General features: G+C 44.4%; 4 protein-coding genes across 4 annotated transcripts; 3 read left to right on the top strand and 1 right to left on the bottom strand.

Annotated features, from left to right (window-relative positions):
- Positions 1–5,882: 5,882 nt before the first annotated feature.
- LOC118792281 (C-1-tetrahydrofolate synthase, cytoplasmic-like) lies at positions 5,883–27,227 on the top strand. Its single transcript, XM_036550097.1, has 28 exons — positions 5,883–6,322; positions 6,442–6,526; positions 7,723–7,782; positions 8,635–8,688; positions 10,128–10,264; positions 11,466–11,566; positions 11,852–11,988; positions 12,991–13,102; positions 13,597–13,724; positions 14,478–14,575; positions 15,175–15,348; positions 15,876–16,012; positions 16,484–16,530; positions 16,937–17,044; positions 17,974–18,048; positions 18,464–18,566; positions 18,902–18,957; positions 19,433–19,567; positions 19,953–20,021; positions 21,396–21,507; positions 21,876–22,015; positions 22,470–22,511; positions 22,942–23,042; positions 23,311–23,488; positions 23,980–24,087; positions 24,668–24,820; positions 26,221–26,338; positions 26,606–27,227. Exons 1-27 carry the CDS (start codon positions 6,216–6,218, stop codon positions 26,314–26,316), a joined length of 2,853 nt encoding a protein of 950 aa, XP_036405990.1. The 5' UTR covers positions 5,883–6,215; the 3' UTR covers positions 26,317–26,338; positions 26,606–27,227.
- A 7,019-nt stretch (positions 27,228–34,246) lies between these two features.
- On the top strand, positions 34,247–38,957 carry si:dkey-1h6.8. Its single transcript, XM_036550087.1, has 2 exons — positions 34,247–34,335; positions 35,413–38,957. The coding sequence occupies exon 2, from the start codon at positions 35,588–35,590 to the stop codon at positions 37,214–37,216; it is 1,629 nt and encodes a 542-aa protein (XP_036405980.1). The 5' UTR covers positions 34,247–34,335; positions 35,413–35,587; the 3' UTR covers positions 37,217–38,957.
- Positions 38,958–44,634: 5,677 nt separating this feature from the next.
- Positions 44,635–48,057, bottom strand: LOC118792620 (zinc finger and BTB domain-containing protein 25-like). Its single transcript, XM_036550506.1, has 3 exons — positions 47,995–48,057; positions 46,945–47,199; positions 44,635–46,050 (listed from the first exon to the last, which is right to left on the bottom strand). The coding sequence occupies exons 2-3, from the start codon at positions 47,115–47,117 to the stop codon at positions 44,904–44,906; spliced, it is 1,320 nt and encodes a 439-aa protein (XP_036406399.1). The 5' UTR covers positions 47,118–47,199; positions 47,995–48,057; the 3' UTR covers positions 44,635–44,903.
- A 769-nt stretch (positions 48,058–48,826) lies between these two features.
- Positions 48,827–52,991, top strand: LOC118792320 (zinc finger and BTB domain-containing protein 1-like). Its single transcript, XM_036550147.1, has 2 exons — positions 48,827–48,995; positions 50,252–52,991. The coding sequence occupies exon 2, from the start codon at positions 50,283–50,285 to the stop codon at positions 52,002–52,004; it is 1,722 nt and encodes a 573-aa protein (XP_036406040.1). The 5' UTR covers positions 48,827–48,995; positions 50,252–50,282; the 3' UTR covers positions 52,005–52,991.
- Positions 52,992–71,458: the final 18,467 nt, after the last annotated feature.

Consider the following 71,458-nt stretch of genomic DNA (forward strand, 5'->3'; position numbering starts at 1 on the left):
CCTTGCTCAGCAGAAGACAAACAGATATGTTAGAAGAGTCACCTTCCATCAGAGCTGAAAAGATCCATCTGAGTCGCACAGCTAACAAACAAGGTTTGTTTTTATGGTCCTGTGTTTGACAACTCTATTTGCATTGCCTGTCACTCTATAGTGACGAGCTTAGTCCCCCATGACAGGAGAGGTGAAGAAGAGAGCGTTGTTTTTCTGTTCCTTTACTTCTATCATTCAGGGTGGTGTTTCTCAGCACTGGTTCCAGGGACTCACTGTGCATGCTGACTGAGACATCAATCAAACACTGAGCTGCATTTCCATCACACCACTGTTAATTCTGTCTTACAGAAACAGGTATATAACAGGAGGTTTGGGGGTGTTTTAGTGAGTTTCATCAATTGATCTGTGTCCCAAACTGGTAACACACACAAGCATTCAGCCAAACTGGAATGTAACAGGTCTTAGTTGTTCACTGAGGCTTAGAACAAGTGATTAAAAAATTGATTATGCTTAATTGAGACAGCTGCACTGAATATGTTAAAAGGGGCAGATACTCACATCTAAATGTTTAGCAAACAGCTTTTTTTCTTGAATCACATATATATAATTTAAATTTTAATTTAATTAGTTCAATTTCAGTTTCTCAGAGATTTCAAAGGACGAATAAATAAACGTAAACATGTCACGTATTAGAGACTCAGTCAGACCAGATACATTAGGCAACAGGGTGGTTCCAAAGTGCCCGGGTGGAGAAATATACTATTATCTTTTAACAAATTGGACATTTACTGAAGAAATTATGAAACAGCACTGCACTGAGGGCTACAAGACGGTCTCACCAAAGGTTGAAATCGATAAATGTCTGGTCCGATTGCCTGTGCTGCCACTTTGCGCCATTGACATCAGTGCAAATGTGGCCTTAGGTGGTACACGTGGCAGAGGAAGTTGCAGGTATGGAACGACAGCGAACATGTTGCCATGGCGCAGGAGTGCCCTACAAGGACAGTGCATTCTGGTTGTCATGAGAGCGAGCTTTGCATTCCTGTGTCATCGAACCTGCCGAACAGGCCGGAGAAGGAATTCTGCCTGCATGCTTTCGACTCTCTCCCAGTGTATCTGAATGAGGCCTTTGCTTTTTTTTTTTTTTTGACAGATCAGGCATTGTGGATGTTGTGCTAATAGCTTCGATGTTGCATAAGGGTTGACATTCTGACAGAGCCTAATAACAAGTGTGTGAGGATAATTCCTACAACATGCTTTGTTGTTTTCAGTGGTGGTAGGCAGCCAAGTGGAGAATAATAAACCCAGGCAAAAAGGTGACTCAGGAGCAGTGCAATATAAATACACAATTCTATTTCCTGGGTGAACAGGCCAACATCTGAATGATGCTCCTGCCACAATATGACACAAATCACCACGCTACAACTGTTACTTAAATGGACTACCCTTAATATCCATTTTGGCCTTGGTGAGTGCAGTCTTAACACCCCAGGATGCCCCTCTACTACACAGATAAATACATAGATCAGAATATACGGTAATGGCCCCTGCATTTAAATTGCTCAATCATTGCTGTCCTTTCCGGCTCATCCACTGATTCAGCTCAATTTGAAGGGCTGTTCCTTCAACAGCCCTTACTTCGACCTTACAATCGGCCAAAGACGTGATCTGCGTTCCAGTAGATACATTCTGCTTTGTGTTATTCCTGTGCGCTTGCCTCCGATGATATCCTGCCACCTATTGGACGATTTTAGATCGCACTGAGCTTAATGATTTTCTGAAATAGAAGAGAAAATACCTTTAACGTACAGCATTACCCAAGTCGTACGTAGCATATGACAACATAGAAAACTCTCAGACAGCCCTAGAACACCTAATACCAAAATACATTATATTAAAAATATAATACAAAAAAGTAAATTCATGTAAAATTCATGAATGCTAATATTCATATATTGCCAAAGCAGTCACTTTAAACACCATGTGTGATTCTATAGCTTTTTGCTCTGTTTTTAATTTTACACAGAAAGCGTTATTATACGGCTAGTACATTATATTTATCAGCATCATAACTGTGTTTTAGGCACATTGTAAATATCCTGAGAACAGGATGCGGTGATATGAACCCAATCGCGAATTGAGCAGAAAATATTTACGTGTTTTGTTGCTTGATTTAAAGCACAAAATGTGGAAGAATGGTAGTCACGTGGTCCCGGGGAAGTCAATACGAGTGATGACTTGTCTGAGTGATGATATTGACCCTCTTGGAATGTATGAAACGGCCGCTGCGTCCTAGGCTACTGCGATTCCCAGGCGTCGTGTAAACACGACCAGGCAATAACTAAGACAGACAACAGGATGTTGTAAAAACAGAATAATGCAAGTTAAAGGTGGCCAGATTAAATCTGTGCAGATGCTGAGCTGTGTCCGCTTTGAAACTAGGAACGACTAGGAACAATGACCATTTATCAGAGGATTGGCTGAAATATAAATAATTACCACTAGATGGCACCATAAAGCCTTCGGGTGTATTTCGATCTCAACCGCTGTGAATGAAACTCTGTTTAAAGTCTTAAATACAATAGTCTCACGTGAGTACCTTTCATTCCTTTCGAAGCACCACAAGTATTTCTATTGTACATTTCATACAAATTGCAAAGCCAGAATTTCAACACATATATCTCCAACTGACGCAATTCAGCTGAATGTATGTTTGTTTTCACATTACAACATGCTGTTTATTATCGAAAGCAATTCATTTCAATCCATTCATTAATTCCAATTCATTAACCCTCATTGCATCAGTGGAAGGTTATAAATATAGGAGCCAGAGACTGACTGAGCTGAGGCTGAAAGATGCTGTCAAACTTGAGCACAAGGAGGGGATATTCAGATGGGAGGGGAGCAAGGGCGTAACTTTGGGCTGAACATTGGGGGGGTTGAGGTCTCCATGAATATGATTATTCGAGGGGGTTGTATTGGCCGGTTTCGATTATTAGGAGGGTTACAACATCCCCCCCACCCCGTAATTTACACCGATGGAGGGGAGTAAGACTATCCACAGGGGAGTAAAGAAAAGATGTACAAACTGTAACACAATTTTTACTGCTGTGAAACATTAATGGCAAAATGTAAGGATGAATGGACAGACATTACAATGAAATGAAGACCATGTCAGTTTTATTTTATCAGTTTCTGTTTTGACACACCTTTTTATGTGGTAATGTGTCATATTTCCCTGTTCTGTACATGCATTGCTTTAGTCTTTGTTGGAAGATTCTTGTTAGCACTACAGTATAGAGCAATGCATTGAGATCTGCTTTTACCCTAAGCACAACATCAGCAGAATACTCATAAAGATTTTTATGGCACCACTCTATGAACATTCCCAATAGTATATGTGTATACAAGTCTGTGCATGTATGTTTGTGCAAGCCGTGTCTATGTGTGGGTGTCCTCTTACTGTACATATATGCATATGTTTGAATGTGTGTGCGTGTATGTGTGCATACATGTGCTTATGTGCAGGTGGTATAGGTGTATGAAAGTGTAGAAGTGTGTGTGTGTGTGTGTGTGTGTGTGTGTGTGTGTGCATGTGTGCGTATATGTTGAGGAGCTCATGTATATTACTGGTCTGGGAGTGTTATGAGCCTGGTCTGACAGTGTTGCTCTTACAAATTACACTTAAGTTCTATTGCGATGGAAGTCACTCTGGATAAGAGTGTCTGCTAAATGCATGTAATGTTATGTGTGCATGTGTGTGTGTGTGTGTGTGCATGCGCGTATGTGTGCACACGCATGCGTGTGTGTGTGTGTGTGTGCTGGAGGCCAGAATATGTGGGCATGCCTTTGCCTGCGTTCCCCTCATTAGTGAGTCTGAGCTCCACAGAGCTCGAGTCTGTGTGTGTGGGAGTTTGGATCCCACACCCGTCCATACACAGAGACTCCTAACATGGTCATCAGCACTGGGGGATGTGTGTCTGAAGAAGTCTAATACTGTTTTGATGAACTTTGCAGAGGCCTTGACCACAACACAAACATGACTGTTTGCCCTGGTTCAACCTGAGCAGCCTACATTGTTTAGAGTGAGGTTGAGGGGGATGTCACTTCAAGTCCTTATCTCTTCATCCCACTCCAAAGACAGAGCACCGAAGATGAGGGTGTGATGCTGTTCTTTAATATCCCTTTGGCCAACGAGCTGCAGCCAAGCAGAGCGCCATTTTCCCACATTATTTCACCTTTGTTTTTTTTCTTCAAACGTGTGGGCGGTAATGATTTGTGTGGGTGTACGCAATCTGTAGTCCTCTTGGACTCAAAACTCAGATCATTTTCCACTGAACCAAGCAAGCGCTGGCATTCTAATTAACTTTTCTATCTGCTCATGCGTTTCATTAAGGTAATTAGACTGACTCGCACTGATGTGCAAAAACAGTGACTCTCCTTATCCAGGTCTCAGCATTACAGGCGCTCTCATTTTGATTTTCTTTCTGTATATCAATGTTTTTTTATTTCTGTCTTGAGCTCTCCTCAGCATCTTTCAATATGGCTGTAAAAATGATTGTAAAAAACATTGAATAAGGTTGTAAAATCCTCAGTCAAGATATGAGCAGTGAATATATTTTGATCGACTGCCTTTTTTATAGTACGGTGAGAGAACTTGACCTGGTTTAAGGCCAATCATGACATAAAGACATACTGCACAATTGTCTTTAAGACATAGGAGATCTAGAAACCTAGTATGAATTAGAAAGAAATGGGGTCAGTTAAAGATAATGTTTCAGCAGCAATCAAACTATTACATAGTTGATTAGCAGATAATGCCACTTAAATCACCAATGCACTGAAAGAGAAGTAGTTCTTCCATCTCTGATCATGCTGTATGATTAACATTAGAAATGGAATTAATTGTGGGAATTTGTTGCAGTTCATGCAGTACATCAAATGTATGTGTGTCTTGTGTGAATGACACCAAGACCTCAGTGGGCATATACACAAATATAAAAAACATTGTCAGGGTGTTAACATTACTCATAAATCCAGCAGAAGATAATGGATCTGCTTCCTCAATTCCCCTCGTAATTAAAGTTCACAGTTTTGTGCCGTGGTCATGCCTGCTTTTCAAAGCCCTTCTTTTGAAATCCTTGAAAATCTTCTGGCACATCTAGCTTTGTTTTGGCTGGGTCCTACTAGAAGGCTGCATTTTTTTCTTTGGAAAACTTTCACAATCCTTCTAGGAAACATTCCCAAAGACTGCTGGTGTGTCTTTTTGCTTTAAACAACATTGCACTGTATATATCATGTTGCTCTTAAAAAAGGGAACCTGGTTTGTGCAACGTGTACATTTAAAGGAAACAGTTATTCCTTCAACTCTAAATCAAGCAAGAGTTCAGTTTCTGCTCTGACAGACTGCCGTTCAAAGGTGAGTCAGTCTGACCTGTGAAATAACACATATGGAAACAGGCCATTGTAGCTTGTTTCAACATATCTGGAATCCAGCCAAGCAAATGTGGGAGGCCGAGTGCAGTGTGTGGGGGGGATGGGGGGGGGGGTTGCATTTTCTTGCAAAGAGCAGTCTAAAACTACTGTATCTGTATAAAGCGAAACTATTCTTCCTTCCCCCAACAAGCACCCTCCCCTCCAACAGTCAGCACTTTTCTGGAGCACGGCCACATGGTGCTCAAGAGGAAAAAACACACTCGGATTACAAAGTTTCCTCCCTCCAACTCCGGCCCCCTGTGAGCTCTGATTGGCTAAGAGTGCCCTTCCCGGGGACAGCCCTCTCCCCCTGGCTGAGCAGAAAGCCCTCCCCCCTGAGTAAATTTGGCCCTCTGCTCTCTGGCCTTGGCGGTGTTTGTTTGCGGGGCTGATTCAGATTCACACCGGAGCGGGCAGGACGCGGTGGAAAAAGCCAGCCCTGGTGATAAGATACCAGCGGAATCCTGCCCAGCCGCGTCAATGGGGCTGTAAATAAGCAATGCTCAGAGGGGCGGCCCCTCTGCCTGGATTCTGCCCCGGTGGGCGGACGCATTGGGGACCTGGACTGTCCTGGCGAGCGTATCCGAATTCCTGAGCACAGGCATCGTCGGCTGCTGACCTGAGTCCCACCATTCCGCTGCCACAACAGCAGCGTGTGAGTCTGAGGCTGACCTCCTCCAGGGGCCCTCCTTTCTCTTTCTCTCTCTCTCTCTCTCTCTCCCTCTCTCTCTCAGGAAGACCAGTGGGAGATGTTCACTGTATCCTCCTTCACTGCCCGGGTGCTCAGGCGAGCGCCGCGATGCTGGGGAGGGAGGCGAGCCGCGACCACCGTCATCTCAGGGAACAAGACCTCTTTGTAAGTGGCCCACACTAGCGCGTCATCACCGGCCACCGTGGCTACAGGGGCAGCAGCCAGCCTGTGGTGTCCCTAGCTCCGGGGGGCGGCCGGTGACGCCGGTGTCCCTCTGTCCCCAGGCAGGTGCGGGAGAGGCTGAAGAGGGAGGTGGAGCAGATGAGTGCCCGCTTCCCAGGATTCCGCCCGGGCCTGGTGGTCCTCCAGGTGCGTCAGCGCTGCACATTTTTGCAAAGGAGAATGTTTGCAGGCCTGGAGTTTTCCTCCTCTGGCAGCTCTAACCCTCCTCTCTCTGTCTCTGCCCTGTTCTGCTTCAAGCTGGAAGGTAATGAGCTACAGCCACATTGAGTACAGGGCTTTTGTCTGACTCTGCATGCAAAAATAGGCACTGCAGATCTGTATTCAGCTCTTAGTCTCAGATCTGGAATGGAGCCACCATCCCTAGTTTTAGAGAGTCGCATGATGAGGCTATGCATGTAAGCATGTGTCAAATGCAAAATGTAAAGAATATACTGGAGGTGCATGTCAAACATCTTTCCATATATTACAGAATATATTGACTATGCCCACCTTCATATATGCAATTGTATGCATATATTTTCAGATATATTTTAAACTCACATATACTGTGATATTTATTCTGCAGACTACACTACTGCACTGCTGAAAGATGGTCATAATCGATATATTCTGTAATATAGTAAATGTAATGTTGCATACATAAAACAAGCATTCTGTATATTATGGATTCCATATATTACCTTCTATTATGGATATATTTCTAATTCATAAGGGTGCACTGAAACATTGAACTATAATATTCACTGACTGACTGTGCCAAATTAATACTTGACATTTGTTGCCAGTCCCAGGCTAAAACAGTGAGGTTTAACAATTACTGAGTTAGAGAAGTAATTTACTGTTTTGAAATTAGCTAAGGAAAATGTCTCAGGTCTATCTAGTACTGTAGTAGTGGTAGCAGTAGTATCATGCTACATCTCTCTGGTTACCAGGTGTTGAACTGCTACATCACACATAATCTCAAATCAATGCTATCAGTTTAGTGTCAGGCAGAACCGTGATGAATCACTTTCCAATCCAGTATTGCTCTTTTGCAAATTTTCAGCATGATATCTACCCTTAATTCATTCATTTACCCATTCACCCATGACTCACCCACTCACCTATTTTGTCACACACTCAGTTGCTCATTTACTCATTCATTAGTCACTGACCATTTCCATAGTGACACAGGCCCTCAGAGAGTGTAACATGTGGGATTCACTACTGTAGAGTGTGCCGCACAGTGCGGAGATCAGCAGGTGAAATGTGTTGGATTTGCTCCCGTGACCAGCAGGTGGTGCTCTGTGAGTGGGCAGTGATGTTTCCCTCCTGATTTCCAGGTCGGGGACAGAGATGACTCCAACCTCTACATCAGCATGAAGCTCAAAGCGGCTGCTGAGGTATGGACAAGCTGGGAGGTCCCACAGCACTGTCACCCCATCTCTCGCAGTTGGAGATCACCTCAGGAGTGTAGACTGCAAACCTAAGGCAAAAGTGGCAAGGAAAAACTCCCTAATTTATAGGAAGAAACCTTGAGCAGAACCCGTCTCAGAGGGGGAGCCCATCTGCTTCTGGCCGGCACTAGGCAGATAGAATTACATTAAAATTGTACAATGTACTTTAAGACATTTGAGTTTTGATAGACAGTAGTAAATAACAGAGTAATTATAAAATGTATCCTAGAGAATGTCCGGTTCTTGGCACGCAGTTGGCTTGATAGAGAAGTACAGTCTATTTAATACTACATGGACTGTAGTACATTTTACACACGGATACCACATAATGTATTAGTTTTGCCACAGTCTGTTTTCCTTTAGCATGAAAAGACATGGGACAGTATCCGGTTAAATAAATAGCATAACAAGGCCTCCAGATAGCATATAATTTCAGCAACCAGCGTGAGATATTCATGAATGGCACACTACTGCTTACACTCACCACATACTCCTCACACAGCCCAGCCCGTTACATGCCATTTCCTCATTTAGTCTGAGTGTACAGATGGAGTAAACGATTTTAACAGCCATTTCCCCTTGTGTAATCGTAAGCCCAAAGGCAATTTTTGACATAAATGATCATTATAATTATACTCTGAGTGGTAATTGATAAGCATGTGTGCGCACTCATCTGGAATGTAGGAAGGACTCTCTTTTGTGCTGCAGTTTTGTTGCCCTGTAATTTTAGTGGATTTAATGCTGTTTATTTTAACTGGATTGGCTCCGCAACTCTTTGCCGCTTTCTCTTTTCATAAGATCGGAATCAACGCCAACCACATCAGGCTGCCAAAGACTGCCACGGAAGAGGAGGTAGGAGCTGCACAGCTACGGCAGATATTCCGTGTACCGCGGCCAGATATTCAGTTCTGTGCACTGAGAGTTCTTTTTCTGCCATTGCTGAACCTGGAGGTGTTCTGATTTGCTGGCTCATCATGAGCATTCTTAAAGGGGCGTAGTCTCAGACAGAACATACACAGATAGCATGGGAGCATAAAGACCAACTAACCAACCAGAACTTCCTAGATGGAGAATGGAAAGAATGCAGGAGCTGATTGTCTGGTCATGATAAATTGAATGTCTGTAGTTTCATAATGCTTGGCTTAAAAAAAGCCAAGAGCCCATTGCCAGAGAGTGCACCGTGTGTGTTGACACAAGCTGTACAAGTCTATGCATGTGCATTATGCTAGATATGGTGATGAACTGTGATGTGAAAATGAGATCCAGGAGCAAAGAATAAATTTAGACATTGCTGTACTTATATGCCTAGTTTTGGTGCAAAGGGAACGTAGGTACCCCAAGAGCAAACTAATGTTTAACAAACAGTTTTTTTTTTTTTTGAGAAAATGGCATTTGAATTGAACCCACAATAAAACAGAATTCACATTTTTGTGAAATTAATTATATATTGATATTACAGGTATAAAGTTCATGAACGTTGTCATTATGATTATGAATGTAATAATTTTTATTGCATTTTATTCTTACTGAAAACTAAATTTTAATACCATTTTGACCATTGATGTTATAAATATGCAACTTCATGTTGCACCAGTTAAAAGGTACTGAAGGATCTGTTTGTAATTATGAAACTTCCCACCTATTTGTCTTGCACCTTGCTTGTGTGCAAGCACACTGGTCTACAGGCCTCAGTCTCACTTTAATAAGGAGGTGCTGCCTCATGAATATGTACATTTCCTGAGTTACACCTAATATGGTTTATGACTCCATGCACTTTCAATATGGGATAGGGTTATCATAACCAATCAGGTTCACCCAGGGTGAGCACAGAATTCTGGGATACCTGCACAATCCTTATCACCTCTGTACCTGGAGATCCACCCAGTCCTGGGAAAGTGAGGCTTCATGGTTATGGTTGTACTGGCTTACTCCTTTGAACCAATCATACTGTTTTGCTACAGACAGCAATGTTTTCAGATTCATATGAGTTCTGGTGTGTAAGAGTCAGTGATTGACCGTACATGGCGCCTCTGCCCATTCTGGGGTTTATGCAGCTTCACTCTCCCATCACTGTTTAGCTAATTTACATCTGGAACCACAGGGGACTCAAATTCGCATCCAGCCAACAGCTCTGATGAACTAATTAAGACCTGAGCTGGAGCGAATACTAGGGGTATGTGGATCCAAAGCAGACTCCAGCATTGTGGAACATTACTGTGGCCCATGGTGCTTTGCTTCTGACAGCATGGGGATAGGTTTCCCACCCTCCTCCCTCTCCCTCACCCTCGCAGGTTCTAGAAAGCATTGCTGACGTCAATGAGAACCCTGCCGTCCACGGCCTCATCGTCCAGCTGCCCCTGGACTCCGTCAACCCCATGGACACGGAGAAGGTCACCAACGCCGTGGCCCCGGGGAAGGATGTGGATGGGTAGGTGCTGACCGTTTTTGGCCAGCTGCCATCTCATTAGGGGGCCAGATGTGGACAAAGAAACCCCCTGTTTTTGCCATAAAAGGAGATTGCCTGTTTGAAGTACAATACACGACAGCCCTTAAACAAAGCCAAGCGTTCCTCGTACTGACGCCATCCAAAGTTTCATCTAAATCCTTCTACTTTGTTAAGCTCGATCACAGAGGGACGGTCATGTGACCTCTGCTCCGCCTACAGGCGGCGTGGGTAATGACGCCCTCATTCTTTTGTTATTGCATGCCGTTCCTCCTCCGAACAAACAGCACAGACAACGAGTGCCAAGCGCAGTCACCAGAACAGTGCCGTGGCCTCTATCACCACCCCCCACCTGCCTGCTTCCTCCAGTTCCAACCGCCCCCTCCCTGCTTGGCTCGGCTCTCTTATCACGAGCGTCTGTGTTTGCGCTCGCCGGCCGGAGGTTCTCCCCGCAGATGGCCGGAGCCCTGTTCTCTGAATGATAAACACTCGAGTTCAGACGCCCACCTCCAAAACTCCTGAGAGGCCCCCTGCATCTGCGCGGCTTTAATGACGGGGAAATCAGCACTCCAAAAATGGCTTCGTCTGAGTTTGTCTGAGGGTAGGATGTAAAAAAAACTGGGGGGGGGCATGTGATATATTACAGATCTGTCACAATAACGCGGGATTCGTGTACAATGAAGCTGATGAAATATTGTCCTTTAATCTATCCGACGAGAGTTTGTTTACTTGCGCAAAATGGCGGCCCATTAGCCACTCAACCGGCTATTGATTTGGATTGCACTTAAGATATTCAGAGATTGCAGTGGCAGCCCTCCCAGCCTGCAATTAAGTTTGGGGAAAGGGAAAGGTTTGAATTAGTCCGAGGTGGGAGAATGATGAGGGCATTGATTTTCGTCAGCTGCTCGGAGAAGTAGTGATTAGTTCCATGGGTTCCAATTAGGCACTGCATCGCCTACTGTGCAGGTCTAAAGTCAGCCACCGGTAGACTGTCAGGGAGTTGGAAAATTGATTTTCTTTCTCCAAAATTCATCACACTTTTATTTTTTTTATTTCAGCAGGCTTGGAATGAATTGCCTCTCAAATGCCTTTAGTCTGTTCTCTCATCTGCAGCTCTGCAGTGGCTGGTTCCCTCTGATTCTGAGTGTGTGTGTGTGTGTGTGTGTGTGTGTATGTATGTTCCCAGTCTGACCAGTATAAATGCAGGGAAGCTCTCTCGAGGCGACCTAGGAGACTGCTTCATCCCCTGTACTCCCAACGGCTGCATGGAGCTCATCAGGCAAACAGGTGATTGGCCCATACAGAACCCCGATCCTTGAATCATTCTCCTCCTCAACAAACACGCTGTGGGCTTGACATCAGCTCACTGTGACGTGAAATCGAAAGACTGGGAAAAGATTTGAAAGTAAAAGCACGCAAAGGCTGCCGGAGTTGTTCGGCAAAGAAGTGCCCTGGAAAGTGCAGAGTCTCACCTCAGGCCAGCTGCAGATCAGTACATGTACAGAAATGAGGGAGGGTGATGGGGGGGAATAAACCTGCAGCGATGAACCTCCTGTGCCGTGCTCCGCGCAGGTGTGTCGGTGGCTGGGAAGAGGGCGGTGGTGATTGGCCGGAGCAAGATCGTGGGCGCGCCCATGCACGACCTCCTGCTGTGGAACCACGCCACGGTGACCACCTGCCACTCGAAGACGGCCGACCTGGCCGCCGAGGTAACAGCCTGCTGCCTCCCCATCAGTGGACTTAAAGACCATTCAGCGTCACTCACTAAGAAAATATGCAACAGCTTATTTTACCCATTAAGTGATAACAGTAAATGTTTACGCAAAGAAGTTAACAAATTTGAAAGTGAACCCCTGAGAATGTGTTCGGTCAGGAAAAGCAAGTCTAAAGGAAATGCATAGCCTTCATGTGCATGATTTAGTGTCTGGTACATTTACATTTACATTTATTTATTTAGCAGACGCTTTTATCCAAAGCGACTTACAAAAGTGCATACAGCATGTATAGCGACAGTATGGGGACAGGATGTGTACAGTTCCACAATGAGACAGTTCTCAGCTGAGAGCAGCGTCTGTTTGAGGACACAGTACTATTAGATTTATACAATTACAGCCTATAGGGCAACTAATACGATACACTTTCGAACGGCGGACTTCGACAACTTTAAACAGCGCAATGAACGTCAGGGTAAAGGCGGCAATTTTAAAAGCACAATTTAAAAAGCACAGGTACGACCAAAGAAATGTTTTCCCTGAGTTTTGCTGTCTCTTAGAGCTACCTGAAATGCTATTTAATTCAACCTGACACATAAACACAGGAAGGCCTGTGCTGGAAGAATGATGTGACTGTCTGTACTATATGGTAACCTCTGCTCAGACTCAGACTATGAGGTTTTTCACTTTTAGTAGTGAGTCTGAGCAAGTAATACATTTTTTGATTCTTGCACATTATTTTTTATTTATTCCATCAATGGCTGATTTTGAGTTGCAAGCATCAAAATAAGTGGCATCCATCACCACAGGAGTTAGATTCGATTGCTTAGATTCAAGGGCTACTGACTACCCAAGATCCTCAGCTCTTAGCGTATGAGAGCAAGATGCTAATTGTGTTTGGGTTCTGATATATCGAAGTCTGTGCATCTCTGTCCATGTTAATTGAGGGGGTGGGAGGCCAGTAAACTTGGAAAGTTTACAATTTTGCATTCTCTCCAGGTGGGCAAGGCAGACATCTTGGTGGTGGGGGCAGGAAAGGCAGAGATGGTCAAGGGGGAGTGGGTGAAGAAGGGGGCGGTGGTCATCGACTGCGGAATCAATCACATTCCAGGTGTGCAGCACCACAGCTCCTCCCACCCCTGTCCCCCCCACCCTTTTTTAGGGGTGGCAAGGTTTTGGGGGACGTTGAAGAATTCACTGGCATTTTCATCCAGCATCTTTTGAGTCCAATCATTATTGTCCCACATAATGATGAAACAATGAGAAGTAGACAGTTGCTCAGGAAAGCTGTGTAGCCATTTGCTTTTAATAGTGTGCTCAATTAACTGGCATAGTCACATTGTGAACTGCAAGTCACATCTAAATTGAAGATTTCATTTTACATTTGTGTCTTATCATTTGCAACAGAAGTACAAAGACCCTGTTTCTTCACTGAAACCCCACTCTCCCCCCATCCAATGTGGCATGAGCTTTGGATCATAAAGCTGCTGTTTGGCCTCCAAAGCACTCCAGCAGAGAGTCTCTTCTTTAGCCGTTTTGTGTGGATGCTCTGTGTATCTGGCACGGCACTCTGACCTTTGACCCCCACATCTGTGACCCCCTTAGATAGCAGCAAGCCCAGCGGGAAGCGGGTGGTGGGGGACGTGCACTACCCCTCTGCCAAGGAGCGGGCAGGTTTCATCACCCCAGTGCCCGGGGGTGTGGGACCCATGACTGTTGCTATGCTCATGGAGGTAAGCCAATTTCAGCCTCAGTCTCTCAAGCAATTTGTTATTCACAACACACTATGCTCAGGATGTCACTGCCTTACAGATATTCCTGGGGGTCCATTTATATGAAGGAATGACTGTAGAAGTTGATGAGCTCTGAATGAGATTGAGTTTACTTGTATGTCATTTTGATAAAAGAAAGCACACAAGTCCTACCTTCAGCTGTAATCATACCTTGAGGAGCTAATTTCACCCAAATTCATTAGTTGGAGCCAAGAGTTGGTTTGGTTATCTTGTCACTGCGGTTGAGATATAGCTCTCACCTCCAGTGCAATGTTTTGCAGAATATGATTTTACCTGTTCATATTAGTTTGCAAAAATAAAGTTAAATTTCTGAACATTCTATCCAATTAATACTTCAAGACTGATACATACTGCCTCACAGCTTGAATAATTAGGAAGGAGACTTGCTGCAGATTCATAAACTAGCCAATACTGTCTCGCCAACAAAAAATGACCATAAACAGAAAACCGAACTGAGAATTAATTTTCTTTCTCTCCAAACTTGTGCTAATTTCCCTCAAGCATGCAGGACAGAACATTCAGAGACTCTTTATAAAAATCTGAGATTTGATTTGTGTACTCCTTTGTGGAGAACTAAATGAGTGTGTCGTGCTTAAAATAGTACTGTTGTTCTCCGTGCAATTTTGAAAATGAATGTCTAATCATGGTCTTGCTTGGGGACGTGTGCTTGTTCTTGCCGTCATTTCATTATAGAATACGGTGCAGAGTGCCAAACATTTCCTTCAGAAGTACCAGCCTGGGAAGTGGAACATCACCTGCATCAAGCTGAAAGTACAGACACCAGTGCCGAGGTGATTAACAGATAAATCTGTTCCTGCTGATGGTGCCGTTCAAGCTACAACGCCATAGCATGGTCTGTCCTCTAACAAAATTAAAATAAAATAATAATTTCACTCTTGTTAATTTATTTGAGTACATTGGGTTAATTGGAGCTGTGGTTTCAAGACTGTTCACATTTATTTTTATAATATAATGCCTTAGTTCTTCATAGAATCTGTAGACAATAGCAAAACTCAAGAGGGCTGCGTTTTTCATCTATAGAAAGCATCTCTCTCATTCCTGCCATGTGCACTAGAATCCAGGCACTTAGCTCAACTTCATATCATTTTATCCCAAAATATTTTACACAGTGCAAGATCAGAGGTTAACCCTTTCTTTAGGAATGTCACTAATATGGTTTTTTGGTAACCATATACTTCAGAGTCCTTGGTCTTTCCTATAAACACTATAATAGAAACAATGTATTTTTCCCCAATGTGAAAAGTACTCAAAATGGAGTGTGACCTTGATTGGTAAGACATTCCGTGCTCCTCAGAGGCCGTGAAGTCTGATTGTGGGAGGGGTATGATATTGCATCACCATGGTGCCCTATTGTGGCCTAATCCCTCAGCGATGCTGTGATCTTACGTTGCTGCACCCCCAAGCTCATTGGCCAGCTGGCCAGCGAGATCGGCCTCCTCTCCAGTGAGGTGGATCTCTACGGGAAGACCAGGGCCAAGGTGAAGCTGGGCGTCATAAAGCGTCTGCAGGCACAGCCTGATGGGAAATATGTGGCAGTTACGGGGTAAGGTCTACCCCTGCGATGCATCAAGCTCATCCTTTGTGACATCATAGTCACATGAGGGCACATCAAGTATTTTTCACTTTATTGAAAACTTATGAAAGTTTCTGTGCAGCAGCATGGAGCATTAGCCAGGACTCTGGACTGAGCTCATTAGTCATGCACTTGAGGACCCCAATGTCCCATCCTATATAATTATATAATCACAAGCGGTCTCTGAACTGGGGACAGACATAAGATTTGTTAAACTGAGGTGCTCATATGAGTGTTATGAACACCTATGCCTTCTGTGGCCATCCAATAGGCACAATGTTATATAGTGTTATGTAGAAGGGGGAGAAGGCGGGGGTGGGAGGTGGATGGGAGTTGAAGTCCAAAGTTAGTTCCAGGCACTTCCACATACAGTACCTCTCATCACTACCTATATGAATGGTCCTGCAATGTCTGTTTAACTGTTGAGTTAGATCCTAAAGGAACACCATCTTCATCTCAACCTCAGATATATTAGTGCCCTCTGTCTTTCCCGACAGGATCACACCCACACCCCTTGGGGAGGGACAGAAGACCACCACACTGGGGCTTGCACAAGCCCTGGGGGCGCACCTCAACCTTAACGCCCTAGCCTGTGTGCGTCAACCATCCCAAGGTCCAAACTTTGGGATCAGAGGTAATTTGCTGATGTAGAAACCACTTTTTGCTCTCTCTGCCTCTGAACCTGTAAATCTCAGAAGGAAGACGTTGCCCCTATGTGGAGCAATAGATCAGATCACAACTTTGTGGAATTACTTCGTCATAAAATGACTTGCGTTATCCCTCTATGGTCAATATGTTGCTGAAAATGAGCCAATGGAAAAACATGCATGAGTGTGAGAGGGAGTAGAAAATTGGTGTTGACACAGAAAGTGAGTCATTAGCACCATTAATGCAATTTATTGTCATTAATTTAGATGAGACAAAATGAAGAGCCAAAAGAGGCTGAATTTCTTGTTCTTGTCAGCATAATGTTCTAATGTTGTAATGTTCTAATTATGACAGTTACTGAAGGTGAAGAATGAATCCAAAAATTTTGTCCTTGTTTGATATGAAATGCATAACATGTGGAAAAGTGACCATTTGCTATGGCCCGCTCTTTCCACAGGAGGTGCTCTTGGAGGTGGATATTCCCAAGCCATTCCTTTGGAAGAGGTGACAGTCTTCCTTCTTAGACACTTGGGGCAGGGATGTCCAATCTAAATCACAGATTTTAGATTCAACTCCCAGAGCTAAAGTATGCATATGTTGGCTTTCTTATACTCTTATTCTGTTAATCAGTACAAGCCCTAGGCATGTCTTTAATAGAATGATATGTTACAGTTGAAGATTGAATGTGTCAGATTTTTTTTGTGGTTCATACTGGGAAATATATTAGTGCACATGCATACAGTTAATTAAATAATTTTAACAATTAAGCTATAGTAATTAGCTGGAATAAAACCATCATACACACCCCCAGGGACTGAGTTTATTATCCCCGAGTCCTATCTTCATGTCATATATCCTGTACCATAATTGTGTCATATAACAGATTCTTATGTTCCTAACTGGATTCCAGGTGAATCTCCACCTCAGTGGGGATATCCAGGTTGTCACCACCGCTGCCAGTCTGGTAGCTGATGCCATTGAAGCATGTCTGATTCTCGAGGCCACGCAGTCCGACAAGGTAATGGTCACACGTAGTCAGACATGTTCCTGTGTTTCATAGGGGAACTGCCATCATGTGTGTTCTCAACTGAACTTATTCTTCCTGTATATTATTGCACCAGAACAGGTTTCAATTATATGTGACCTATGTACTTCGTCTCACCATCTTTGTGGCACTAGAGGACTTACTTGAATGTGTTTCAAAGGTACTGTCTCAGTGAATTTTGATGTAGGATTAGAAAAATACCTGCACACATTATAATGCCCTAAAGTCTATAATAACACTTCATTTACAAGCGTGGTGGTCTTAGATGAACAGACTGGCCATTAGCTACAGTACATCTTGAGCTTCTTAGCTCAGAATGCCACACATTCTTACATATTCACTGTATTTTTGGTTTCAAGGATAAAGACCATTGTGACATAACATCTCATCATTGGAGAGTCTTGTGGGGGTTAGCTGAGGTGGAACGACCGCAGCAAGTCAGGGCCTAGTTTTTATGTGTTATTAGAAAGACAGAATCTCCTACAGTACAGTACAGCATATCCATCACTTCTACCAGAAGGAAGACTACTTTCCAGGACTTATCCATTCCAATGACTAGCTAAGACTCAATTTTCAGTTGTTTCACAGGAAAGGGTGATACAGCTGATGGTTGTAGCAGGATACTTCTTCCCACATCACCCTCTTATTCCACAGATCCTCACCAAACTTGTATTGAGATTTCAAATGTCATGCAGCATCCAGAACATCCCTGCTACAGTCAGCAGAGCTGGTTTACTGAGTTTTAGTCACAGGTGTGAGAGGTCTTCTGGTTCCAGCTATGTGAAAGACCCCTGACACAGTCACTGGTGTGAGACAAATTTGGTTTTTGTTCGTGTTTTTCTTAAGCTCCATTTCTCCCTTTATAATATGCGCACAAGGTGACTCTAACTCCTCACACACAGGCTCTATATGATCGACTGGTTCCACTGAAGGAGGACCAGAGGCAGTTCTCCCCCATACAGCTCAGGAGACTGAAGGTAAATCTTCACCACTCCAGAACCAACCCATATTTCAAGGATATATTGCAGTACATTGCCATTTCAACATATATTTCATTGCATGTGATCTATGCCTTTGTATATATTCAAGGATAAACCACATAGGTAAGAATGTGCATATTTTAGAGTGTATATAAATAAACAAATTCTGTTCTGTTTCAAATTCTGTTCAAATTCTGTTCTCTTCTGTTCTTTTTTTGTAAAGCACACTTCCTTCAGTGTAGCTCAACTTAATTTTTTGTGCTAAATTTTGTTGCAAAAGCAGGTAATGGCTATAGTAGCCAGGGGCAATGGCAGAAGAGAGTGACATGTTTATCTTTAACAGACTCTGGCCATGGAGGTGTTGGCCACTTTTTGCTTATTGCTGAGATTTCACATTGTGTGTTCCTTGTAGAGGCTGGGGATAGAAAAGACTGACCCTGTGACCCTAACAGAGGAAGAGATTTCCCGCTTCGTTAGGCTGGACATTGACCCCCGTGCCATGGCTTGGCAGACAGGTATCCTGTTAGCTGGAAATGATTTGATATCTTCTATCGATTCAGGACAGGTGTGGGCACCTTTTTGCTACAGGTCATTATTTCAGTGTCTCTAATCGAAAAAATACGCTTTTTTACCAATTTAGACCAGTCTACAGTGCCTGGATTTAGATTTGCCTGTGCTCCTAACAGAAATTCAGTTTCTGATGGAAATGTACCTCTAAAAACAGCAAAGGCTTTGTCCTGCAAAGGGCTGGAATTGCCCATTCCTGGAACTGGGCAAAAATACATGTTAAACCATAAGAGATGACAACAAATTTTAGAGGTTTGAGATAACAGAGTTGGTTGTGTTCCAGGAGTGAACACAAAGGAACCTGGCCAGTCTCCTACAGGAAACAAATTCACCAGGACAGTAAGTGAAGAATTTCTCACAGAAAAAGAATCCCTTTGAAACAATGCATCCAGCTAAGTCTTTGATCCAGCAGTACCAGCCAGCAAAATGATTGTTTATGTCTTTGGTGAAAGGCCTTACTAATGGAGACTTGCTTAAAATGCTCTCGCAGATCGTTAGAAATTTTAAGTGCGAAAGGCAAATAACTATTTGCAAGTGCTAGAATGATCCACACATAGGAAATGACACCCAAACATTCTAAAATGACCCAGCACACATGTTGTGGAACTTCCTGTGCAGCTTATCAAGAAAATTCCTACTCACAAGAGCAGTCTACTCCAGGGATTGACTATATTCCTCTGTGCTGTCATTGATATATGAAAAACTTCTCAGTCCCCTCACTTTTTACTGTAGTTCAGACTTACTGTGGAGGCATGACTGTGGATTGCAAACCTCCACAGGTCTGGAGTGACCTGCTGGTTGTTCCTTTGTGCAGTTCAACATCACTGTGGCCAGTGAGATCATGGCTATTCTGGCTCTGAGCAAGAGCCTGGAGGACATGCGTAAGAGGCTGGCCAGAATGGTAGTAGCCACCACCCGCAGTGGACAGCCAGTCACAACGGAGGACCTGGTCAGTGTGGACCTGTTGTAGTGTGTGTGTGTGTGTGTGTGTGTGTGTGTGTGTGTGTGTGTGTGTGTGTGTGTGTGTGTGCGTGTGTGTGTGTGTGTGTAAGCATGTGTGTACTGTGTCTGTTTTTTTTTCACATGCGTGTTTGCGCATGTACATATGTGTGCATGTCTGCGTAAATGTGGCTAGAGCAGCATGCCTGGTAATACCACAATATTACACAGTTTTAGTAAAGGTTATGTTTTTGGTATGTTCTGTTCCTGAAAATATTGGCTCTTCCGCAGATGACTTGGAAAGCCATGCAGAGCATTGGTTGGCTGGATGCCTCCTTTTAGGACAGATTCTCAGCAGCCCCTCTGAGTTTTGAGTGTGGTGTGTTCTCCTGCAGGGTGTGAGTGGAGCGCTGGCTGTGCTGTTGCGGGATGCCATCAAGCCAAATTTGATACAGACGCTGGAGGTGAGTGGAAACAAGCAGTCAGGCTGCGACCAGAGTCCATGGGGAGAAGGGCGGTTGGGGCTCCTTCTCATTTTCTCCTGAAATGGAACATAATTCTGTGGTCACATCCAGTTGGATTGTGGTCTCTATTGTTCTGTGTTTTTGTGAAAGGAAGCAGGGGATTATGGGACTGGAGACTCTGGGAGATGGAGTTGGGGGTGGTGGGGGGTGCTGTATGACAGCACTGCTCCAGCAGTGCCACAGAGTTCACAGTTATGAATCAGTGCTAACTATGTCTTACTGTGTGGGCAGAGTTGGCATGGTATTGCTATGGGGACATGCAGGTGCGTGTGTGTGTGTGTGTGTATATATATATATATATATATATATATATATATATATATCTGTGTGTGTGTGTGTGTGTGTGTGTACGTATATGTATGTATGAATGTATGTGTGTATATGTGTACAGAACTGATGTGCATGCAGTATATACATCATACAATGCAACTGCATTTTACCCATGCTTATTCCCCACATGTATCCAACCAAGTAGTGAAAAATTATGGAGCCATTTTAAAGTCAATTTAACCAATTTTATTTTACAAATTTCTATTTGCAAGCGCTTTTCAGCATTTAAGAAGCCAATATGGGCAGTTACGTTTCTTTAATTAAAATGAAGGGCCCGCCGTACAGATCGAAGGCGAGACTCTGGCAGGAACCACTCATAAAGAGAGACAGCCACAGACACACAAAGGGCCACTGGGGGGCTTTTGTACTGAGTGTGTCTGGAGCTCTTAGATAACTCTCTCTTCTCTTGTGTGCCGGTTTTCTGTGTACACTCTCAACCCAATAATTACCGCTGTTATTATGCTTGAAGAAACAAGCGTGGCAAAGACTTTCTGTTTGATGGAGCCAGTCTACATTGTATCCTTTGAGAAGGGACATATATAGCATTATTCAGGAACTACAAAATGACTGTGCAAATTGGAGCTTAATGCAGGATGGTACTTATTCTAGCTGCAGTACAGTTTTGCCAAAACTTTGAGTAAAAGGTTTAAGCAACTGGTCTTTTTTATTATACCAAGGTCTGCATTTGCTGGGTTTCTGACATTGATGACACATGTTATGTGAGAGAGGATCACAACACATGTTTAATTTCTTCACTTGAAGCTGACCACAGAGAGCAAAGTTATACTAAATGTCACATCAGGTTGTAAGTTGAATTACCAACAGATTTAGGATCTGACCTCCTGACTGAGGCAGTATAAAGCTGTCTGGAGATTGAGGAGGTGAATGTATTCAGGTCTGTAGGTATGAAACATTTCAGCACTGTGAGATTGACAATCATGGTGCATCCGCCAACCAGCCCACTAAAGCATTCTCATTCCTCAGGGGACACCTGTCTTTGTTCACACCTGCCCGCTTGCTGATATCGCCCATGGCAACCCCTCAGTACTGGCCGACAAAATTGCCTTGAAGCTGGTGGGACCCAAGGGATTTGTGGGTGAGTTTCTCTGCCTGCAGTGTTTCTCCTGTTTGCCTTTTTTCCCCCTCCCAAATATATATTTTTTTCATTTCAATAACAAAGGCAGCCAGCAACAGTTTTAATTTGCATTTTAATTCAAGTAATTTGAATGCCTGCCTGTTTATCAAAGACCTTGCATCTCAAGAATTTGCAAAGAAGAATTAGTGATTATAAAATCTGAAGAGCCGAGTGCGAAGACACGCTCTAACGATCAAGGTCTCCCTATGGATTTTATTATGATGCCTGAAGAGCTGATAAAGGTTCCTCGGTCTGATGACTTTTTCATTGTGTCATGTGACCTCTCGTGTCCTGTGGCTGCCCCTGTCCTGCTACATCTTCCTCCTCAGTTGCGGAGACCGGGTTTGGTGCCGATGCTGGCTTGGAGAAGTTTTTCAACATCAAGTGCCTCTACTCGGGCCTGCGGCCAAATGTGGTGGTTTTGGTCGCCACGGTCCGTGGCCTCAAGTTGTACGGGGCCGGGCCTGAAGTGAGTGGGGTGGGGTGGGGAGGGGCATGGGGTTGGGCGTGAACGGTTTGAGGAATAGCCGTCTGAGTTGGGTCAATCACTAGTGAGATATTGTAGTATCTGATGTGTGCCACAAACAGTGGAAGAATATGTGTTTCACTCGTCCAAAGTTCCATGCAATTGATCAGTATGTTGAAATCCACAAGATGGAAATGCACAAGCTGATTTGCCAGTTAGGGCATGTTGTTTAGTATGCACATATGTCAACATAAATACATCTTTGTATACATCTTACACAGCACCGTGGACTTCAAGTCCCTAGAACACTTCAGCAATTCTTTCACTATCCAGTCTCTAATTCTTACATTCTTCAGGAAGATAAGCAGGATTCCAGAGAGACATGAGGAGCTGACATACTTAACCCTTGACTCTGAGGATTGTGGGATTTCTGCTTATTACTGCTGTTGTGGTGCAGGTCTCATCTGGGCTACCTCTGCCAAAGGAGTACACAGAGGAGGTAGGTTCTCAGAATCGGATCTTGATTTGCGTCTGTATTGATTTAAAGATTGTACAGTTGTTAGTCCGACCCCTCTCACCTAGGGGGATTGGTAACTCTTCACACAGTCCCATTAATTGACTATTTATGTGAGCTTAATAATATATTGCAGCAATGTAGTACATTAGTAACCCATTATTGCCATGTGTTAAACCAGACAAGAGACTTTAGAGAGAGAGCTTTAAAATATGTAAACTTATACAAATTAAATAATTGCTTTTCAAAATCAGTGCATGAGTCATTTATAAGGAATAACTGGTGTATGCATTATCTTAAGTGCCACAAACTACCAATTAACGTTAATGGCAGGCAAAGACAGGCAATCAATTCATGTGAATCAGTTTGAATAGATGCTACTAATGTTTTATTAATGATGAATGCTGCTCTGTAGAAACAGTCACTGCTGGAGAGGGGGTGTGGCTACTTGAAGAGGCAGGTGGAGAACACAAGGGCCTTTGGGGTCCCTGTGGTGGTGGCGGTCAACACCTTCAGGTGAGTGACCTCAAGTATAGTCCACACATTTTAGTCCCCACATCAAGGATGACTGCCCTACAGTAGCTTATATTTTACATGTCACCAAGTAATTACTAGTAGTTAAGTAATTACTGCATGTTAACTGATTAACTGTCCTGCTATAGGGTCAAACAGGACTCGAATCTGCAGCCTTGTGTTTACAAGTCTAGCTCATTATTCATTACACCTGAGCGCTGTAACACCGAGGGTGTCAACCATGAGTCTGATGGGTGTGGTCTGACCGCAGGACGGACACGGACGCTGAGCTGGACCTTGTCTGTCGCCTGGCTAAATCAGCGGGGGCGTTTGACGCCATGCCTTGCTCGCATTGGGCTGAGGGGGGCGCCGGGGCGGTGGAGCTGGGGCAGGCAGTGCAGAGGGCAGCAGAGGAGTCCAGCAACTTCAAGTTCCTCTACGACACGGAGGTAAAGGCTCAAAGGGTCCGCCCAAAACAGACTATGCTTTTTAAATTAGCCACAGGGTTGATGTATGATGAACTTTGCATCATGTACATTTCTGCCATATAGTGCAGATTGTTTTGTGCATTAATGAAATGATATTACTCATTAATGACTTCCCTGTGATAAAATTTTCATGGGGTATCCCATGTAATGCCAAAGGCAGGTCTGTTCACAGATACAGCACACATTGTACAGATTTTCCCTTGGCCACACACTCCAGATAAATGTTGCTGAGCTTTGATGTAGTGATGTTACTGACTGCACAGACTGCTGGGAACACCCACAAACATCCCTGAGGCCAGTGCACCAGATGTCAGTTCACAAAATCCCCAGGCTGCCCCCACCTCTATATCAATGCTCCCATCAAAGTGCATTTAGCATTGCAGCTGCACAGCACTCTGCTTATGGAAAGAGGCCAGAGGTCACTCACTGCCTTGAACGGCCATTCTCCACAGCTCCCCATTGCCGACAAGATCAGAGCCGTTGCCAAGAGGGTGTACGGCGCCGATGAAGTGGAGCTCCTTCCAGAGGCCCAGCACAAAGTGGAGCTTTACACAAAGAGGGTAATGTCTGGGTGTGGTGGTGGTGCTAGTGGTGGTGGGGGTGGTGGGGGTGGGGGAGGGGGGGTGCAGGCACAGTGCACATGGTTTGGGACGGAGGTGTCACGTGTGTTGGGCACATGCCAAACTCCCTCTGTGGGCGACCAGCGCTCGCCTGGGCTTGAGCAAGAATTAAGGCGTAAATTGAAATCATTCTCACTTCGGTGATAATGGTGCCTTTTGCAGCGGACCGTGGCTCTTAATGATTTGCATTGTGGTCTAGCAATGGGAAAGGGAGACTTCACCAACCCAGTAATGGATTGGAGCTACCGTATGTGGTCAGTCACTACCATTAGCCACTATGAATCGGTCAGAAGACAATTGGCTCAGATCAGTGAATCGCTAATAGGATGCCCACTATGTGGTTCATGGAACCTCAGTCTCTCATTAGTATTGGTGCTGCACTTTGCCTGTCCTTGTATACGCCCATCTGCATTAGCAGGCAGAGTTGGTATTTCAAATTACTGGTCTTTCAAAGGTCACTGATTATGAGGTCATAATGGCTAACTCCTGTGTCAGTAACATTGAAACACACTCTGTTTAGGGCTATGGCAATCTGCCCATCTGCATGGCGAAGACCCACCTCTCTCTGTCCCACAACCCAGAAATGCGGGGGGTTCCAGCTGGATTCATTCTGCCCATCCAGGACATTGGAGTTAACGTAGGTGCAGGGTTCCTCTGTCCGCTGGTCAACGAGGTGAGTGGCTCCTGCGTGAGAGTAACTTTGGTTCTAGTTGCCATGAGGTCACACATATCATTTTGTAACCCCATCGAGGACAGCCTACTTACAGTTGGGCTTTTTGAAGGGATTTGTGTACTTTCCGGTTCAATCAAAACAGCATTATATCTCAGAGAAATGAGACGGACCAATAACCGCAGAAAATCACACCTTACCTGTTCCTTCATTATTCCACGCACTCAGACACTGCAGGATGTACTGTGAGTTTAATGCATGCAGTTTCTTGGAGAATTCAGTCATATGCCTGATCACAGCGATTTCGTCAGAAATTTGAGGATGAAGTACAGATATCAGAACTGTGCGCTAGCATGTAATCTCTGTTTGTACGCTCTTTGCCAGTTCAGTATATTCAATAACATTCCCCTAATAAATGCTCGTAGACAGCCCGTGAGACAGAGATGTCTAAATGAACGATGTAGGCTATTTACGTGCAAATCGCACGTCACAATCGGAAATACAGCAATGAGACACAGGCATCCAGCATATTTCGAAGCACCCCATGGATTTGAAGGTCACCGCCCCCACGACCCGCGAGCGCAGAGGAAGAGCTAGCTTGTCGAGGAAGGCGGCGAAGTATCAAAAGGTGTTGATTAAGATGAGAGATGGAGCCTAAATTAAACACGGATGGCGCGACTATTTTTACCGAACCGTATCGGGGCGCGAAGCGGCGCTGAATCTGAATGCGACAGAGGGGTGGCGGCTGCCGACTCCGCTCTTTCCATCTGTCTCCCCCTCAGCGCGCAACACGGCGTGTCATCTAGCGGGTCTGGCTCACGGCGTCTCGGCTCGAGGGGCCTGCTTGTCGTTGTGTTCATGACGACTTACTCCCTTGCGAAAAAGTAATATATGCCAAAATTTTGTAAAGTATGAAAAACATGTAAAATATAAGATACATATGTAAAGAAAAAAAATATCATCCATTGCTATTTTCATAACTGCAATTTTATGCATAGATTACAATAGATAATTTACAAAATATATACAAAAACTTACATTTAATGCCATAAACTACCACATATTGTGGTTGTTTCCATATAATATATGCAGTATATTTTTGTATAGATTACAGAATTATCCCTTTGCTTTTGCATTGTATATTTCAATATACATTACTTTTATGTATATATTGGTTTATATGTTTTTTTTCACTGGCAGGTAACATTGTAGAAGGTTATTTACAATATCAGCTTACCATCTGATATCCATGGTAAGCTGATTTTTATGGCAGAGATGTAGATATGTTCCTCAAAGGTATCTGAGTGTCTCAGCCAACATCAGAGCACTTACGCACTAAGTCCAGTGCTCTAACATGTGCTAGTGTTTATTAAACACCTGCACCTTTTTTCTGGCCATCACAGACGACCATGACCCCGACCCCAGGGGTGCCTGAATGGTCCTGTTTCCATGACATCGACCTAGACTCTGAGGCCACACAGGACAGTGACCGCTCCTAGGGAACACTCACCTGGTTCACAGGTAGGGTCTTCAGCATGCAAGACAGGTGGTGGGCCTGTGGATGTTGTGAGCAGGACAGAGCGATAGCTATACGGAATGACATTTACATTTTGTCATTTAAAGGGTGGTCTTATCCAAAGAGAAAGTGGTGAGGGCTTTGAGTTGCTTGCGAGCATAGCTCTCAAAGTAGTTGTGTTTTCTCTTTATGTTGTTGTTTTTGGCTCTGGGTTTTCCATTGCATTCATCTCCCTCCCTCCCCCCTCTCTTCCACTCTTGCTCTCTCTACAGGGCCTCTGCTCAGAGCTGACCACAGCCACTCAGCAGCCTCAATGCAAAGGAACGATTCCAGCTTCATGACCAAACCAGACTCCCAGTGGACGCCCCAGTGGTGTCCTTTTATCTCTGTCGAAGACTGCTTTCTTGCTTCTCTCAGCCCTGGCTTTGGCCACAGCCCAGCATGTCTACAGCTGGGAGCTGTAGACCAAACAGCGATCTTTCAGCGTGCTATCCAAACTGTGTCGGCATTATGGGCATGTTTCTCTGTAGCAGATTCTGCTGCCAAGCGGCATCTGTCCTGACGGATGCAAATGTAAACCGTGGTCCGGGGGGTTGGGAGCAAATGCGTGCTAATGCACTTTTCTGACCATGTCCCCTTCAGTGGCAGCTGATAGGTTTGACTCAACGCTTTCCCAAATGATTATTAGGCTACTGCGTCAAAGCCATGTCTGTTGATCCTCAAGAGAGACAAAACATGGAGCCTCCTGATGGTCAGCGGTCATTAGCCGCTTACACGACGACTCCGTCCTGTGACTCACTGAGAATAGACCCCGTAATTGTAATGGATCGCGTAATTGCAAGGCCTGTTCCTCCTCTCTAACATAGAGGATATATTCCTCAGTGACAGCTCACACTGAACAGAGGCAGCACTCTTGACCCATGTATCTGTTTGTCACTGTTCTCCAGAGAACAAGAATAGACACAATGTGCTGAGGTCAGTGGTTCGATGGTCTATTAAATGCATAACAGAGCTCAGTTTTTCTGCCTATAGTACACACCTGAGCTGTTTAAAGATGCCTGCGTAAAACATCACCTGTGCATCTCAAAATCTGGGGCTATGTTGTCTTTGCGTTTGTGTTGTGCATGTTTTTATTGTACATAATTTCCATCCCTCCAAAGATGTGGAGTGATTTGTTGGAATTGAATAGTTGCATATTCTTTGAAATTTCATGGACTTTCCAACAGCATGCACACAGTAATTTGATGTAGTATTTTTCTTCATGTTATGTTATTCCAAATCTGCAGATCTTTATGCCTCCAATGACTTAAGAATTGCAGAACTCTCTTGTGCCTGGCTTATGCTTTCAGACATTACATCCAAGGGCTCCTACAAACCATGACTGCTACAAATAGCAGTTATGAAAATGATGGGGTTTGTGGAGGTGTTTACTGAGCTCTGCTCACCTCTTTCAGTTGAAGGGTGGTTTGAGCTGGAATGTAATGGAATAAGGGCAGCCTGGTGTGTAACAGTGAGGGCACTGGACTCCAGACTGGCAGGTTTGCCAGTTTCAACCCTGGATAGGACACTGCTGCTGTATCCCTGACCATGGTACTTCACCTCAACAGCTACACTAAAACTCCATCTAATGGGTCACTGAATGTATCTGATGCAAAATAAGCTATCTTGTAACTCCCATTGATAAGCGATAAATAAAGAACTCATTCAATCTAAAAGTTTGATTCATCCTGTTCATAAGGTGTTGGCTTTATCTCTGAATTGCTTCTTGGATGCCCTGTGCTGTGCTCTCCAGCCACTTTCAGAGATCCATCTTCATGAACTTTAGTGAGTGTTCAGGCACTTGCTCATCCTGTGGAAGTCCCAGAGTGACAAGCAATAGCTATGTGTTCACCCCTGAAATAGAATGTGTTTTCTAGGTTTCCACCGTAACAGATTACACAGTAGTGTTGTGGATAACGTCCACATGTATCTACTGTCTGTTTGATTTTTAATATTTATTTTTAGAAAGCTCTCATGTAGACTATACAATGATGGAAGTCAAAGAGTTTGGTGAGACAAATAAGATGTGTTTAGCCACAGAGCTCAGTAGAATGAAAGCACAGACATAGTCTGAGAGTGCTGTGAATTTAAGCCAGGCATGGATGGCTGGTATGTATGTTTACATGGGTGTGTCGTGTGTCACTGTATGTGAATGTTTGCGTCCATGTGCACATGCCTTTCTGTGTGTGTGTGTGTGTGTGCATACATGTGGGTGTGTTTTTGTGCATGTGTGGGTAATGGGTATGTGTGAATGTGTGGGTTGGTCTGGTTGTGTGTGTGTGTGTGTGTGTGTATGAAAGCATGAGTAATAGTGGGTGTGTGTGGGTGAATGCACGCATGAGGGTGTGCATTGTTCGCCTGTGAGGCACACTGGTGCTCAGCCAGGTTATTCTCACTGTGGGTATCTTGCAGCAGCAGTAGCTGCTATTTGAGCAGCAGAGGCACTGTTTGTCAAGCCAAGCAGCTTAAATGTCAGTGAAACAGATAAAGACCTGAGGAAGGAGATAGATTATTGTTAGATCAGGGGAATGTTTCCATATTTCCCCTTGACATTTATTCTCAAATATAATTTCTCCTTGAAATCCAAGAATCAGAATCCACATAACGTTTCTGCTGCAGTGCTCAGAAGGCAGCATGACGCTGTGCTGTAGTCTCTGCCCAAACTGCCTCCCACTCACTGCTCTAGGGGAGAGCCCACAGAATACCATCGCATTCAATTATTATGTATCTAATCATGTGTGCTGTTTTACACCTGGGTCTTCATCAGTCCAAAACAAAAGTTGGCATTCAGAAACAAACCTTATTTTTAGTACAGAGACATGATTCTCATGTAAATAATGTAAAAATGTAAATGTAAATATACATATAAATACACTGAATATGAATATATCGACTCTAACATAGAAGAAAGTATACAAATCATATTAAGGATTATATTCATTAAGGAGCATATTCATTTACACAATTCCATACATGCCATTTTTAATTATTTTTAAAGTATAAGTCTTCTATAATTTATGCACAAATGTCCACATTTTAAAGTGACAGTAATGGCTATATCCTACAGACAGGCAGTAAACATGGATTACATTTTGTTATATGTGGTGAAAAAATATATCTTAGATATGTCTTGTATAAGACTATGTGCATAAATGTGTGCTGTTGATTTTTGATTGGCTGTGGGATTTGTTTGCACTGTACCATTCAGTCTTGTCCCAGTTTAACTGGTGAAGAAACCCTGTCGCTCTGCCTCAGGGTCTGAGCTTTGGCACAAAATGGCTGCCCTGCATCTTTCAGGTGGGTGAGGTGTTACCCCCACTTGCAGGAAAGTGCTCATGCAAAGGGATGAATGGTGCTATATAAATGTTACCCATTCATGTTATATTGATAGTGATGTGTTTATGTGCCACCATAGGAAGCCCCTCGCTGATTTTCGCTTCACCAATCAGCAAAGCAGGCCAACGAGCAAAGACTTTAAAGTACATCCGAGGTGTTGTGCTCTCCTCTGAGACGTCCTGTCACAAAACACTTAACATGGCATCCTCAAGTTTCAGACTGCAGCACAGAAGCAGACAGAGGTTATTTTTGCACTGCAGAAAATGTGCAGTTCCGTTTCTTTTAAAGGCTCCTTTCGTGGTGCTATTACTGTGCTCCTGGTACTGAACTATTCGTGGTGCTCTAAAACTCACAGTGCAATTCAAGTTCCAATTATGCCTGAGTGGTAAATGATAATTCGGTAGATATGAATTTCCATCAAAGCGTGAAGGTTGTGATTGATGTGAGTGTTCGTATTTGGCTGGGCGTCCAATGGAGGGATTGCACCTGGCAATGGCACAAGGTTGTTTACCCTCAATTTAGACATCATAAATACGGAAAGGGGGGGAGGGGGTTGAATAGGGATGCCGTGAACAGCTGCCACAGAGAGGAGTGGTAAGCGGGATTTTTACACACAGATGGGTCTGGCTTGTCTAGGTTTGGTTAATTGGATAGGGATTGTCTGAAAATTCTCCTCCCAGATCCTTTTGAACTTCAATTGCAAGGTGAACTACATGCATGCATGCGCTAACCCAGTTTTGCATTCTGAGGCCACAGAGGCTATTTGGCTCTGTATTCCCAGTGCTAGCCCTGGGGGCATGCTTCGCACACCTCCTTTCATTCCAGCTGAGCTCTCCATTATTCTGTTTAATTGAGCTGTTAATTGAATGCTGTTCTGAGTTTGACATTATTTAATAGGCTGCTGCTAATTCACAGGGAAATAAATGCATTGTGGGTATGGTGTGTGGAAAGGATTTACAGACGATTAACCATTAAGAGATGTTAAATACAGATATTTAACAGGTGAGTGCATTCACAGCTCAACAAAACCTTAATCAGTAAATGAGAAGTGACTGGAACTAAACTCGACAAGCAGATCATTGCCTTCGGGTTGAGACACACTGATCTATCTTGGATTTAGCAATTGCTGTTTTTCCTCTCAATTTCTTTTTGGCAAAAAAATGAAATCAAGTATTCAGTGGATTCTGTGGATTCCTATCATGCACAGGGGGAGAGTGTCAAACCAGTAGTTCTGCCTGGGAACCAATTTATTTTTTCTTCTTGTCCATCTGACCAAAGTATTGCACCTGCCTGAATCCTCCAGTCTGTTTTTAGACCAGTCACCTCTTGCTCCAGATTAAATCCAGATTAAAAGGCACCCTTGGCTGCTCTGAGAAAGCTGATCAGTGTTTCGATTCACCTCTGCAATGCTAGTGCAATAGGAGCTTAATAAGAATTTGTACTTTCTGGTGGATCTGCAAGTCTTTCCAAATAAACGATAGGGAAAATGTTGTGCTGGGCAAACTGAGAAGACACTGAGTGAACGGCCATTCAGGGTTGATTTGTGAAAGCTTTGATGGTTCAGCCAAACCTGGATTTATGTCCTGAGATGCAGCAGATCTGTCTATTGAGGGACTGCATTAAACGTGAGGGCGATGACACCCGAGTGATTAACAGGGAGAAAAGTCAATGATGCAGGGTGCCCGCCAAGCTCTCGCCTGCTCACGAACGTGTATGGAAAGAGCTGGAACTGCGTGTCACTTTTTAAAGGTGGGCGATTTAGACGAACTGCAGAAAGCGGCGGCGACGCGCCCCTTGCAGTTCAAAGCGGATGCCGCAGACCCGCTGAGAGCTTGCTAATACCTCCGGCCCTGGCGCCGTTCTCAGAAAAAGGAAACCACACCGCCATTTGTTCCACTCTAGTAGGACCCTGCATGTCATTACAAAGACAAATTCGCACCATTACAGAGACGTCAACTTTGCAAGTATGAATGGCCTTGGATTCCTCGGTGCATCTGAGGACGGCTTCCTCTCAGGTTGACATCAAAGTCTGCATTGCTTGTTTATGTATGTGTGTGTGTGTGTGTGTGTGTGTGTGTGTGTGAGGTGTGGAAAAGGCCGAAATTATGAATCCGTGAAATTGAACATGGTCAGAAATAAGTGCGAATTTCTTTGTCCAGTGAAGAATAGTTCTGATACTTTTTACTTTTTTCCGCTCAGAAGCAGTAAGCACACAACCCTTTGATAAATATTTGTGGCGGGCACTGAGGCAGTCTTTCTCTCCCCTCCCCAAAACTCCCATGATATCCAGAGTCCAGCCAGGACCCAACTGTGCTTGGAGACTAAGCAGGCCCATTTCCATCCTAGTTCACTGAACAACTGTCAGGGTTATGTTCCACTGGCTGAGCACTCTTTGGCAGATTGACTGACACATGACAGAATTTGTCACATGGCACCAATTCCCTCTTATTCTGTTTTGATTTCCATAGTGCTGTTCAAGGTCCATTTCTTCAGCAGTTTTTGGGGGCTGCACTGTATTGACTGCAGTATTCTGCTCTATGAATATGACTGCACATTTCAGCTCAGTGAAGGCTCTTCAGCTGGAAGTAGGAGAGGCTAAAGGCATCATTTTAAAACCATCTTGAGAGGTCTGTGTTGAACTGTCCTGAGAGGGGACGAAAATAACAGCCCTCACTTGTCCTTTCAATGTTGCGGCATGCAACGTAAGGACGAGACGGGGGAGGGGGAAGTACGGCTGGACAGAGTAACAGCAAGAAGATTTTGCAGAGGAAGTGAATGGGGATTTCCCATTCAGAATCATAAGAACATAACTGTCATCTGGGACTGAATTATGGCTACAGCATTTAGCAGCAGGGAGGTCAAGAGCAGTGTCACCCTCTCCCTGTGATCTAGGTGACAGAACCAACAAAATCACAGAGTTGTCCCGACTTTGATAGATGTCCCAAATAAATCTGCTTCAGTTTTTCACTGGCCAAGAAATTAATAGGAGCATAGCCACGAGGGACAGACTCCAAGAGAAATGGGAAACATGTTCAATTTCCAAAAGCTAATGGTCCTGCCCTACTTACATCCGTTCAGTTCAGCAGCATTCTCTGAGAGACAAATTATAGCACCGATGGCAAAATTAGCAGACCCTAAAGTTGAATGCCAAATCGATTTGATAAAAAAAAAAACATCTATTATTATTATTTGGTTATATTTGATAAAATTAATTTATTTATTTTACAGAAAGTCTTATCCAGAACAACATGCTGCACTAGACAAATATGACATAAATGTTAATGTAATTATGGCATAATGCCTTAAATAAATGCCACGGAAGAAACAATCACAGATACACCCAGAACTACTGTAAGATGGCTTTAAGATAATCAACAGCGATAAAAACAAAGGACAAGAAGGTGCAGGGTACCTAATAATTACATGCATGGTTTATTCATGTAGTAGGTACATTGTACAATTAAAAACATCCATGACATGTCCAATGATGTTGTGCCTAAGTTAGCCATAGGGCACATTTTACAGGTAGTCACAGCTGCTGGATTTCCTAGATCATCATACATAAAATCACAAAACACTGCAATGCTGCAATAATTAAAAGAAAGACATTATAGTAAATGTGGGACCTAATAATGCCCCACAAAGCAATATTACATTAGATCACATTGCTTAGTGAAGCACAGCGTACTACACCATCCTTACAAAGAAGCACTATATCATCGTTAGATGGAAGAGTTGTCCGATGGATGTGAAATAAACAACCTACATTGTTTTTCTCCTCTGACCTTTGGTTGCCAAGGGAACTTGCACAGTAAGGACGCAAACCACAAAAATATATTCAAGCAGAACAAAATGCCCTATCATTCCTAACCACCACCCACATGTACACGCCTTTAACACAGATGATTTTTGGGTGTCATTTTGATCAGGTTTACAAGGGAAAGTTTCACTATATGCTGGATGAAGTACAAAGAGGACTGGCCTATTTTTATAGGCTAGACATATGATTGGTTAATTAGACCAGAAGACAACTGGAGTTTGTCTGCTTCACTTCAGATCACTAGCATGTCATTCACTGGAAAGTTCATATATGCTCTCAGTCTCTCTCTCTTTCTCACTGTCACACACGCACACACACACACACACACACACACACTACTCACACACATGTGCACGCACATAGTAGGTGGCGTGATGGAATTTGACATATACATCTAAGGGTATACCTCTCTTTCAACAAAGCAAAGGAAACACGATGTCATATGTGGACCCGTAAATTGGCTCAGTGTTTGCAGTTTTTATTCGGGATTTCCGACAGAAGACGAGGTTTAATGTACTCGTGCCATTACCTTAATTCGTTTTGGTGCAATTACCTGCTGCTCTTTCGTTGTCAATGACGGCATGACACATTTCTGGAAACAAACTGTCATTCGTTACGTTTCCATGGTAACCGTAGCCGACACCTGCCCGCTTGCTGACGACAGCCACCAGCGTGTATTCGGGCTCGCAGTCAAGCGCGTGGTTGCAGAACGCTTTCCCTCTCAGTCGAGTCGTTTGGTAGCCTACGTGTTGAACTTTGAAAACAAACCTTATCGGTCTGCAGTAATTCGCAGAGCATTGCATTACAGTAAGTTAACTCTTATTTCCTATTTCTGTATGTCTCGTTCTACCTTTGATAAGAGTAAGATTATGCGTCGTTGCTTTTGTATGAACTTTTTTTTAAAATTGTCTATGTAACATAACAATAGTGTATGTGTATGGAAGTACAAAATAAAACATTGAAACCATTAATTTCACGAGAAGGAAACAATAGTATGCGTTTTGAAAATGGAAAATATGAAAATAACAGTTTAATTGCAGCCAGAGAGCAATGTGAAGGAGTACTGCTGTAAAGCCTTTTAATCGACATTTTATCGCGGAGGATGTGGAACACGAGACTAAAATAAATGTGATTATTGTGCTATTGTCGCGGTGCTTGAAGTAGATGGAGTATGTGGTAGTCCTCGCGGTTGCATTTAGCACCGCTTTTCCCCTTTGTAGGGAAATAAACTCTAATGGTCTAACTCGTCAACGATATTCCTGCGCATTAGTTTTTATGCATTTTTGTACATTTTGTGCAAATGGGGTTTTTCAGATACGCAATTTCAGTTTTGGAACATTCAGTAAATGAGAAAAGGATGGGTAAAGGCAAATAAAACAAGATGCTTTTAGCACACCTGCTGCTTAATGTAATGTAGCCCTAAAATGTATGATAATAGCATTAATTGATATGCACTATTTAAAGATATCCGTCAACACTTCGTAAAAAATAAGGTGGGTGTATCTCAGCACGATTAAAAAAGAAAAAAATTAACGAGCTGGTTTTAAATCACTATTGTTGGACGCCCTTTCTGTAATGTTGTGTAAGGTTGTTTAATGCACTGTGCAACTGGCAGGATTTGACCAGTTAACTGGACTGGATATTCAGTAGTCTAAGAGCACATTTTTAAAGGTGTCTAATACTGTGCTTCCTAAATATGATAACTTTTCTTTTATTTGTGTTCTCGCTGTATGGATTACAATAAATGCGGAGTTTCCCTATGACAGTGTAGCATCTTGTTTACCACATCTTGCTTATCACAAACAGTCAATATTTAGGAGTTTGGGTTTGTTAATTGAAATGGTACAGAGCTGTAATCAAGGATCTGTTTTCGATTTACCTCAGGGTTTAGGTGTTCCTTCTTGACAAGAGGACCTCAGCAAAAGCTACAGTCATTATGCAGGAAATACAAGACCATGTTTAGCAAAATAGCATCAAATTCAGCATGAAGATGTACTGATGCCTATGACTGTTTGAAGGAACAACACCTTTCACTTCGGTGCCGACTCACAAACCGATCATGTCAGTACAGGAAGTCCAAGTTGGTCAAGAAAAAGTTGGGTTGAAGCGGAAGTTGACTGGCCCTCCCAGACTTCTTCTAGGCAAATTCAGGGCCAAGAACCAGGGTGAAAACAAAATAGATGGTCAAGCTGGAATACACAGTGGAGTGGGCGATAATAATGGGATGCAGGGTACCACGCAAGATACCCCTGTAGACAATGGTTCTCTGTTGGTGGCTGTGGGCGACGTCCAGAAACCTCAGAGTGAGCAGCCAGAAACTGAAAGTGAAGAGGCCCCAGCCAATGTCTTCGCTGGAGCCTCAGGAATAAGCTCCACCTCAGAGGAAAATGAAGTGAAGGGAGATCCCCCAGGCAGTGGGGATACAGCAAAAAGACGGACAGGGAAGACGAGCTGGAAGCAGTTCTGGTCCCCTTCTCTGCTCTGCGTCAAAAGGCAGAGGAACGACCCTTGTGGAGATGGAATCACTGGCGACACCTGTCAGAAGAGGCAGACTGGCTGTGCCACCAAGAGAGCCGCGGGCAACTCCGCCGACCCGAAAGATGAGCAGTGCGACGGTGAAACCGCCCACTGCCACACCGATGCTCGCTCGCAAAGAAGCGACGCATTCTCGGCCGGAACTTGGGCGACCTTCAGAAGGCTCTTGATGGAGCCTCACGGCCCCCGCAAGCCAAAAGAGGGACGTTTAGAACAGGCAGTGCCAGGCAGAGAGGACAAAAAGCGCCCGAAAGCTTCCTTCAAGAAAAGAGTGGGCCGCTTCTTCAAGAGGGATGGCAAAAAGTCTCTGCAGGGGGTGGATGGGAGCCCTCAAGAACCTCTAGGTGAGGACACCACGGGGCTTCCTGGTAGGCCTGCAGATCATGGACAGGCAGCACCCGCCACACAAGAAGTTGATGGTTTAGAAGCTGACTGTCATATCAGAGGGTCACGTTCAGAGACCCTAACAGTGAGTGTGGAGGTAAGCGCAGAGAGAGCTGAGGGAACGGAGGAGAGCGATACTGCTGAGGCTTCTGGGAAATGTTTGAGAAGGAGAAAGGATGAGGAAGAATGTGGGGGATGCCCCAAGGAAGGAGTGGAGAGGAATGATCGGATTTTAAAAACCGACAATGCCTTGAAAAACAGTGGCCTGACACCTGTGATGGAAGAGCCCCACACTTTTGGGGAAGACTCAAATTTGTCCACTGATGTGGGAGAAGAGGCAGGTGTCAAATCACTTGAGGGGGTAGTGCGTGCTGAGACAGACAGAATTCCAGAGGAGGCTGCCATGTTTGAAAAGGGCGCGATAGAGGAGAATGATTGCTGTTATAAAATCTCACAGGAAAGACACATGCAAGACTTCCTGCCCTTGAACACTGAGGCGCACAACGGCATTGACCTTGTACGATGTTACCGCACTGAAATAGATGGGATAGTAAGAAACGGGCCATTAGTGCATACCCCAGAGGCCATCCTCCTCCCTGACCTCTCTGTCGATGAAGGCATGCCATGTCGTGAGACCCTGCTGGTGCAGACTGCTTGCTCTGTAGTCAAGGCAGCCGTCAAGGCTGCCCTGGATCAGCTCAGAGCAGAAGACGACGGTACTGCCTCAAGTGTCCACAGAGGGGCGCAAGAAAGTCAAGGCCACCATTAACCTTTTCACGACTTGCATGTTAAAGGATCATGTAAAACAGACCTAGAAGGCACTGCTATCAATGTCGTGTCAAGGTCATCTTTAACCCCTTTATGGCTGTGTTTAATCCATGTCAATCAATAACGACCAGCAGGAATTCAGGGAGATTGACTAAGATTCCACGGAGTTGTCACACGTTGCAGTATTCTCCTCGCCCCTCTCCTCCACGTGGCCAGACACTTTCAATAGCTCCCTGCGTAAAGAATGCATCAACAGCCAAGACTGCCAACGGAGCTTTCCGTTAGTGCCCAGCCAACTAGAACAATGCAACTTTTTAGACCTCAGAACATGGCAGATGGAAATGATTGCAAGTGATCTGTGTCACACCCACCAAAGCAGCAAGCATGTATTATTGTGTGTTTACTTTAAGAGTATATGATGACGCTGAACCTGTGTTACTTGTATGTGGTTGTGCTGTTGGGAAAATGCGGAATACGCTGGACAAATTCAGTCATGGCGCAGTGTTAGCATCTCATTGTATTTTATGTGTCAACCCTTGGGCAGCTCAGGCCAGATTTTGATGGTGCAGAAAGGTGTCGCTGTAGGTAGTGCAGTTGTATTTTGATCATTTGCCCTCAGCAAAATTGTCAGCAGCGCCAAGAATACAGTTGATAGCATTAGTATTTTGCCCAGTGTAGGAGGTTAATAGGTGGGTTAGGGAGTGGTCGTGAACATTCAGCATGCATTGGCATCTAGGACACAGTAGGCATTGTGACACCTGAGAGCTTGCAGAGGCCCCAGTATAATGTCTTTGAGTTACTGGTAAACTGTGAGAGATATGGAAAAGTCATATGTCCATCATCACGAAAATTTAATTGACAATATTACTGATTTCAATAAAAGCACTGGTCATGGAGAATAATGAAGAGTGTACACACCTACAGAAAATAAAATCACCAACCAGACTTTGAAAAGAAGAAGACTAGCTGCCTCCTGTGATGTGTCATATTGTGTAATTAATGTCTTATTTATTAATTACAGTAATCCGTCTATCAAATACTCTCTATTGGTCCAATACAAAAACACTGAAAAAACACAGTAAAGCAAAAAGTTGATGTGGTTCAAGCAGACCTCACAACCACAAAGAGAAAGAAATTATTAAAAGACTCTAGTGGGCTGCCAAGTAAAAATCAAGCCTGAAATAGCAACAGAGTTAAAAATTCATAAAGTGATATTTTTGCAAAATAGCCATTTATTGCCTTTGTAGTGAAAGGGTACAACCCTTGAGTGATTCCCTCTCCATTTCAGAGGTGGGAGGTCAGAAGCAGCTTCTTGTGTTTAAGAATGTGCTGGCCTCATTCTGCCATGTGCTTGATGTTCAAAGCTGTTCTCACTGTTTGCGCTCCTTACCTGTTGCTGTGAAGATGACAGCTGCCTCATTCTCCTATGCCATAGAGTTGTTGTAGCACATCGATGGGGATTTCCTTGCAGGCTGAGATCACATTGACTGCATTTACGTGCAGCTGCAAGCACCATCGGTCAGTACCGCTTATGTCATTGTCAGGGGGTCCAGTTTTAAATGGCAACTGTAGCACCACATGCGTGAATACTAACTATTCTGGATCAGATTATGATTCCTTTTCCCTCACTGCTAAATTGTGCCCCCTACACAGTGACAGCTTGCCACAGACACATTGTGTAATTGACCAAACATTTACAATGCCGAAATTGTATTGCTGTCATTAAATCTTCTAAGCATAGAATGGACATTGTATCTATCAGTGTAGCATTGTTCAGGAATAGGAATAGAATTCCTATTCCTGCTAATAAGTTATACAAATACTAAATTTTTAGCTGTAAAGACAAAATAACAAACTGACAAACTTTCATTACAAAATAATTAAGGTACTGGACAACATTGTTGTAATTAAATGAGTAAGTGTCAAATTGGCCATATCAAAAGAAACATCATTTTTCAGAGCATTTTCTCTGCAAGATTGACATTATTAAGTTCAATATTGCATCTGTGCACACAAATAATGCTATATATAATGTAAACTAACTCTTTTATCAACACAAGATGTTTAACGGATTATTCTTATCTTTCATATGCTGCTATCTTCCTCTCCCTTTGAACTTGCCACAGGTATGAGCGTCCCTCATTTGGAGAATGCTGTTTTGCCGTGGCAGTAATGTGACATACATCCTAATTGTGACATAATGTAATTGCAGCGGTAATGTGACATACATCTTGATTGTGACATAATTCGATTGTGGCAGATCTTGATTGGCCAATGTGTGATCACGCCTTGTTCAGACCTCCATCTCGTTCCCAGCCCACTTTTCCACTTGTGCTGCTGTCTGTGCCAGTTTTTATGCATTGTCAAAATGCCACAGTTGTGCTGGCTCCGCCTCTTTCATCTTGTGTTTGAAGTCTGCGTTAGCAGACAGTGTTTCCGCCATCCAAATCAGGCCTGTTCTGATTCATTTTAAAATGTGTTATAAAAGTCTGTCCTGTGTCTTAGATCAAGGTGATAATTTCAAAGTGTTTCATCACACAACGACCTGTCACTTTAAATTTGTAAATTTATATTGGAATATCTTCACAACCATCTACCCTCTATGTCTATAATGAGATGAGGCTTTGAAGTACTTTAGCATTTGTGCTTGTAAATTTTCTCAGCATGGTTTGGGATATTGCAACTGTCAATGATTGGATTCGTAATCTGCATTAAAATTATCGGTATTAATTATGGTACTGATTGGTTTTTTGTTGCTCTTTTGTTTTTTCTGCTCTGATAGATTTTTCCATGGTACCATCTCTATCCAATAGCATCAGGGCTGAACAGATTTCATGGGTTTAAGGCCAAATGTCCAGCCAGCTGGACCCATGAAAATGTGTGTGACGATGGTTATTTTCACAAGATACAAAATAGATTTTTTTGAGAATTCTGGTCACAAGGCAAAAAAGCTGGAGGGAAAAAAAGATTTAGAACATATTCTACTTGCAGTTTGTCAAATCTACTCATAATATGCATATGAATGTAATGATACATGTTCTGTATCTTAAGATGGCCACTAAGGGTCTGTATGGGTGTGGACTGCCTCACCTGCTCATTTTAAATGCTAGGTAATACCTCATCACAGAATGACACAGTTATTGTTAACTTGCAGCAGAAGGAAAAACACTGTAGGCTGGACTGCACTGTGGTACACCTGGAAATCCAGGGCTGAGTCATGAGTCACAAGGTAAAAGGTCTTAAAGTAGGGAGAATCATAAAGTTGAGTGTTCAGATCCTATCCAAGCTACCTGCAGGTGCAAGTTGTGATATTTTTTTTACTTGTTATATGTTCTGTCAAGATAAATTTTATATAGCCTATTTGTGGCAATCCTGTAAGGACTATAACATCCTCTAGATACACAGATGGACAGGGGGCTGCAGACAGATTAAGCACCATGGACACTCAATTCATTTTCTGTACCAATGTTTCCGTTTTATCCCTTTAGGATTTAAATCCGTAACTTAAAGTGGCTTTTGAATTATTGGACAAAATCTGAGGAACACGACGATCCTCTGGCAACACTTCATTTGACAAATAGCAACAAAATCAGTTCTGTATTTGGATGCATTCCCCAAAGGCCTACTGGAAGAGATCGAAATGGTGCTGATAAACAGCGATGTAGGCCTACGCCTTTGCTGGGTTCGTTTCTAAGGAGTGACATATTTGAGTGCTACTCTAGAATAACGGACTCTAATCAACTACAGCATTAAGTAGTGGCAAAACTTAAGAGCGCGCTCTCATTAAATTAGCATTTGATGAAGATAAAACATAAGGAAGAAATTAGTATCACAACTTTACTGCTCTCACACTGGCAATGAGTTACTAAGAAAAGTCAGAAATCCTGTACGTCCACCATGTTACTATATTCTACGAAGTTGTGATGAGTGTGTTCGTTAATTTTAGTGGGAATACTACCGTGAAATTTATGAATGCAGGGGAAGAAATCAATATCTTAAGTATGCTACGCAGAGTTAAGGACAAATGGGTATTTTGCCAGATAACCGCCTTATTTCTGCTTTCTGGCCAAATGGATTTGCTGTTCAAGACCGACAATGCAACACTCCATCTAATAGTGACCACCTCAGGCAAGCATATGCAGTGTGAGTCACTTAAGTTTAATTGGTGCGTTGCCTAGTTTGTTTAAACTAATGGAGACATATTGTTCACCTTTGAGAAGCTCCGATTGGTCAGTTGCGGGCTCTCAATCTCACACCTCCCAGAGCTAGCCAGTAATTTCATTATTGTTACCTCTCTTTTTAATGAAAGTACGTTAAAATCATTATTAAAAATACAGCAAGGGTCTCTTAGAGCTTATATAGGCCTACATCCATAATAGCTATTAACACACCCATAAAATAATATTCACAGCACTCAGTAAATGTTTATTAATCTTGTGTAAAGTAAAACACAATTAGGAAATGATCTGACTGACTGCAGTGATGACAGTCCGATAGCCAGATTTATTTCCCTCCGAGCGAACAGATGTTTTCAGCGAACGAATGAGTCATACCGCCACTCACGATGTGCAGTTATGAAATACACACACCAGCTACAATCCACTTACACATGTTCACAAAGAAAGGCATGGAATAAAAAAATCAAGCAAGCAAAGGTCACTCGGCTCGTCGGGCTGTGTTTTGTCAAGGTATAGGTGGACAACGCAATTACAGTCACTTTGAATTCCCCCACTGGATTACCCCTCCGCGAAGGTCTGTCCGTCACAGATGTGCGTGCAGTAAGAAGGTTATACGCAGGCTCGTTGGCGTTCCTTTACCCTCCCACGTAACTCTGTGTGCCAGAAATATGACTTTTTGAAAATCTGACACCCCAGATTGCGAATCTTGTTTCCATAGCAATGCATAAGGTAACAAGACAATCACGTTACAAGACCAGCAGGACACAAATTAAATGCACGGAGCTGTATTGTGTGGGTCACCACGAAAGAAAAACTTTTTTGGTTGTTGCAATCTGACAGAGTGGAAGTGAATATATCAGTTGACAGTACTGCCAACAAAGGCATGGCAAAAAAGATTCAAATAAGCGTTCTGGATGAAATCTGAGGAGATAAGGGCATACATACTCACTGGTGTTGAAAGGTAAAACATGAGACTACCAGATGAACATGATCTCTCTTTGGCTAACTGACCGTTTTCACATTCTAATGTTGATGTCCACACTGGTATGCCTAAAGCATGCTGTAATATAATATACTCCTCTCAATAAATTATGAATCCCTGACCAATCAAATGCCAGAACATGCTTGCTTTTCATCTCTTGGTCCGACATCTCCCTCTCGTGGCAATCTGCCATTACTACAAAGACAGTAGTAAGCAATGCAGAGACTCATTGCCCTTAGTCACCAATCCTGGATCAGAATAAATTTTGCACTGTATTTTACAGTGGGGTAAAGATTTGGTGGGAAAGCTGATCAGCTGTGAAGGACAGAGAGTACTCAGAGCTGAGCAAGCATGCTGCTGGTAAGAAAAGTGCTGGTATCCCATGGATTACCATCCCATGTGGATCACTTTAGGGCACTTTCACATTAGCATCTCTTAATATTTCCCTCCAGATGACTTTTTCCTGTTTTTGTCATTAAAGGAATGGTGTATGAATATTGCATTTAAAAATTGCAGAATGTATGTATGTATTTATGCATTGACACATCTCTTCAGACTCTACCTGGACTGACCTATCGCACAATCACCCCCCCCCCCCCCCCCCCCGGATCAGTGCTGTTATAAATTGCTGTGTACTTTTTGTGTTTTGTTTTCTTGTTACTGCCTTTACTCAGGCACTCATTGCGCTGTTTTGAAGTTGGATCTTATTAGTTGCCCTATACCCTTTAGCTGTATAAATTAGATTGTGTGTGTAGTACTGTGTCCTCAAACAGACCTTGCTCTCAGCTGAGAACTACTGTCTCATTGTGGAACTGTACACATCCTGTCCCCGTACTGTCGCTATACCTACTGTGTGCACTTTTGTACGTTGCTTTGGATAAAAGCATCTGCTAAATAAATAAATGTACATGTAAATGAATCAAATATTTCATGCATCATGTGCACTTGTCACCATGGTAAACATCACTCCATCTGCCTATGTGATAATACACACATCAGACTGTTTTTGAAAAAGCATTTTATTTGCAAATGTTTTTTTTTTGTTGTAGTTTAAAACAGTGACACACATTAGTGTTCATAATAAAATAAATAGAGGCGTGGCTTTTCTAATGTGATATGATTTAAGTGACTGACCAACTGGAGCAGATATCAGGAAGGATGAAGACACGTTGTAAACAATGAACTGAAACTACCACAGCAAAACAACGCACCAATAGCACACACCCACAAAAACGATGAAGGAGACCCAATACAGAGACACATCCTCATCAGCTTCCTAATCAGAACAGATTACTAACTACTGTGTTTCCTGGTTCATCACTTTCAAATGCAGCCTCATATACATTCTGGCACCCTTGTAACGACCCATACAATATGAGTACTGACAAAAAATAGGTCCAAATAGAACAAAAAAAAAATCATGAGGTTTTCATTTGAAATGTGTTGCATGTGCATCCATTCAAAAGCTATGTTTCATTCAAATGACTCTTACTTTACAAGTGATCCCATGATCATACTGGACAGCATGGCACAGCTATTGCACAAACATTGCAGGCTTTCATCAAGCTTACAACAAATGACACATCCTTGAGGACTACCACTAAACTGTGAGTCATGAATCACCAACTGTATGGGAGAGGGAGACCTATTAAATACCTACTCAAAAACAGATAAACTGTATAGAAATGGAACTGTTCTACAATCTAGACTACAGGTCCTATCTGTGTATTAATCCAACCTCCCTCGACCCCAGATGCAACATCCATGGCCCGGCCCACTTCCTCAAACTTGAGTCAGAACATTCAGGTAAATACCACAGAATGATACTAATGTATTAGAATCTCTCTTTGTTTGACTGTTACTGCAACTGGAAATTGCAGCAGAATATCAGCCAGACTGCACAATATCTATGGTAGCTTTCTTTCCATGTAGAAACAATGCCTCTGGGCTCAATGGTTTAAGTGCAGAAATGAGAAGAAGTGCCATTTTTCTTTGCTTCAGGACTCCCAAATGATTTTGAAGGCACAGACACAGATGTGTGTGAAGTGTTTAAAAGTTCCGCAAAATTATCAAGTATGAATAAGAATATCAAATGCGTGACTTTCTCACTTATGACAGCAACTGTTCTTTTATAAGGAAATGTACCTGCAAAGAATAACTTAAAATGAAAAGCTGATTTCTCACTTGTGTTGGTTTGTCACAAGGGCAATTTATCTGAATGTGCTCTTTTCCTAAATATCAGCTACTTGAGGTGTCCAGTTCAAGGAATTTAAAGACAGTCTCAGCTCTGTTGAGACTGTCTTTACTGTGGAAAAAGAACGCAGATATCAAAACTGTCAACTGTCAACAGTGCCAAGAGCAACAGACATGTGTGGACATGGATAGCGTCACATGACAGGAAGTGAGGGTTAAAGTAATGAAGACAAAGATTCATTAAAGCTAGTGAGAAAAACATGAGCAGGAACTACCCAAGAAAGATCCTGGGAAGAAAGCTGACTTGTTTTTTTTGTTTTTTTTCCATTTGATTTTCACTCCACAACGAATGTGTCGATGCTCTCCTGGGAGATCTCAGAGTCTAGGGAGTAGCAGGAGCTGCCGTTGTCCTGGGCGTCTCTGGCGGCCTCCTCGGCTGCGAGCTCAGCCTGGCTGTCGCAGAAGTGCTGGGAGGCCTGGATGAGCTGGCTGCAGAGGCGGCTGTAGCGGTGGTAGCGGGAGCTCTTGCCCGTGTGGCTGTACATGTGCTCCTGCAGCTGCACCTTCTGGCCGAAGCGCAGGCCGCAGACGGCGCAGACGATCCTGCGCTTGCGCGAGCGGGGGCTGCTGCCGCCGCCGCCCCTCAGCTCGGCCGCCAGCTCCTCGGCCAGCGCCCGGCTCTGCCGCAGCGCCTCCTCCAGGCCGCCTGGCTCCGACTCCCGCGAGCTGGGGCTCCGTCCTCCAAGGAGACGCTCCCCGGAGCCCTCCAGCTCCTCCAGCTCCTCCCCGGCCGGCCCCTTCAGAGCCTCCCCCGGGCTGCCGACATTGTCCGGAGGGGCGGCGGCGGGGGCCCCGAAGGGCGGGGAGCTGGTGGCGTGGGCAAAGAGGTGCTCACGCAGGCCCTGGCGGGTCCCGCACTGCTCCCCGCAGTGCTGGCACCGCAGCGCCCGGGGGCTGTCTTTGAAGAGGCACGGGCTGGGGGTGGTCTGGGCCGGGGAGCGAGGCTCCGCCGACACCTCCGCCTCCACCGGCTCCTGCTTGATCCCCGCCGCCACTGCGGCAACGGGGTCCTCGCCACAGGCCACCGAGGACACCCCGTGGAGCTCCGGCGCCTGTCCGACAGGCGGCCTCCCCTCCGGCGCCCCCGCCAAGGGAGGCTGGGCTCGGGCGCGCTCAGTCCGGCCCCCAGGACGGTCCCCACCCAGACCCCGCCCCTGGGCCCCCTTCAGGCCGAGGCCGTCTTTGGCGGCCGACTGGGACGAGATCTGGATGCCGTAGAGGTTGGACATTTTGACGCTGTCGTGGGGGGCGTCCTGGTCGCCATCGCTGTGGCACAGCTGGTAGGCGTGGAGAAACTTGATACCCTCTTGCAGGCGGTTTGGCTCCACCTGCTGCTTCGGACCGGTACCCGTGTACATGATATGGAGCAGGTAGCTGAACACATCCGGCTGTATGTCCGTGGGCTGGATCTTAATGCACTCACTGTGGAGGCAATGAGAATTGAGGGGTGGGGGGTGATTATGGGATGCATACTCGATTTCTTACTCACAGAAGGCTTTAACCTTTTAACAAGGCCCACAACCAAAGCTGGGACATGCAACATGCCGAAAAATGACTGATAAAATATAACAGAAATTTCATCTTTTAGTTATTCATGAAATATTGTCAGTTCAGTCCTTGATTTTTCCTCTTTTTAATTATGCTTTCAGTCTTTGACAATTGCTGAACAACTTGCAGTCTCAGTCAGACAACTGCTGAACTACTTGCAGTCTCAGTCACAACTGCTGAACTAAAACAAGTCTTTCTGAAACAATTTCCTTGCCAGATATTCCATCATGATGTGGCAATTGGAGTATAGTATGTTTTATAAAATTTCTGCAGTCCAAAGTACTTCACATGGAATAGAACACAACTGAAAACAGCACTTGATAAAAGAATGGGGGTGATATACAGACACTTAAAATATTTTCAAAAATATTACATATATGAAGACATACAACAGAACAGAAAAAAACAAACTAAAACAGTTCTACCTAAAAACCACTGGAAAAGGTAAGAATTGAAATTATATATTATATAGTTTACGTTTCTAATTACTGATTATTAAATTATTAAAATATATTTTATTATTCTAAATAGGAGCACACCTAAAAACACACAAAATCTCATGCAAAAGAAGAAGCCCTGAGCCACAGAAAAATGGGGAAATTGACAACTATATAAAGCAAGTTTCTGCTTTGTTGTGGCTGAATATGTAAAAAGATGGTAACTGCTATGACAGACAGGTCAGGCAAGTACTACAGTGACTGGAGGGCATCACTGATTCATCTTTACAGAGAAGCAAATCTGCTGTGAATATTTCCCTGGTCACCTGACCTAGACTGATGGATGAAGATCATTTTGAAGTAGTTGGAGAAGGCAGCCAGAACAGCACGGTGGGCTTTGAAGTAGACATTGCCAATGGCGACGGTGCAGTCGCACAGGAAGCCGAACTCTCTCTGCACATTGAGCTGTTGCAGGAGGAACAAGCTGTGGCTGGACACCTCCATGGCAACCGTCCTCCCGACCTCGACCACAACGGAGTCTCGCGGCTCCTCTGAGGCGTTGAACCTGGGTTAATCGGAACGCCACCTGCTGGCCAAATTAGGAAAATGAGGATAAAGTTGCAATCCCATTCAATGGAACACAAAACAGCTGTTTTCATCTGGACAGCAGCTGTGGCGCTACCGCGTTTTGCAACTGTTAACCCCAACGATGCACACCAATGTTTCTCAGCATTCAACGACAATATGAACACTCGTCTGTGACTTTGACTCCTTCAACCCATCACCCGCTATTAACTTTCGCAGCGAGCTAGTTATGCGTTGTTCAGTCACTTTATTACCTAGCTTGTTTGTTATACAGCAACAATAGTTCAATACGTACCTGAAATTTTTTCTGTCTTTGGACTGTAACAGAAAATACAGCAATGGTCGGATTTCAAAAGCGAAATTCACCACAGTAAAGCACCAAATAATACCAGCATAAACAGCTGACTCCTTATGTATATAATACACACCAATTCAAGCTACATCTGCGGAAACAAATGCCATTTATGCCGTCAATACGCATTCAACTTAGGAAAATCAGGTGCATTTTCCCGTTCATGTATGCATGGATTTATGTTAAAGGAATGCATCGTCCATAAATTTATCCATCAGTGAACGTTAACAAAGATACCCCCATTTTCGCAACTCTCGACAGCCAGCTAGACTGCATCACATCCATTTTCACACGTCAACACTGATTCAAGTGTTCTTGCTGAAATAAGACACCGGGAAATACATAGCGCATGTCATGCACCCTGGGCCCCCGCACATGCATGTGAATTTCTCAGATAATACCAAAACGTGTTCATTAGTATCGATTGCGCAAAAGCTCTCTTACCGCTAATGTAGCTAGGTACGTGAATGGGTTTAGATTGTATTTGTTGCTGCAGGGAAGTTCTCGCACGGTCTCGCGCTCCTTCCTGTGCGACTGCGAGCTCAGCTTGTTGTCTGTCACGTGATCACATTTGTTGTCCTTGCGTATACAAAGGTAAAATTTTACCTGCATATACTCTAATGTCAAGAAATGAGAGTAAATATGCTGCTGTTGTAATCATATGCCCATTTTCACATCTTTTCTTATGCATGCGGAAACTTGAAATATATTTTGATGCAAATAACAAAATGTATTGCCTGGAGTTAAGATTATTGTCATGGATGCAGCATGAGGATAGACGCGCGTATACAATGCAGTCCGCCGCATCAAACGTTAAAGCACGCTTCAGTTTGATGTCAGAGCTGATCTGAGTAAAATGATTGTGCTCTTTATCACTTCCACATAAAAATGATCTGTTTTACTTTAATACAAAGAAAGGGCATTCCGATATGTGGCTTATTGTTTTTAAAAGTAAAAAGTTACTTAGCCAATTAACTAGTTATACATTTACAGTACATCCAACTATGCTGACTGAGATAAATAAATTCCGCTGAAAATGCGAATCAAGGACGTGTAATATTGAAAACATTTAGTTTAACTTTAGTTACCGCGTGTAGGTATAAATACGAGATACTAGATGCTGAAAAGTATGCCTCTTCTGCCCTCTTATGCCTAACAGTGTGCTGTGTCGTAGCTTACAATCAGCTACAACATGGGCCGTGGGAGGGCTGGGTTTGCGTGAGTAGGGTTGGACCTGGCACAGACAGACACAGCCTCAGTGCGGTAACAGCACAGAGAGTGGCTGTGCGGAAGTTGTTTCAGTCGTGCAGCAGGAGGGGTCCGTCTTCGCGATTATTCTCGCCATAACTTTACACTGGCATAAAAGAAGCAAAGGGCACCGCTCCAGGGCAGACGCATCCCATCTGGAGTTTTAGTTGAGCGAGGCTCGGCGCCCCATATAGGAGGTGAGTATCAGTTGCCTCTTTCTTTGAGTACTGTCATTACTGTGCGTGCCGCAGCCATGGTAGCTAGCTAGCAAGCTAACGTTATATTTTTGTCATATCACGAATGCGGGAGCAGCACTGGGTGGCCTCTCGTACGTAAGACTTCATACAACGTTGTTATGGCCCAGTTCCTGTTTAGTTGCGGCTTTCTCACGTATGACGTGAGTCATTCCAACACAGATTGTGTCCACGCACGTGATAAAGAAGGCCAAAATAGATTATGCCTTGCATACTTTAAAATGACTTTTTGCTTTTGTATGATTGACATCCAGGATGCCCGCATAAATCCACTGTAGCTGCAGGCCAATGAGAATGCGTGGGAGGGACGTCGACCACCTAGCCGTGAAACCGTCAACATCCATAATCGACAAACAATGCAGTTATCTGAAGTTTGCCAGAGCGAATGTGTTGTTCTTTTGATTAAACAGACATAAGGAATGTTATTTAGGAGCATAGGTTTGTGCAAGTTTGAAAATTCGCGTAGTGTTTTGTTGTTACGGAAGTCAGATGTAGTAACACAATTTAGCTGAACAGCTAGCCTGGATAGCTGATGTGAGTTTAACAGAAAAGCCGGCGCGGCTACTCCGTGTTGGCAACTCTAACGAGCTTTTGATCTTAAACAGTATAACTTTGCAATATGTTCTCGGCAAAAACGAACACGCAAGACAACACATGGTGTGTAAACACAACAAACTCCGCTATTAGCATGTTAGCCATAGCGACAGTATTCGATTTGGAAACCTTTAGGTGGGTCAAGGCATCTCAAATGTGGATGGTAGGAGCTGAAAGACGTAAATGCAAGCGCTCCGTTTCTGACCGGTAACAGGGAGAAAAAAAGCAAAACACTCATTCACACGGATGTCGCCCTCTCAGATACTCTGAATCAGCCAGTGGTCAGGCTACAGTGACCCAACACGACAGAATATTTAGATTACAAATTATGATTTTTTTTCTCACAGCTTCATGTTCCACTCAGAAAGTGAAGGTATTTACGATAAAAAAATTTAACGAACTATGCAATAAATTGTTAAAATGTAGACATAAATATATTTCATTCCAGACAAGAACTGTCCATATCTGCAGGTGTTTTCTTCCTTAAGACAATTTCTGTTGTATTAATTGTGATTCCCTCTTCATTGTTACATTATATAAACAATTACCCAACTCTTTGTCCCGCGCCCAACTTATTTGTCTTCCGTCCCCTCCCCAATTCTTAGGGACACAGATACAGCAACCAGACGCCTCGCGATGGCCAGGCCAAGTCACAGTGAACATGTCCTACAGCAGCTTAATAACCAGCGGGAGTGGGGCTTCCTCTGTGACTGCTCCATTGCCGTGGGAGATGTGGATTTCAGGGCCCACAAGGCCGTGCTGGCGGCCTGCAGCTCCTACTTCCGCATGATGTTCATCAAGGAGCAGCGGGTGACAGCGCGCCTCGACCTCAGCAACATGCCCATCAGCGCCGAGTGCTTCGACCTCATCCTGCAGCTCATGTACCTGGGCCGGACTGTCACCGACACCTGCGAGTTTGAGGAGTTGAGGGTGGCAATGGCTTACCTGCAGATGTACTACATCCCGGACTCCCCAGAGGACCTCAAGGGCGTCCGGGGGACCTGCCTCGCACCCTCTTCCTCATCGTCGTCCTCCTCCTCCAGCTCGTCCCCATCCTTGGGCCCGGCGGAGGGGAAGATGATGTTCGGGGTGCGGATGTATGAGCAGCCTCGGCAGAGCAGTGTGGAAGGGGGTGTAGAGCGCCTCCAGCCCGCCCCTGGCTCTGTGCCCGCCCGGGCAGGCGTGGGCAGGCCCACGGAGGAGGTAGCAGCACCGGCGGCTCCGGCCCTCATCCCGCTGGTCACCGAAAACATTGCTGACCGGCCCTGCGACCTACGTAAGAGGCCCCCAGGGCGCAGGGCGGGCGCAAGGGAGCGGCCCCGCTTCGGCCGCACCTACACCTGCGACGACTGCGGCTTCGTCTTCAGCTGTGAGAAGCTGCTCGCCGAGCATGGGCTCACCTGCACCAACCGGAAGGCTTTCCAGAGCCCTGAGCCTGGGGGCAGGGCCAAGCACACCCCGGGGAAAGCAGAGGGCTCCGTCTCCGACGGGTCCGAGGGCCACAGCGACGGCTGGAAGGGGGGCGGCGACTGGCATGGCCACTCATCCGACCTGGCAGATGCCTTCAGCAAGGAGTCCAGCAACAGGTCGGTGGGGACAGGCACAGGGAATGGCATCACCATCAAAATGGAGCCAGAAGACATCTTGGAATCGGCCATGGACGGTGTCACGATCGTCCGGGTGGGAGAGATCAGAGGAGGGGACCACGCGAGCTATGAGGATATCATGGGGGACCAGGGCCCGTTCGACCGTGACGAAAAAGAGGGCATATCAGCTGGCGAGGGCGCGGGAGGGCGGCGGATCAAGGAGGAGGACCGGGGCTCGCCATGCGAGCTGTGCGGAGAGCCCTTGGAGGAGGAGGACCGCTCTGCCCACTACATCTCCAGCCACATGGGCCACATCTGCGCGTGCGGGAGGTGCGGGCAGGTCTTTGTCCGGGGGAGGCAGCTGCAGGAGCATGCCGAGCGCTGCGGGGACCCCAAGGGCGCGGTGGCGGCCTCGGTGGCGGGAGCCGATGCCCTCTCAGCGGACCTGGCGGAGGAGGCCCTCCCCTGCCTGAACTGCGGACTGCTCCTGGGGAGCGAGGAGGCGGCGGAGAGACATGCGGCCCGCTGCCCAGGGCGGGAAGAGGAAGAGGAGGGCGGGCGGGCTGTCCGCCAGAGGCGTGGCTACAGCCTCCACAGGAAGGGCTTCTACCCGCGCAGCCACCCGCGGGAGCAGGGCTGCGCCAGGCGCCTCATGCGGGAACGTCAGCTCCGCCCCCGCGCCAGCTCACAGCGCAGCGCCGACCGCTACTGTGCCTCCGCCCCATCTGCGGGTGGGGCGGCCGCCTCCGGCACCACCACGTGCGCCACGTGACCTCACCTGTCGCCGAGGTGTGCTTCCAGGTGCCTCTCCCGGTAGCGCGCACCTTCACCAACACACAGACACTCAGCCACTGCAGGCACGAGGGGCCACTACAGCTCTGAACAAACCAAAGGACCCACAGCACGTGTGTGCTTGCACGTGTGTTTTATAGGAACCAACCAAAAATGTGAAAACATTTCAGTCACCGAAGCAAAAAAAATAATCTGTACAACGTACACCTACAAACTGAATGAACAGCATAAGGAATTTGACTTTCTTCAAGGACACTAGTGGGGCTGAACTTACTGAACTTAAATATACATGTTAAGTGTGTCCCATGTCTACCCATTGTGCTTCCTGTACATTCCTCTTGGCACAGGGTGAGTTTTTGTTACATGGAGGACTGACAGGTGCGATCTCAATTTTGATAAAGGGTACATAGGTAAAGGATGAATTTACCCATATGGATGCTGTTGCAGGAGTAAGGTTTCATTTAATTTATTAGATATTTTTGTGTTTGTGATAGACTGGCTTCATTTCCCAGGCCCATTGCTGGGAACCCTGTGTGAATGATGGTTTTTCTTGAGCGCTTAATTCATTGGGTTTGTTAACTGAATCTTTATCAAAGCCCTTCTTTGACCTGCCACAAATTATTTGTGAAAAATACATGCAATCAGGGGTGAGTTTGAACTTTTATTAAAAATAAAGTTTTTTATTCAATAATTTTTAAATTAATAACTGCCCCTCAGACTTGGTGCAGCTGTATGTTATGTATAAATATGCATGTGTACTTGTCATAGGCCCTCACTTAATCTGTTCTGACAGTTTGTTGAAAGGGGCTGAAATGAATTGAAATAACTTCAATAAACACCTCTGCTAGTGTCTCATGGCCACAAACCCGACATCTGTAACAAAGAACTAAAATGCGTGTGTTCAGTTCAGATCAGCATTCAGTTAACAGCCTCACGCAAACCTGGTGAACGTCACGCTCGGCTGAAATTAAGCCTGCAGACACGGTGGGTTGGGAAACACAGAATTAGTCCCACCGTGTCTTTCCCAATCATCCATGGGCTTGGATTCTTGTTTTCTCTGCATCGGAGACGCTGCTTGCGGCAGCTGATGAGTCAGGAGAGGACAGGCGCGGTGGTGTCATCCAATTGGCAGCTGGACGTGGAATCTCGGATGTGTGATGTAAATGTTTGAAAACAATCAAGCTGGCTCCTGGCGTCTATTTTGGGACGAGCGCGGCTGAGGCTTATTTTGCCCGCTTGAAAGGATGGCCTTTGCGGTACGCCAGGCATCACTGTCACACGCCAGGTTTATCTCCTCCTTGGTTTCCGCAATCCTGGTGTCAGTCTGGTCCGACACGACATCACCTGTCACCTGCTGTAACTGTACTGACAGCGATGCAAATAAAGTTTACAGTTCAAAGGTGTCATGTCTGCCACCATGAAAGAGAGACAGGGCATTCTCACCCCATGTGAGATCGAGAGGGTCCGCCAGTCAGAAACACGTACACTTTCCATTCAGGGATTTTGTTCAACAGTTTTGAAAGGAACAGAAGATACACCCTCTACTTGATATAGCAAAACACTACAACTTGTGCAGTTGGTTGCCAGTGTACATGGATTAGCTGGAAACATATTGTTTTGAATATGACATGTTTAAAACACCTTCTCTTTTGAAAATTTGTATGTAAGCAAGTATACATTTCTGTGCTTTGTGTAACATGCTGGGCTGCGAGAACAAAAATTAACCTCGGAAACTCTCACTCCACCGTGGAAACACAGGCTGCACCCAGCCCCCTCCTCACCTGTTCCCTTCACGGAATACACACCATGCGTTATGTTATTGTGACGTCACAGTCTGCCAACGTGTTGGTCAGTGGTGAGGAGTTAAGGAATTATAAAAAGCTCACTTTGTGAAGTAGTGCCTACTGCAGTACCTACAAGTTGCCAACAGAGGCAGCAGACAGCAAAAATACCCAGCAGAAGAGCTGTGAACTTGAACAATGCATGCTCACTTTCTGTTTTTTGTTTTTAAACTCAAGTCTTTTTCTCGTAAGTGCCAGCTTGAGCTCGGTGCCTTCAGGAAAAAAAGATTGGATTTTCGTTATTCGTACTGTATATGAGTTTAGGAACAGCGATAGCAAAGACCTTGAAAATGTGGCCATATGTGGCGAAATTTAAGCTTGAATGCAACTGGAGCAAAGCTGAATTGTGTTTTTTTTAGCACATACTTTTTTACCGCCTTGTCTGCGTTGACTCTGTCTTGAGTCATTTCTTAAATTCTTTGCCTATTGTGCTTTAATGTGCATTTTCTCTTTAGTTTTCACATATTTGGACAGGAGAGTTGATAGATTATCAGTCAACATCAGGTGAATTCTGTGGGACTGCTTCTCCCACCTGTAGAATCTAAATCCAAAATGATCGACACATCGTCTCTCAACACAGATTTTATCACACGGTGACATCAAACACAGTTTCCTAGGATCAAGGGGAATACAAAAATGCTGAATGAAGCTTGTTGTGATCTTATCATGTGCAACGGGTAAAAATGAACTGTCCCAAGACGTAACTTACATGTGTAGCTGTGTTGGGTGGATATTGCGATGTAATGGTTAACATAGGCTAGCTTCTGGGGATGGAGTAGTCATTGGTTTGTGTGCTGTAGAATAAAATGTAGTCTTTACTTAATGTAAATTGACAGATAGAGTGAGGACTCGGTTGCCAATTTGATCATGAATTTAAGAACCATGACTGTTCGTTGCAGTGGGCTCAAGTGGTGTCGAGCTCACGTGCGATCACGTCACACATCAATGAGATCAACTCACGATTGTCCTTTCAGGGTGTTCACTGCCATTGATTCATGCTGTTTCTTTTTCAGCTGTTTTTATTTCCACAGTTTGAGAATTGTTCTAACTGCGTATGTATAACTAGTCTGATTGTTTTAAAAGTTTTATAATCGTTTTTTATTGCTACAGGTGTTATAATTGGGTTGTTTGAACATCAGATTCAAGGCTCTGCAGAACGGTCTTTAATTTTCAGAGCCATCTGTATGTAAAGGACTTCCTGCAGCTATGAAGTCGTACATGTACCTACCTTTTGTTTGAATGGTGGATGTTTTTTGTTTGTTTAATCACTTGTAATAAATATTTGAATTTGACAAAAGTAAGCCCCGTCATTTTTCATACCATCAGTAAGCCTACAATTTAATCAATGAATGTTCATGCGTGTAGTAAAACACAGCCAGCGATAGCCCATAGTCAACGTTTAATGTACCTTTCTTAGGACTACTATGGTCAAAAGAAGGCTACAGCGAATATGCATTTGGGTCAAACAAAAGACAGTTCAAGCATATTCATGGGGGTTGGTTTAACAACCACAGCGCGTACACACTGTGACATGAATGTAGCCTACCTACTTTAAACTGATGCCTGTGAACTTGAAGTGAAATGGATTAATTGCTCTTTAACAGAATAAAATTTATTTTAGCACAAGCTAACGAAATATATCCTTACTACTGGTTGATGCACCCTGGGATATGAAAAGCAGTTATTTTACAATTCTGTTAAGTTACACCGTTTTGAACTATTAAATAATAGGCCTATCCGTAAAAATAAATCATCAAATATGTAGGCCTACAATATTTAGAGCAGTGCAATCACTAAGTACTCATCTGATGAGGACAACCATCTAGTTCGGAGTGGGACCGTTGGCTTGGGCCATGTGGATTGTTGGTTTTCTGTTTTAGTGAGGTAGAAATTGCCAAGCCAAGCCACAAAAATCGAACCACCAGCACAGTCACCAAGCAGGGAGAAAGACCCGCGGCAACTACGGCGGTTTGGAGAATATTACTGAATTTGGAATGCAACTTTATTTTCTTTTAAACGCAGAAAAATAGCACGTCGGCGTGGAAGGACCATCGTTAGATGCGGACATTGCTCCAGTTAAGGATTCAATACATATTTCTGCCAATCAGGTGATCATAATGCAAACGGGCGCATGGCAATAGACAAGGCTTTTATTCACAGCGCGCTTGTTGCAGTGTATATAGTCTTCCTTAAGAAGACTTACATTCGAGTGAATTTAAATGCAATTTTCGGCGTATTGTTTGATGCTTAGTTAAACGTTTTATGTAGCTAAAGCGGTTGCCTTTTGAAGAATAACTAGGAAAAACAACTGGGTACTGTCCCTTCTGAGAAATTATTATTCTTTACAGGTAAAAATGTGTTTTCGGATGCAGTTGAATGGTCTATGGCGCCATCTACTGTGAATTATTCTTATTGCATCGATCGAAAAGACGAATTCAGACAGTGCAGCATAACCTACTAGTGTAACGTTTATCTTGGAGTACGCAGGCCTACCTGGACGCATGCACGTAAGATAAACACATTTATTTATATTGTCAAAAAATCAGTGCTTCAGTTGTTGAGGTAATTTTATACTTAAACGCACAGACCTTGTAGGTGCGAGTTAACGTTATATGTTCACAAATAGCTTCACCTGCTCAGAATTAAGGGCATATTGATGTTAATTGATATTAATTTCGGTTTCTCTTGCACGAAGTCACTCCGAGTCGCATGTAATCAAAACTGCACCTGAAAAACAGACTCATGCCCAGCTGAACAGCTAAGTGCAAACACAATTCATGACATGGAAAGCACATTTTGTAAGTTTAATAAGGCTTGACGTCTTCGTTAGTATGGCTTTGGGGGAAAAACGGTTGGCTTTGCCACAAAATAATATCAATGCGGCGAGCTTTTAGTACCTAATGCCCAAAATGGAGCACATGTTTATGTGAAGCGCAACCACGCTGTCCGGTGTGTTCTTTACAATCACACTTAAAGTTGGTGACCATGAAATGTGTTTGTATACTTAGTTCTTTATGAGCAATGTATAACAAATCCTAATCTACGCAATGAACAAATTAAAGTCTTGTTTTTAGCCGCAATATTTTTAAAATGGTCACAAACCCCTAGCTAGCTAACCTTAACTTCGTCACGAAAGGGGAGTTTGTTTGTGCCTCAGCTTTCGACAGAACCAGTGACCCTTTGAGGCGGCACCTGTACAACCATGATGTCTTCCTTGATTCAAGGTAAACATCAGTCTTTCAACGATAGTTAGCCTACTTGAATTATGTTATGAAGCTAAAATATGTTCCTCACAGCAAACTACATAATCAAGTCCTCAATGAAACAACTGAAATGTCGGCAGACTGTAGAATTGGCTAAAGCCATGATTTGTGTAAGTAGCAATACGCAGAGATAGCTTCATATGCAGAGTGCATACAGTGAATACCACTTTTCCCAGCTAGCTGGCTATATCGTTAGCTACAGGATTATTGTTGATGCCTCGGTTTCAGGTGTTACTCGCATGCTAAGTTTGAAATTAGTTTTGTAAATAATGGTATCTTAGAACACTTCTGCTTTTTTGCCTATTAAATCAATAACATTGTTGTAGGGAGCCCAACACGGAGCTCATGCGCGTGTATGCAGAGTCAACCACTTGGCTGCATGGATGATGACATTATCATGCACGATGAAGACTGTAGTTTTCAAGGGGAAAACTTCTATGAGGACTTACGTACATATGACGAAGAGACGTCTGAAAAGGTAGGGTATTCCTAATCGTTCTAATTCGTCCGCAGGCCTATATTAACGACATACACCCAGTTGCTAATAGTGTTGCTAATAAGTCCACGAAGCCATTTTAGTATTTACTGCCTCACATCACAGAGTATCACACATGCTTGATCACAGTTTAATGGGTGTTACCACAACGCGTTCCTGTCGTCTCCTTGGATGTGAACAACCTCTAGCGCTAGGCTCAACAAATTAATGGAGGATTGCGTGAGGGACGTCACATCTGTGGAAGAATCCTTGTGGACAATCCTTCCTTTTTGGATAGGTGTGTCTGTCTGCAGTCACATCCCTCTAAATCATCCGCTCAGGTTGTGCTGGATAGACTCAGCTGGAGCCTTGTGTCTAGGCAACACCCTGATATGCGTCCCCTGATGCCAGCGTGTAGCTGAGAGCTTAAGTTTTCTCTCTTGCTTGGTGGCAACTTGCAGTTCATATTGTTAAATTTTCATTCAGATCTTCTGTTTGATTTTAGAAATAACTAGTAAGTGAACCAGTTTACTGTGGTGTGCCTTTCATTACATTTACAAAGCATTCATTCATTCATGTACATTGATCAGTTAAACTTACTGGCTGGTGTATTGTTATGTTGTCTTTATTTTCAAGAATTTGGAAAATTGCCTCTTGACTTAAACATGTAAAAAGTACTGTGTGTGTGTGTGTATATGTGTGTATATATATATATATATATATATATATAGACACCAAATCATTTATGTATAGTGGTATTAAAATCCCTATTTAAGAATTAGGAAAGAACATTCCCTTATTATTTTAGGATTCCTCAATTAATAAGCGACCAGTAACTGGGTGAGAAGACACAAAGCCACTTTGTTTTACGCATTCTTTGTCTCGGTACGACCTTCACTGGTTCAGTTTTGATTGATGCCCATTCAGTTTTTCAAGTGAGTGTGGATGAGCCAGGGTTCCAAAGCCTCATTTTCTGTTTGGCCCACAAACCAAAAAAAGGCAGTCACGCATCCCAAAATAGCAGTGGCAATGACAGAGCCAGATCTGTCGCTAATCCTGCCTCCCTGTGAGTCACCGTCAGTCCCTCACCGCAAGGACTGGTACACAGGCTGTGTCCCTCCATCTGGAGAAGAGCTTTCTCACCGTCACCGTAGCGATAATGGGTGCACAATCACAGCGGTGATGTGATAGTTACATTTTAATGCAGAGGCTTATTACATCATCCGTTTTGCAGGAATTTGATATTTTAACGTGCACGCGCCTGTGTCTTATTCCCGTCCCTTCGCCCCTTGCGATGCCACACTAGGTTTGTCACCGCACTCCTAAGGGGCTGTCACTTCCCTGACTGTTTCAGGTGTGTGCCCACTCATTGGCCGTACGACCTTTGAAAGCCACACTGTGCTGCACGTTCAATGTTGTATTCCTTTTTCTCCCAGGTGGGCGTCCTGAGGTGTGTGACATTAATTTACTCTGATCCTGACAGTGATCACATGGGATGGTCAGAAAGTTTTCCTGGATGTGAATACTGAATTCAGTATTGCAGTGATCACAGATTCTACGATTTTCTTCCCTATCAGACACCCACATTCAGTGCAATTTGTGCATCTTACATTTCTACATTTTATCAATTTATGCAGGAGGATATTTAATGAGACAAGTAAGATGAAACCCTTAACGTTCAATCCTGCAACCCATTGATTACATGTCAAATAATATCTGAGAGTACAAGGGAAATGCGGGATCATTAGCTACTTGGCGATCATTTGCCTTTGGCGGTTGAAAAGGTTATTTGCTGAAAGTTCACAGAATGAGGATGCACATAAATTTTTCTTTAAAATCGCTGTCATTCCTATCTGTGGAGTTGACAGTTGAGTTCAACAGTTCTGATTGTTGAAATGACAGTAGATACTCTGTACCTACCATGTCCATATGAGCATGGTTCTTCTTTTAATGTGGCTGCAGGGGCTATGACCAGTGAAAAATACCCTGCCTACATTTATATTTTTATTTAATTTGTGTTTAATTAGAGAAATGTGAAGTTTGGTGGAAAAAGTGGAAAAAAATTATTTTAAAATGAACTCCAGGTCCTCAAGAGGCTGGGGGATGAACAATTTGTACGTGAATCTTCCTACTTCTCTACAGTCTGCGTGACATTCTCAGGAGTGTCTTTGCTTTTGCGTTGACTCTCGCTAACTGACTCTACTTGTTCAAATTTTCATTCAATTGTGAATATGAATTATTCTTTTCTTTTTAAGTGAAAAGTCGAAGTGAAAATGCCATGTTCTGGACATTTTTACAATGAAAACGGGAAAAATGTGATTTTTAAATCTGAGAAAAAGGTGGAAATGGAAAATTGAAAATAATAAAATGTATTTCATTTGGCCCTAGATCCTCCATTGTGCGTCCTAAAGGTTTGATGGATCTGATGTTTCATGTTGGGCAAAAATGCTAAATGGCTTCAGCTCAGCTCATTTGTCATTTGTGATTTCAGCATCAATCACAAATCATTTAATAGCAGCTATCTTGCAACCATAGATGGCGTCGGCTCATGAGGGTTGGATGGACTTTTCAAGGATCTATCTGGAATAGACGGGCATATAAAAATAAGCTGTGAGGATGGGAGGACATGGAGATCTATAAAGCAGTGATTGACCAAGGACAAAAGGTTTAAGCTAAATTATGTACAATACACTGGTGACAACGTGTAAGCAGGGAATCCACTTATTAGGCAAAACTGTCATCAGTGCATTGATTTACGTAGGAATGCGGCTGTTTGCAGACATGATTAAAGGATGCTACGTAGAGCTAGCGTGTGGCTGTGTGCCAGCCCTAGCTCGCATGTTTAGATGGCTGCTGATGGCTTGCTTATACTTAGGCCTACATCATTCTCTTATACAGAAGACGTATGACAATGAAGTGTTAATGTGCAGTATTTCAATAAAGCTCAGTCAAATGTTCACCCGAGAGTTGACACCAGAGTCAAACACTTCACGTCTCCATCTTCTCTGCTGAGAAGCTGCTGCCACCTGTGATGCATGAATTAGCAATTAGCGCACTGATACTTTGTGTATGTACTTTGTATGTATGTGTAGTTATTGTGTTTTGGTTCTATATTGGACTGTCCCATGTGCTGTAATGTACCAAGACAGATCTTTCCCAGAGGGACAAACACAATATATTCATCTGCACCTCGTGGTCTGTCAGCTGTTTCTACCATTGTGGGAGATGGATTGGTTGTTACATAGCATCGGCCTCATCTTGTAGTTGTTCGCACGCACACAAATCTCTTGTGTCATCTGAGATGGCTGATCCTCCACGCTGCTGAAATGGACGGAAACGAGTCTGAAAGCCGAGGAGCAAAAAGCCCCAAACCCACGTTTGGCTGACACAAACACATCAAAATAGATTTAGCTTCAAATGCAAAAGCTCCTTTAGCATAAGGGTTTGTGTTTTTCCATGAGCAGAGGGCCTTTGAGTATTCCTGTTTCACTCCATGTGATTGCTGTTGCTGTTTAAGATGGAGATGTATTTGTTCTTGCGAATTTGTTACTCCTGGGACATTTTGTGTTGTAATGCCTATTGAATGAATATGTTAGTTTCATCACAACTGTCTTTTATTAGTTGCACAATTGTCTTTCATTGTGGTCACAAAGATAGTGCAGTTCTAGATGTTTCTTTCTCTGAAATTTTTGGAAGCCCATCTTACAGCAACCTGGAACATTGAAGAAGAAAGTGAGAGAGGCTGAGCTGGAGGAGAGGATCAGGGCCCTGAAGCAGAGGAACGAGGCTCTGTGGAAGAGGCACCAGGTGTGTGGGGCAGGGCAGGTTGGTTGACAAGCCGAACTTGGAGCCAGAAGGCTGTTGGATCAGTTCCTAGATAAGCACTGCTGGAAATATCCATCTGTATTTATAGGCAACATGTAAACCTGTAAGCCACCTGCTGGAAAGTAGTAAGACCCGTATCTTGTAGAGCTCAAAGATAGCTTAGAACTCATTTTTTTGTAGCAAAGATATTATCTTGCTTTCATCCACCGTGGCCAGCTCAGCGGGCTATGTTTTCATCCACAGGAAGTTGAGGAGGATAAGAAGTGGGCGGAGCAGAAAGACAAGGCCTCTTGGAGCATCTTGAATAAAAAGAATGATCTCATCGTCACTATTGAGTTTTCCAGTGTGAGTTTCCCTTCCACCTCCAGGTGGACGTGTTCAGTTTCACTACAAAGAAAAACTTTGCCTTACTCATGTTTTATAGAAACGTCTAGGAACACAACGTAAATTTTATGCAGAAAGTTTGCTCAACCAAAGAAGAAATAGAAGACTAGAGTCTGAAAAAACAAGTGAAAATAGGTTAATGGAATGGTATGTGAAGAATCTTGCATCTCTACATATACTTTTGCAATTGCAAGCACAACAGCTCCGACCTAGTTTAGCCCGGTACCAAATCACTATGGAAATTTTCATATAAATTTTCATATAATGACGCAGGAAGCTCGTGTTGTGAAGAGGAAACTAGGGGCTAATCACCCATATTCCAGGGGAGCTCAGGACCCCACTGAATCTGGTGACAACCGTGGCGTAAGGAGACGGCTGTTGTCCACCACAAATATTTACAAGGTAGGTGCCTGTTAAATCTCTGTCCTTTCTGACTGAAATATGCTCATGTAGGTTATTTTTTTTGTCACGAAAATACAAAATCAAGTCATATCAGCCACTGTTTCAATGTGTGATATTCACAATGTCACAATGTTTGAGAGGTCATCATTTTACTGATTGTGTTGTGTTGTACCTGTCATACCAAAGGTTCACCTCCCTGAAATGGAGCTAACGTTTAGAATACATATTCAAGCCATGACTCTGCCATGCCTGTTTTGATAATAGGGTTCTCGGGGGTGTATTTGAGGTACTGATACTCCTTCAAAAGCCTCTTTGAAACATGAGACCTACTTTGATATTGCCGCGTATTTGAAGACGAGCTAATGACGCAGCCGGGGCAGTCCGAGGGAGGGAGCCTTCACCTGGAGCGGGCTGAATTCTCCATTGGAAAATGAGGTTTCTAATTTCTCTTGATGTCACTTCCTGTTTACAAATCTGCTTGATCCTGCCGTCAGCGGTGAGCTTTGAAGGGCCTGGTGCTTCGCAACAGCTGTTTCTGCCGGAGCAGATGGGGGGCACATCAAATTCAAAGCCATAGGGGGGTACGCGGGGAACCACCAAACCAGCATGGTGACGCATGAGGCAACAGCGGACACAGAGTCACACAGAAGCCTGTTCAGATGAACTGAACAGCAGGAGAAGTGCGGTCCTGTGTTGCGCTTCAACATGGAGGGTAGCCAGACTCGTCCAGAGGTCAGGTTGATCTCATAAAATTGCTTTATCTTTTAGAGACATAGAAGGCCATTATCTGCAGCAACTGCTGGCACCACTTTTAATACTCTGTCCCACAACTCAAGCACACAGAAGCGGTGCTTTTTGGAGCCACTTATACGTATGCATTCATGTGAGAGTGTAAAGACTGCATTCCAAATGAGGTCGCATTCAGGGTCACACCTTTCCGGTGACAAAACGGTGTCCTGCTTGGACAGTGGTGTCAGGGCGACCATGGCCAAGGGAGACGCCCTGCTACAATGTCCAGTGCCTGTGACAGTGACGTCACTGCAGGTATCGGTCGATGACAAAAGGCGGTGTGGTTTTCTCCTTTGTTTTTCCTCCAGAACCCTTGCCCTAAATGTCCTGAACCCCTCCACCTTTCCAAGAGGGTCCTGTGCCAGCACCGAACAGCTTGACAATGTAACATTTGCTCACATTTTTCATGGCGGTGGCCCCACTTATTCTCTCCAGAGGAGTCTCTTTCTCAGTGGGTTCGGGGACCCAAAGGCAGCACAACAGTGGCACCTCTGCAGCATCCCGCCGCTCGGCCATAGCAGAGCACCGGAGAAAGGCCTTCAGTGTTTGTCACACGTCACACTTCTCCCAGCGCTGTGCCGCAGTCACCTGCCATGCAGGTGTGCATTGCGAGCACGTCCATGCAGCTTATGCTGTGCAGTGATGGGTTGAAATGAGCCCAAGAGCACTTTTTGAAATTAAACTCGGTGTGAAGCAGCTGCACTCAAGAGCATTTGTAATACCCTTTTTAACATAAAAGTCAGACCCAATGACTTGCAATTCAAGTGACTTCCATACGTAGTGAGTGACAATTAGTCCATTAAGTGTCTGGAAGGAGTACTGTGAAAAGCTTCAGAATAGGATTCCTGACAATAGAGCTGGATTGAATGCGAACTCTTGTTATTAACAGAAAAAATATTACTGTAAATTTTGAAGCCGTTCCTGTACAGAGGTGGCAGGTGTCCCACTGGGGGGCAGTGTTGAGTTGCATTTCAATTGAGGCTCCCCCTGGAACTGCTTGTGGGACTGTTCCCTTTATACTGGCAGACTGCTCCGATACCATGTTTGGGTAAATGCTGAGGGACATTACCCTGACTTGCCCCCCTGTGCTTCTGCGAGAGAGCAAACATACAGCCCAGCCTGGGAAAAAGTCTTAAGTCCACAGATCTCAGTCCAGAGGTGAAATGTTTTACAAGGACCTTTATTTGGACCTTCTCTGTTCTTTATTTCCTGTTACTTGTGTAACCTCATTTGTAACTGTGTGTCTTCACAGTTATTGATGCATTCGTAGGTTAGTTATTGATGTTACTGATGCATTAGTAGGTAAATCCAGGTAATGGATGGTAACTCTGTAAAGTAAATGTTTTTAAGACATAAAAAGTCATGAGAACACACAGTGCCAATGTGTATCCACTCACACAAACTCAACAGTGATCATGCCAGAATATAAAAGCAACATTCAAAGTACAAGTGAAATAAATACAAGTACAAAGTACAAGTGAAGATATAATTTAATGTCCTAAAGGTGCAAAGGCATATACCACAAGTACTCAGCGTGTTTGTTTAAAATGTTGTCTGTATTGTGTCTCAGACCCTGCCCACGCACAGCCCTGTCCACTCAGACAGTGTCATGTTAAAAGAGAACATCTTGTGCTGAAGCCAATGAAGACGCAGTATTTTCAGCCCGATGCTGACAGCCATAAATACATCTTCCCCCCCCTGTCTTGATTTGACTTTTCTGCGACGACTAATTGAATTCCACATGTCCGGAGTCAATTAGGGCTTATGGCAGCCAAGTCGATTAAGACGTCTCTGCCGTGACGCGGCCTCTGTAACGGGCGTATCTGTTTGGTTTGCATAATTCCCCAGGCGGGCTGGACAGGTTGTGTCGTCAGTTGTCATTTAACCTTTTTGGGGACGAGGCGGACTAGGGGCTGTGGGGTCCTGCTGCAGGGAGCTGTTCCCAGGCAGAGCGCAACCCCAAACGTGGGGTCAGAGACACTCCCCCCCACCTCTCCTGCCAGCCCCCTCGTTCAGCATGCAGACATTTTTAACCCTTTCCGTTCCAGATTCTGCTGTTGCACTTTTGGCTGAGAGCACAGAGTTGCGCGTCAGATGCGCTCGGAGGACAGCGGAGTGATGCAGTGGCTCGGTGCGCGACTCCACGTCATCTCGTTCACCTCTCTGCACAGGCGTCACTCCTGCTCACGCACGCGTTATGTAAGAGGGAGGCACACGGCTGCGCGCGTTTACTGCGCCTCTGTGCTTACGAGCGCGCCACGCCGCTCCAGGCGCGGGGCCGCAGCAGCTGCGAGAGGTGCATCGTGGGTCTGATTGATGGCCACCGTCGCCGGGGGGTGCCCAGCGCTGATGGAGTGCTTCTGACTCCGGCGAAGCGAAACGAGCCGCAGCGTTCCCCCTCCCGGCATCCATCAGCGTCCGAGGCCAGAGGCCAGCCTTTTATTGCGGCATAAAATGCGCCGGGCTTCATCGCCTGGTTATGCGATGAAATGCACTAAGCAGACTTTAAATTGCGATCTGTGCAGCGCTACCTGTTTGAGCGTTCGGCAGCCGGTGAGAGGTGAAATGAATGGTCTCTGGCTCAGCCATCAAGCTCCTCTTGGGCTTACATAACATCAGCGCAACCACCACCCCCCTCCCCCCCACATCCCCCCCTTCCCTCCCTTGACGCAGAACTCCTGCTGGAGCAGGAAATTGAGCTCTAATTGAGGAGGGACTGGCGGCCAGCCTTGGAGGACTGACTGTAAAATACAGAGCAGTCCGGCACGTAAGCATCCCCCCAGAGGAGAAGGAGCAGAGCCAGAAAGGCCAGAGGAGCACCCCCCACCCCCCTCCTCACTCATCAGGAGGCCACAGTGCCCTTGGGACAGGGGGCTTGCTTATCCGCCTCTTGTCAGAGGAGCCTGTGAGAACACCTAAATCTCTTCCTCTGTCATCCCTGCTTTCTGTCCCTCCCCCACCCGTGCCCGTGCACGCACACAAACATACACACACACATACACCAAATCTTCAGGAGCCAGTCCCTGGCACCAGTAACGTCACGTCGTCAACAGGGTAGAGAGAGAAAGGGGCCGGAGGGCATTGTTGCGTCACATGTCTTCTGCAGCGTTTAGCCCCCCACACAAAGCTAAAACGAGCAGCCATTGACCTTTAGAGCTGAACCCGCCGCAATACCGGGAAGCTCCCCGTAACTGTCACCGCAGGTGCTTCTTCTAATAAGACGCCGATCTCAACAGGCAGAAACATTACCAAGGGGTGGTGGACTGAAGAGTAATGAGATTTGTTACAGTTTGCCCTCGCAAGGGTAGAGGTTTCGAAGAACAGTGTAATTGTCTGTCTCAGCAGGCTCCTTGAAGATGGTGACGCCCGTGTCACCGTTCACCTCTGACTCACCAGCGCCACGTCCCCCTCGGGATCTGTCACCCACGCTCTCTCGCTGGGATACCTTGGGCTGGATACTCACTGTACTGGACAGTTTTGCCATCCCTATAAATTGCGGTTCAGTGCACTTAACCTACATCCACGAGTGACCCTGGAGCACTCTCTGTTGGCAAGTGGCACCATGGAGTTTAAAGGCCAGTCCCATGTGGAACATTTCCCTTGTTGCCAGGTGATGGGCCCGCAGGGTCATTGTTAACATGCAGGATGTGAGAAGCAGGTGACCGAGTGGAGACTGGGTTATGAGCCGGGTACGCTTTGCTGCAGGAGGTGGCGTCTCTTGGATGATGCTTTAAACCAAGGTTCTGGCATTGAAGGTTCTCGTGGCACTTTATTGAGTGAATTCCCGGACCAAAAACCACAGTGTTGTTATGAAGCGGCCAAAGAGGCCAAAAGATGTTTAGCGAAAGACATGGCTTGACGTCTAGATCTCCATTTTCAATTTGATGATTAAACAGAAAAGATCTGTAGAAGTAAATGTTTATAAAGAACAAAGGCAACCAGCAGGGGATCATTTTAAGCGGTCAGCCGGCTGAGGACTAGAAGATGCCAATTGGTATTCAGTGCAGCAAACTGCTGTGAAATCTGAGGAGCTTCAACAAGTCTGAGGGGAACAAGCCAAAACGAACAATTCTGGGTGTTCTGGCCATCTAGTTAGATTGTGGGTTGTTCCTCCTTCTCACTTTATCTGTGGTATTCTGTCTCAAAGAGATGCTGGTGTGTAGCATTGCACACATCCTCCACTGCATAAATACCAGTCATTGTTGTCCTACCCTCTGAATTGACATGCACTGTGATCTCCTTAACGCTCATGCTCTTTCCAGGATGCACCGGGGTCAAGCTCGCAGGGCCATATGGACCCCCCTGTCCCCAAATTCAAGGATCTGCGAGAGTACCTGCTCTGGAAGAAGGACCACCAGCATAATAGCAGGGAACACACAAAACGACACAGACACAGAGAGGGGTGGAGCGGAAGGGAGTGAGACGCACCGCAGGTCACTTGATCTAACACCTGTCCAGCGCAGGCTGGAAACCCCAGCTGTCCTTTATCTTTGTGTGTGTTTGTTTTTAAAGCACGTATGTTTCAACAACTGTTTTCCAGTTTTCTAATAAAGGATGTGTTTTATTAAAAAACACTTCTGTGTTTTGAGTCCTCGTTTTCAACCTTGCCAACCAACTGGCTGCTCATCTCTTGCCCATTGATTAGATAAAAGCCGCTGCTGAAAGGGCAGGCCCCTTGTACCTGGAAAAGGCTGACCCCAAACGTGCCCAGTGATCTGGCTCTGTCCACACATCCATTAAGTTTGGAAACACATAGCCTGATGTCGGACGACATTGTGGTCATAGTGATCATCAGGATGAATGAGGCCAGCACGCATGGTCAAATCAGTGCATGTACTCAAAGGGTAAATTCATCTTAACCTCCTCACGAGTTCACTGAACGGGAGCAAATAATACAACAAAAGCAATAAGACAACAAACTCGAAAACCGACGATTTGAGAAAAGAGACCACTTGTCAACCCCTAGTTTCTCTGCTAGTCTGAATTTTGTGTCGTAAAACAATTCATGGTGACATTTTTATGTATGCTGGAAACAGGGACTGCCGCTGTTCCAAAGCACCTAAATTTATGGCGTGGGGTAGACGTCGTCCTCAGGGGACAGGGCGTAAAAATCGATTTACAGGGGAAAGCCGCAGTTTGCTTCCTTTATTTAGTTCACCTCATTTGAGGCACGATAGTACATCCCATAAAAGCGTTTAAATAAATGAATCGCTTTTTTACGTAAGGGCCTGCAAATCTGCAAAAAAATAAAGGAAATGGTTCCTTTATTTTTTGCAGATTTTCGCGGTTGGCGTCACATTGGCAATCTAATTCAGTACCGGATTATGCAGCGGAAGCCCGTCTTCACCCCGCCGACCAAATGTGTTGAGCCTCCGTCTCCTGTAGCGGAAAGAAATCCGCTCGCAATTTTTGAAAATCCGGCACTCTAATCTCATCAAACTGGGAAATTCTATAATGAGAGGCCGTGGGATTCTCCCGCACTTATTAAATGCGCGGTGATTTAAATGGTTGCACGGCGATGGGAGATCTGATAGGACACTCTGCCTCCGTGTTCTCCCTGCTAACGTACTCCATTGCAAACTCCAAACAAATCAGTGCGTGTGTTTTTTCCTCGGATGTTCTGAAGCTCAGATGAGCGAGCGATGTTCTCAGAAGGGGCTATTGCTAAGACAAATATGTTCGGAACAAACGTACACGCGTTTGTCTATTTTTAGTGGCGGTTGGAATGTTTGCCTTATTTGGGGAGGTCTGATAATGCACGGCTAACGAGGAGAGAATGCAGGAGCTGGGTTTCTGAGCGAGGAATTTAGGAAAGTCAAAAATAAAACCGCGCTCTCACTTTGTTTGCGTCTGCATTTGAAAGACAAGGGTAGTCCTGCTGGCAGTGCGTTTCTGAAATTATATCAGTTTGGAACCTTTGTACCAGATTTAATTCTTGCACAAAATTAACTTAAGAGTTTGTTGAAATATATGAGAAATGTTTTGGAAAAACAAAAGAAGGAGTTTTGTTCTAATTCGCCACTCAAAGTGCATTGCAGTCAGTGAATCAGACTCTTTGATTCCTTGCTGTCTAGTTCTCCTTTATCTGGTGTTGTGGGGATTTTTTTAAAGATTGGCATGAAGCCAAATGTTAATTAGACAAATTATAATATGTAGTAATAAACCTTGAATTTAAATGGCATATTAAGGCACATTTTAAAAGCAGCATGACATGAAAGTGCATGCAACCCATTTGAACCTCTGTGTGAAACGCGCAGAAATTCTTTGAAAGGCCCACAATGAAATGATGCTTCTCTGCAGCACAGATGCTTCTAAAAGTCATCTCATAACACTTATGTGGTTTTTTAGACTGTGTCTATGTCCTTCCTCCCGTCAACCCGACAGCTCTTAAGTGTCGAAGTGCAATCTGGACGACACGGGTGTCTTCATGACACGGGATGAGGCCGCGAGAGACCGGGCTTCCCGTTGCCACCGGAAAACAGGGCCATCTGCGCTCCGGCGCGCGAAGGTGTCGCCAGTCAGAAAACAAACCGTTCGTCCTGAAATCAAAGCGACCCCTCGTAGCCGCCACCGCTCAGAATTTCACCCCCATAGCTCCCCCCGCCTAAATTTCACACCAGTCAGATGTCAGGAAAACGTGTCTGTCTGTCTCACACCCTTGATAAGCGTATCCTTTGAGGCAAGAGCGGCTCGCTTAGGCGAAAGCTGTCAAAATCCTATCGAATCTGCGCTGGTGTGATATTGCTGCAACAACGGCAGTAACCGGATAGTCCATGCAGGTCACAGTGTTAGTGCATTTTCGTGTTTTCCTTGGCAATAATACAACATATGTGTGTTTTAATGCATTTATCGCTGGTTAAATTAAGTAAGTTCAAAGTGACAATAGGCCTACGTTCGTGTCTCCACAGTTGATCTTGCTATGAGGTCTTACCGCCCCTACCCACTGTAGAATGCATCCCTCACATTTACATACCTAAATATACATAATCGCTTATATTTATCACAACACTAAACGCAAAGGGGAAACAATTTATGTTTTCAATATTAAAATGTGTTAAGACATGCATTTGAGCATGTATGACATGCATGTGTTAGATTTTCTAACATATATTGACAACCGAATTGACAAGGTAACATAAATTCATTCAATAGTGTTCATTCACTCCTTTTTGGAGTAGTAATGGTGAGTACTGCTGTGATTAAAAGCTGAAAGCTCTTCATGCCCATGTCATATTTAAGTGTCTCTGTTGTAATACTGCTGGCAATCCGTAGCGTGAGGCTTAAGGCAGTGCTTTGTTGCATTAGATTCTCCATCTGAAAAACAGGTTTCAGCTTAATTGTTTTAGCTGGCGTTCGCCTGTGGGCTTAATTGAATTGCTTTAGCTTTTGTTTGCTGCTGGGCTTTGAATAACCCACCACTTTGTCAAATTGCTCCTGCACAGAAAAATTTGGAAGAGGTTTGGAGCCGGGGCAACCGTGACTGCCCATACCTGGTCTCTCCATGTTAACCAGAGGGGAGCTGGGACAAGGGGGATGAGACCCAGGAAATAACCAATGACTTGAGTTGGGATGGACCAGTTACAGTCCAGCCTCTGATGTGGGGTATCTTGAATGGGACATGCAGTAGCCCACCCTTAAAATGCACTTAAGACCCTTTTTCCACTATCAGTACTGGAACTTCCAGGAACCAGACTGATAGGGCTTGAATCTCATAAGCCCCAGTGCTTCTCCACTATCACACCGAAATGAGATGAGAACCCTGCCCCCTGACGTTACAGTTCATGCCGTTAAAGAAGATGCCAAATACAGAACCGTGCTGTAATGAGGACATGACCATGCTGCAACGAATGCATTATCTGGCCTCAGCACTGTGATGTTCATGTGTCGAGTTCCACAGCAGTGCTGTAGTAATGTTGCTGGATAACACTTGTCTCTTTTACAGCAGTTGCACTGCTTTACATCTGTTTGCCATGGGTGACAGCCATGTAACTACAGTGTATGTGAGGTTTTACTCTAAACTGGTGGTCAAGTCGTTCTTCACCAAAACGCTGAGATTGAAATATTTCAACATTCTATGGGAATACTCATGACAGTAATATTGATCACTAGTTTTCAATGTTGTTTTGTGTTCGCATTATGCTCTAACATAGTTTATGGCAGATATGTTTAACCGTTTAAGGACAGTGGCACTCCAATGTGATGAAACTGCTTCCTTGCATGGGCATTCTATGTTGTGAACTACCTGTGCATTTTTTTTCTTCTTTAATTTCGGTGCACTTGGCACTTCTGTGTAATTTCTCGCAACTTTTTCTAGCAAACTATCCTGCTGGCCAGGAAAAAAATGGTAACCGCGCTTCCTGATTCTGTTCAAAAACACAACTAAGATGAGGTACTGTGTAGTGGATATTCTTGCCATTAGCCCCGCTGTCCTTTCTTCACACAGGGGCAAGAGTGA

Source organism: Megalops cyprinoides, chromosome 17, assembly GCF_013368585.1.
Source record: "Megalops cyprinoides isolate fMegCyp1 chromosome 17, fMegCyp1.pri, whole genome shotgun sequence".
Lineage (NCBI taxonomy): Eukaryota > Metazoa > Chordata > Actinopteri > Elopiformes > Megalopidae > Megalops > Megalops cyprinoides.

Coding starts and splice junctions, on each gene's coding strand:
- LOC118792281 (XM_036550097.1), top strand. CDS start 6,216: ATGTTCACTGTATCCTCCTTCACTGCCCGGGTGCTCAGGCGAGCGCCG. Junction 11,989..12,990: donor CGGCCGACCTGGCCGCCGAG/GTAACAGCCTGC, acceptor CATTCTCTCCAG/GTGGGCAAGGCAGACATCTT. Junction 18,567..18,901: donor TGCCATGGCTTGGCAGACAG/GTATCCTGTTAG, acceptor GTTGTGTTCCAG/GAGTGAACACAAAGGAACCT.
- si:dkey-1h6.8 (XM_036550087.1), top strand. CDS start 35,588: ATGTCAGTACAGGAAGTCCAAGTTGGTCAAGAAAAAGTTGGGTTGAAG.
- LOC118792620 (XM_036550506.1), bottom strand. CDS start 47,117: ATGGAGGTGTCCAGCCACAGCTTGTTCCTCCTGCAACAGCTCAATGTG. Junction 46,051..46,944: donor ATCTTCATCCATCAGTCTAG/GTCAGGTGACCA, acceptor TTGCCTCCACAG/TGAGTGCATTAAGATCCAGC.
- LOC118792320 (XM_036550147.1), top strand. CDS start 50,283: ATGGCCAGGCCAAGTCACAGTGAACATGTCCTACAGCAGCTTAATAAC.